Genomic DNA, 72,089 nt, shown 5'->3' on the forward strand with positions numbered 1-72,089 from the left:
TGTGCCTTGACCTGATGACGTTGCGTGCCATGTAATAAATGAAACGCTGCGTTTCACTTATGCTTGATGGATGCTGATTGTTTCACTTGCATGTCCATTCCATTGGTTCTCATTTGTTTGACCATGCTTGCGTGTGTTTGACTTGCTTGAGTGGCATGCTGACTGTGTTTAGTAATGTTGTGCGTTTTGAGTTTCAAAATATGGACCGCTTGATTACATTTTCGCGCTAGATCATATGGCTCAGATTAATTCTGATTTATTTCAAATAATTGTTTTCCCTCCATTTCATTTTAATTTTTCATATTATTTCATTCATCTTTGAAAAATCATTAAAAATAGTAAAATGCTCCAAATTGACTCCAATTTTTTTTAATAATCTTGTTTTGATCTCTAGTTTTTTTATAGTGTTAATTTCATGATTTGTTTGTTTCTGGATTTTTATTTTGGAATTTTTGATTGAACCTTGTGCTATTTTGATATGTTATGTTCATTACATTGTGAAATACTATGTGTTGATCCATTTGATATGAATTTTTGCATGTTTGATCTTCACATGTGATATGAATTTTTGAGCATTGGTTTGAATTTTTTCTCATATGCTATCACTATTTTTGACACATGAAGATGTATGTGACAATTTGTGTCACATTTTTGACCTTGCATTTGTGCATTTTTGTTCACCTATCATTTGAACCTTTCTGGATTTGATTTTTTGCACAATGCTTGTTCATGACATGAGTAGCTTGCATAAAAAATTTCATAGCCTTTGCATGTTTTTCTCTTTTGATTTGGATTTTCTAATTTGGATGTCCATTTTGTTCTCATTTGTTGGTCTTTGCTTTACATTGATCATTTGATGCCTTTTCTTTTTGAATTGATGTTGGTCCTTTTGAGGACATTTTGTGACATGTTTGAACTTGCTTTATGTGAAAGATTGACTTCTGTTTTGATCATTTGGTTTGGTTTTGGACCTAGTCTTTGTACTAGTGTTTTGTACATGAATTAATTGTGCTTTGTGTTTCAGGTTTGGACATTTAGCATTGATGGTTGGTTTGGTCTCACTTTGTGAGATGCAAATTGGATTGTGTTCTAACTTTTGTGTTTTGTAGGGTTCTAATTGATAGGATTGAACTCATTTGAGTGCTTGAGCATTGTTCATTGAGTTGTGTACAGTTGGATGGTTTCACTGTTTGTTTTCTGATTTTTATGTCTGAAGTACTGACCTGTTAGCTTTTGTACAGGTACATTAGTTGCTTGCTTTTAGCTCTTGCTTGAGCTTAGGATTGTGGTTGATACACCACTTAGGTAGCTATTCTCTTACTTCATGTAGTCTGGAAGTCCTGTCACCTTTTTGGCAGGCATTTGGCTGGAAGACCTCCTTAAGAGGCTCTGTTTGTGATTGTTTACAGATTGTGCCAAAGACCTCCAAGATGAGGCATGTGACACTTGATAAGACCTCCGTGAAGAGGCAATTGACGGATAAAAGGGATTAGTAGCCAATCCCCCGTTATTCAGTGAGTCGTTCTTTATGCTCGCACTACGTGCTGATGCTTCTGAACATGAACCCAAGATCTTTGTCCAGTGTCTGTCAAGTGGAATAGGATCCCTCTTTCTGGATCCCCACGCTTTCTTTGTCATGAGCTCACCCTGACCAGGGTTAAGAGCTATGAGGTCTCATCCTCATTACCATTTTGATCTTCTCACCCTGACGTTCAATGTCAGTGGTTAAGAGCCCAGTTGATCACCCTTACAGTTTGGCTTGTTTGTCGAGGTTGATATGACCCCTCTTGACTAAAGCCTACCCATTGTTTGGGCCTCTTGTATGAATATAGTGTGTGATGCTTGTTCACTTGTGTTAGTGTGGTTATCAGCTTTCCTCTGAATTGACTTGCTTCCTGTGTGAGTTAGGATTCTATTAGAGACCTCAACTTATGGATATTTGATGGCATGACAACTATTAGGCTCGAGTCTTAGTCTCCCTATTAGTTTGTTGTTTCCCTGGTCTCTGGTTAGGAGAGTGTTGTACCCTTGTTAAGGGGAACTACGTCGCCCTGATTCTCATACCAGATGAGATACGTAGGCAGGAGGTTGCGAGCAATCTCTCTGGACACCCTTTTCTTTTTTTGAGTCTATGTGTGTCAACCTTTTCTTTTTTCTTTTGTTGTTTTGTGTGTGTTCACCTTTTGTTTGTCTTCTTTGGTGTGAGTACTCGTTTGTTCAGCGTGTGCGTGTGTGGTATGTTTATACCTTGAGGATTTCTTCTGTCATCACTTGGGGATTCAGATTGGGGTTCACCTATACTGATTTGGGGTTCACATTTGAGGGTTTAACTGTATCACTTGGGGTTCATTTATAGAGATTGTCATTCATATTGGGGTTCATCTTTGGGGTTCATTTGTGGTGACTGACTGGATAGTTAGTAACTTTGTTGGGGTTCATTTTGATAACCTTTTTCTTTGATGTTCGTTGGTTAGCGTTGGTTATTGTTTGGAGTCGGATGTAAGTCCATGTATTGGCATTCTGTTTCCTTGTTTGGGTTGTTAGGAGTCGGGTGTAAGTCCATGTATTGGCATTCTGTTTCCTTGTTTTTGTTGTTAGGAGTCGGGAATAAGTCCATGTATTGGCATTCTGTTTCCTGTTGAGTGTTTCTTTTGACGTCTCAGCGTCTCTTTTTGATGTTTTGTTTCGGCGTGCGTTAGCCGAGCTACGAGTGTTCTGATTCTTCTATGGATAGAGAAGATACGTAGGCATAGGATGCGATATCCTAGCGAGCATGCCTCCCTTTTCCCGAACTACGTTGACTCTGATGTTTGTTTCTGACAAACTACGTAGGCCCAGGAGGCGACATCCTGCCGAGTCCACTTCCTCCGTCTTCTTCCACCTGTTTTATTATTCCAGTTTGTGCAGATTTCTTTGAGCAGTTTTATTAGCAACCTTATCCTATTCTTTGAGCTATCTTTTAGCGTGGATCCCGTCGAGTACGGCGGACGTGAGGGGTGCTAATACCTTCCCCTTGCGTAACCGACTCCCGTACCTTGCAATCTCTGGTCGTAAGACAGTTTCGTTCCCTTTCTTAGGTTAGTCCTGCGCTCCCTTTCCGTCATAGGATGAATAGCGTCGGTGACGGCTCTGTATTTTTCCGTCGGTTGTTTTTCGCATTGCGACAAAACCCATGATGTTTGGTATGAGTTTGTGTGATATGATGTCGTATTGTTATGTTAGAAGTTATGTTGGATTGTTAGAGATGTTAAGAAATGAAGAAACATGATGACAGCTAGTCGGTTCATGTATTGTTGCCTTCCATGTTCCATTTTGTTGTTTTTTTATCCTTCTAATATGATTAATTGATGTTAGGGTATGATAGTATGAGTTACTATATCTTTGGATTGATAAAAGAATGAAGAATAGGTGAAAATATGGAATTTACAAGGTTTGATTCGAATCAGGAAGCAAAATTTTTGCAGAAATGCAATTCAGACTAATTTGACTTGAACAAAATATTTTCACTAGAGTTATTATTTGAATCATACCCTTATGGTTAGCCCATGAGTGATTTGATTTGATTCATAGTTTACACTTGTTTCGACTCATGAAGGCAGATTTTGTTCAAAATAATGTTTTCGTCGTAACTTGAGGTTCGTGACTCGGAATGAGACGCAGTTAGATGCGTTAGAAAGATAACGTTGAGAGCTATAACACAATTGAGTTCTTTGTTCTTAACTCCATCTTTTTTCCGGTTGAGTCCGGTTAACCCCACTATAGGAGGATCAGATGTGCACTTACTATGTGTCGTGTATGTGGGTTACCTTAGGTTGAAGCAGGTTGCGTGAAAGCTTCGTGTAATGCTTAATTAGAAAGTTAATTGAAGAAATTGTGAGGAAACCATACATGAACGCCAATTATTTACTTGATTGATGATGTTATACTATCAAGTATATTTACGTTCCAATTATTGGTTGGATATTTGGTGAGGAACCTTTGTTCCGAAAGTCCTACTTGGTGAGGAGCCTTTGTTCCAAAAGTTCTATTTGGTGAGGAACCTTTGTTTCGAAAGTCCTATTAGTGATGAATTATTATGTGTGCTTCTTGTATAATATTATGATGTGTATGTATTGGATGAATAATGAATAAATCATGTTCCATGATGATAAGTGAGAGTAAACTTAGGATTGCAACTAAGTGACTGAATTAGTAAGAAAATAACTTAGGTTATGATAAATAACTTAGTTTGTTATATTAGGACGTGAAGGTACCTCGGTGTGTACCCATAAGATAAAAGAAATCATTGAGATTATTATCTTTTCCCACTATTATTGTTGTTTTTCAGGTAGTTCTGAGCAGGTGAAAGGCAAGGGAAAGCTCATTTTATGATGTTTCGAAGAATTTTATCATTGTGATCTTCCGTTGTGGATTATGTGCATCTGTGGATATTGTACATTGATCTTAGCTTTTGAGTAGGTACTCTTTGTATATCATGTTCCATAGTTGTATATTTTTCTTTTAGACATGTATATATAATGATGTCGTTAGGCACTTGTGTTGTATTAGTACCAATTAACATTGCGTATAATGTATTTTCTAGATGTATATTACACGGGGTGTTACATCTTGTGTTTGAGGATCACAATAATCCTAACTATGTTATTAATTTTAAAAGAGCCCTTAATGGTCTCAAACAAGCTCCAAGAGCTTGGTATGAGCGATTGAGTGGATTTTTACTCAAAAAAGGATTCAATCGTGGTAAAGTTGATGCCACTTTGTTTATTATACACAAAGAAAAGCATATTCGTTTAGTTCAAATATATGTAGATGATATTATTTTTAGTTCTACTAATGAATCTCTTTGCCGAGAGTTTGGAAATTTGATGCAGGGAGAATTTGAAATGTCTCTTATGGGAGAGCTCACATATTTTCTAGGATTTCAAATCAAGCAAGCTGAAGAAGGAGCTTTCAAAAGTCAAATGAAGTATTACCTAGAGCTTTTCAAGAAGTTCGATATGCAAAACTCAAGGAACATTTCAACCCATATGGCTTCGAATTGCTAATTGGAAAGGTTTAAATGGAGTGGATTTCGAGATCACCAGGTATAGAGGTATAATCAGATCATTACTCTATTTAACAGTGAGTGGGACGGATATCATGTTTAGTGAGTGCATGTGTGCTAGATATCAAACGACACATAAGGAATCCCACTTTAAGACCGTACAAAGAATTTTGAGGTATTTTAACAAAACCTTCCAACACGGTCTTTGGTATCCTAAAGGTAGCACATGTAGCTTAGTAGCTTTTTCTGATTTTGACTTTGTTGGGTGGAAGTTGGATTGGAAAAGCACTAGTGGTACATGTCACTTATTTGGGAGTTGTTTAGTTTCTTGGCACAATAAGAAGCATCATAGCATTTCTCTTTCTACCGCCAGTACTCCATTCATAAACTAAACACATTGAGATTTGTGACCATTTTCTTAGATATCATGTTGAAAAAGGGATGTCGTTTTTGAATACGTTGACACTAAAGTCAGCTTCTTGATATTTTTACAAAACCATTGTCATTGGAACCTTTTCACAAGATCTGTAGGGATTCAAGAATCTTAGATTCCTCATGCTTTAAATAGATTTAGAATTTTGTTTCATTTAATTTTATATGTATATTTTGTTTTCACTAATACTTGTAGAAAATCATAGTTTCACAGACTACATTAGCATGTCTATATAACTCTTGTGTCCAATTTTATATCATTGTGTGTATGTTTGTTCTGGATATGTTCATTGATTTGTTTATTACCTTATGTATTTTACTCATTCATCTATATCATGTTTTTATTTTTATTTTATGCATTTAAGTCTTTTTAAATGTGGGTTGCTAATTATGTGCATTTGAGCATTCATATGTTTATTCATGCATTATTTAATCTTCCTTACATGATAGTTTTTATCACTTAATTGTATGTTGTTGAATGGTGTTGCATATCTATATTTCGTCTTGTTGCATATGTCATGTTTATCTTCGTGTTTTATATCCTATTTTTGTTGATGTATAATCTTCTTAGCTGTTTAGCTCATGTGTTTTTCTAAAAATATTTGTTTGTGGTTTGTTATTTGGTTTTTAAACTAATTTTGATCTATCTCTTTTTGATGTTGTCAAAGGGGGAGAAGTTGCAATGTGAGTCTAGAATTGATTTATGCATTTTATGTTGTGTTGTTTGTGTGCAATGTTTAAGGGGGAGCACAAGTGTTTTTGCTTTTGGATCAAAGCCGACTCAATTCCAAGTGAAAGCTTGCCAAGCATAAAAAAAGGGAAAATTGAAGTTACATGTGCCTAATACATTCAGGGGGAGAACCTGAATACGATTTTTTTTCTTGTCTTGTTGCTTTCCTTTTATTTATTATTGTTTATTGAGCCTCCTTCAAGTTTTAAATTGATTCGTTTTTTAGCATGCATAATTCAATTGTTATACTTGAGTTTGATCATGATTGTTTTAGTCAATTGGTTGAGTTAGTGTAACAAAAACATATGTGTTATTGATTCAAGTTAGGTTGAAAGGAAAATCTCAAAGTATTTTTTAAAATCATGAAAAATTGAGATTTTGTGTGCTTGACTCATGCACATATCCTAAACCAGATTCTAAGATTTTCATGAAGATTCTTACGATTGGAAGATGGCTTTCCATTATTAAAGATGACTTTTGCAATATCTTCCATCTTACTCTTCTTGGAAACCATACCAAAACAACACCTTCCAGAACCATCATGACCCAGAAGAGTAGCAATAAGTTTTTCAGAAATTGAGATCTTGTGACCCAATACATATGATGTCACTTGAAGATTCGTAGCCTCAGAAAAAATCCAGAACTACTTAACTAACTCTTTGTAAGCTAGTCCTTTTAAATGTTCAAAGTAACCTTCACATCCTTGAAATATCAAGGTTCTAAATAGATCATACCCATTTTCTTTGAGGTTATTAAAGTCCACCAAAAATTCACACAAGACGTTTAACTTTTCAACTAGAGTAGACAACATGAGTTCTTGAAGTCCTTCAAGTACTTGCTCTTGTTGTTGAGGTTATTGTTGTTCTTGAATTTGTTGAGAAGATTGTTGTGAAGATGCCATTGTTGATAAAGAAAAGAGTTTTAGGGTTTGCTGAAAGTTTTTAAGTTCAAAAAGAGAAAGTGTGGGTTGAGATAGTAGCGAAAGTGTGTGAAGTGGGTTTAAATAGACGTTTTTGCAATCATGAAAAACTTTATAGAAAAGAAAAAAATGATGACAAGGGGGTAAAGCCTGAAAGTTTTACTTGATCCTAAGATTTATTCATCCAACGTGTCACATCGTCAGATCAGAAATGATTCATTTTTAAGACAACTGTCTTAAAAATGTTCCACTAATCGAGATTGATTGGCAGCTATTTAATGAAAAATTGTTCAGTATCCATAAAGAGGATTTGTTTAACCAAACAAGTTCTAACTGGATACATCTGAACTTATGAAATCTTCTAACTTCAGAAGACTCACATGTTCAGAACAACCAACAAATCTTAGAGTCTCATTTTTCAATTCTGAGAGATTAACATTCTGAAGAAAAAAAACATCTTTTTCATTCTGGACATAAGTCCATTTTCAAATATTTCATAATAAAAATGAATTTATCTTTAGCAAGGGGTTTTGTAAAGATATCATCCCATTGATGGTCTGTATCAATGAATTTTAGATTTAAAATTCCCTTCTAAACATAGTCACATATAAAGTGATGTTTTATCTTAATATGTTTTTCTCTAGAATGCAAAATAGGATTCGTAGATAAACAGAGAGCAAAAGTATTATCACAGAGTATATGAATATACTCTCATATATCTAGAAATATTCTAGCTGACTTTTCATCCAGAGCATCTGAGTGCTACATCCCGAGGCTGCAATGTATTCAACTTCAGTAGTTGAAAGTTCTATTGTTGATTGCATTTTGTTGGACCACGAGTTCAAATTATCTCCCAAAAACTTACAGCTTCCAGAAGTGATTTTCCTTTCAAGTCTGTCTCCAGCATAGTCATCATCACAATAACCCCTAGCTTATAGTATTTAGATATTCTATAACACAAGCCAAGGTTAATCATACTTTTCAGATGCTTGAAGATCCTCTTAACAGCTGTTAAGTGGGACTCTCTGGGATCTGATTGGAAGCGAGCACACAAATATACACTAAATAAAATGGAAGGTCTAGAAGCATTCAAGTACAGAAGGGAACCAATCATACCTCTATATACCTTATGTTATACGTTAGCACTTACCTCATCCTTCTCAAGGATACATGTAAGATGCATATGAGTCTTTGACATCTTGCATTTTGACATGTCAAACTTATTCAAAAGTTCTTTGGTGTAATTGCTCTGATGGATGTATATTCCTTCTGGACTTTGATTGATCTGAATCCCTAGAAATAACTTGAGTTCTCCCATCAGACTCATCTCAAACTCTGCCTGCATAGACTTAGCAAATTCCTTGCACAAAGTAGCATTAGCATAACTAAGTATGATATCATCAATGTAAATTTGAACAACAAGAATGTCATTTTTGAATGACTTACAAAATAATGTTGTATCAACTTTACCTCTGGTCAAATCGTTATCTAAAAGAAAGTTGTTTAGTCTTTCATACCATGCTTTGGGAGCTTGTTTAACCATACAATGATTTCTTAAGCTTGAAAATAAAATCTGGATTTTTAGAATTTTCAAAGCTAGGGGTTGGTGTGCATACACTTCTTCAGTAATGTAACCATTCAGAAATTCACTTTTAACATCCATCTGATACAAGATGATGTTATGATTAAAAACAAAGGAAATTAAGATACGAACATAAACTAACTTAGCAACTAGTGCAAAGGTTTCTATATAGTCAATCCCTTTTTGCTGACTATAACCTTGTGCTACCGGTCGATCTTTGTTTCTTACTACTTCTCCTTGTTCGTTCAGCTTGTTTCTGAAGACCCTCTTTGTTCCAATAACGTGAGTTCCTTTGGGTCTTCACACTAGATCCCACACATCATTTCTGGAGAATTGACTGAGTTCCTGTTCCATAGCCAAAATCCATTTTGTGTCCATAAGCGCTTCATCAATTGATGTAGGCTCTATCTGAGACACCAAATCCAGAAGAGTCTCTTCAAAAGGTTTGAAAGAGGATCTGGTTTTGATAGGTTCAGACTTGTCTCTTAGAATTAATTCTTTAGAATGTGAATATGTTTTTTATTCCTTGTTAGAGGGGTTTGTGCTTCACCAACTTCTGGTTGAGGAGCTTAAGAGTCTTTGCTTCAACTTCTTTGGCTTCTGAATTGTTTCCTCCAGAGCCTGAATAAGTGATCTTTAGATCTGCAAATTTCTCAACTAACTTAGATTTTTCAGAGTCAAGCTTATCATTGAATCTGGCGTGTATTGATTCTTCAACAATCTGGGTCTCAGTATTGTATATTCCATAGCCTTTTGAGCATTCAGAGTATCCTAACATGATGCACTTATGTGCCTTAGAATCAAACTTGCTTATATTCTCTTTAGATTTCATCATAAAACAAGAACATCCAAAATGATGAAAATATGAAATGTCGGGCTCCAAATTCTTCCACGATTCATAAGGAGTCTTACCCATAATAGGTCTTATAGATATAATGTTCTAAATATAACATGTTTTGTTGACTTCCTCTACCCAAAAATGCTTAGCCACATTAGTCTCGTTAATCATGGTTCTGGCCACCTCTTGCAGAGTCTTATTCTTCCTCTATATAACTTCATTTTGTTGTAGAGTTCTAGGGCAGGAGAAATCATGGGAAATTCCATTAGAATCAAAGACTTTTTCAAAATATTTGTTTTCAAATTCTCCACCATGATCACTTCTGACTTTTACAATTCCTAAATCCTTCTTATTTTGCACTTGAGAGAAGAAGGTAGAAAACACAAAATGTGACTCATTCTTGTGTCTGAGAAATTTCATCTATGTCCATCTCATGTAGTCATCAATAATGACTAGTCCATACTTCTTACCATTGACATAGACAATTTTCACTAGACCAAACAAGTGAATATGAAGAAGCTTCAATGGTCTGGAGGTTGAATCAACTTTTTTAGCCTTGAAAGATTTTTTAGAAAACTTGCCTTTTTGACATGCTTCACAAAGAGTATCTGAAGCAAACTTCAAATTTGGCAGGCCTCTGACTAAATTAAGCTTATTTAGCTGAGAAATCTTCCTCGTGCTAACATGACCCAATCGTATATGCCACATCCATTGCTCTTCATTTACAGACATAAGACATTTTAATTTTTGATTCTTCAAATCATAAAGTCTTATTTTATAGATGTTTTTCTTCCTCTTTCCATTGAAAAGAACTGAGCCATCATTTTGACTTACAACTTTACAGGACTTTTGATTGAAAATAGTTTCATAACCAAAGTCACTTAATTGACTTATAGAAAACAAATTATTCATTAATCCTTCAACTAAAAGAACATTAGTAATGAAAGGAAGTTTACAGTTACCTATTGTTCTGGAGCCAATGATCTTCTCTTTCTGATCATCTCTGAAACCGACGAAGCCTCCAGGCTTAAGTTCCAAGCTTTGGAACATATGGCTTCTTCCCATCATATGCCGCGAGCATCTAGAGTCCAAGTACCATGACTGGTGTTTCACTCTGCTGCTAAGGATATCTACAACATATAATATTTTGTCTTTAGGTACCACATCTTTCAGGATCCTTTGGGGTTAAACTTCCCAGAGTTCTTAACAAACTTGGGTTTTTGTGTAGGATAACTATACATGTATGCCTAATTAAAATAGGAATGAGGTTTCACTTTAGCCTTAGGTTTAGAAGAAATTCTACATTCAGGCATAACTCCATTTTGTTTCCTAGAAGGGACAAAATAGCTCTGAAGAGTATTGGGCTTATCATCATTTTCAGAATCAGATTCATCGTCAGAATCATAGCCAATACTCCTTGTTCCATTTCTGCTAACACCATAAATCATGGAACCATTAAGCTTCTATACAAGCTTTTAGCAAGAAATTTCTAGAAAGATTTATCATACTTTTGTAAGATATCACCATAACCTATAGAGGCTTTAGAAAGAATTTTTTTTTTCAGGTTTGAGACTCTTGCATTGAGGCACTTAATTTTTGTTTTCAAATTATATTTTCTTCACTCAAACTTGAAAAATCTTCCAGAAGCTTACAATAATCTTCTGATTCAGATACATGAATATTCTTCAGGTACTTGTTTTTGTCCAAAAGATTCTTATATTTTTCTAGAACTTATGATAAACTAGATTCAAGCTTAGAACGAGAAAGTTCAGAAAATACCTCTTCAAAATCTGACTCAGATTCTGATTCTGGTTGAATCATTTTCGCACGAGCTTCTGTGCAAGCCACCGGCACCACATTAGCTTGCTCTTCTTCAGAATCACCTTTTAAAGACTCTGAATCATCTCATGTAGCCATCAAACCCTTCTTCTTTACTCTGAAGTTCTTCCTAGGTCTTTCTTTCTTTAACTTGGGATATTCATTCTTGAAGTGGCCAGACTCCTTGCACTCAAAGCACATGAGTTCTTTGCCAGGTCCAACCTTCTTAGATCAAGAAGTGGACTCAGAATGACCACCTGTCCTTCTTTATCCTCTAAATTTTCCTTGCCTTTTTTTCAGAGTTGATTAACACATCTGGACAGAAGAGGAAATTCATCTTCTTTTTCTGATTCCTCTTCAGACTCTTCATTAGTTTTTGCTTGAAGAGCTTTCGTCTTCTCAGATTCACCTGAAGACTTCAGAGAAACAAACTTGCCCTTTCTCTTGGGCTCATCTTCCTCGAGATCAATATCATGACTTCTTTAAGAACTAACCAGTTCTTCAAAAGAAGTATTGTTAAGATCCTTTGATAACTTCAGAGTTGTTACCATATGTCTCCAACGCATAGGTAGACTTCTGATGAACTTTTTAACATGATCAACAGTAGAATACCCTTTATCCAGAACCTTAAGTCCTGCAACAAGAGTTTGAAACCTTGAGAACATGTTCTCAACAATTTCTTCATCCTCCATCTTGAATTCTTCATATATTTGAATCAAGGAAAGAGCATTGGTTTCTTTGACTTGTGCATTCCCTTCATGTGTCATCCCCAGAGAATCAAATATAGATTTAGCAGTATCTCTATTGGTAATTTTCTCATACTTAGTGTATGAAATAACATTTAGCAAGATGGTTCTTACTTTGTGATGATTCTTATAGTCTTTCTTCTATTGATCATTCATCACTCTTCTTTCAACTTTATTGCCAGTTGCATCTACTAGGTGTACGTAGCCACCAACTACCATATCCCATAAATCAATATTGTGACCTAGAAAGAAGATATTTATTATATCCTTCCAATAGTCAAATCTATCTCCATCAAAAACTAGAGGTTTAGCATTGTAATGATCTCTATCATTTGTTAAGCAACTGGTGGTGGGAGGGCAACCATTGTGTTTCACACTAGATCTTTATCTGACAATGTTAAGTGTTTGATATCTTATCAAGAGCAGAACCGGAGCTCTGATGCCAATTGAAGGTGGAAAGAAACACAAGAAATGGGGGTTTGAGTTGGTTTTCTTAAAACAAAAGATTTTTCAAAACCAACTCTTTCAAACAATAACATGAACAGGAAAAATAATAAATTTATTTTAATATTGGTTTGTTGCTAACTAAGCTACCTCCAGTTCACCCTACCAAAGTGATTTTTCCTTCTCAACAAGGACTTAATCCATGACAACCAAAATTGATTATAGATACCACAAAGACAAATCATCTTTGTCTTATTGAGTTTATCTGACTAAAACCTAGTTACTCAAGGAAATCACTCAAACAACTTTGAGATCAGAAAGACAAACCATCTTTGCCTTCTTGAGTCTATCTGACTAAAACCTAGTCACTCAAGGAAACTACTCAAACAACTTTGAGATTTACAAGTGTGTGTTTACAAGTATTACTTCTAAGAAAGCAGGTTAACACAAGATTAATACATTGAATATCTCACACAATAACAAGCAACAACTCTTGTGTTTTTACAAAGACTATACACAAAAAATATTATTATAGTAAGAGCGTGTCTATGAGCATAATTTTAGCGTAGTGAATTAGCATGAGCATTAGCAACTTCTTCCATTCTTTCAAGTCTTCTTTATATAGGCAGATAAAAGATCCATTGGAGGGTAGAATTGAGATAGAAAATTGCAGTTGTCTCTTTGTGTAACAATTTGCATATAAGAGACAAAATGGTATAATAGTATTGTCCTTAGCCCATAAAAAATCAGTGTAGTGGAAAGAAGGATGATCTTGTACTGTGTACTATTTTTCTTATGCAAAACCTTTTGATCTTATCTTCTAATATTCAGAAGCTTCTGATGAAATGATGTTGAATCATGCTTAAAAGGATCAAGAGACTAGTTGACATAATCTTCAGAACCTCGATCTTTAGAGTCTTGACACAGTTCCTCAGAACCTGGTCTTCAGAGTATTTATATCTTGTTCTATAGAATCTTCAGAACTTGAGCGCAGAATCTTGAAGGCTGACAATCCTTCAAAGACTCTTCAGTCAAAGTCACAGTCAGAATCTTTAGCATAAACATTCATCAAAATTGGTGTCTAAGAGTTTTCTAGAACTTGACAGCATATTGTAAAGCACTTGTATCTCTTTAGAGTCAGAGTGTGTTGATTCTAGAATCTGATGACGTCACACGTCAATGCTTCAGAGTCAGAGTCTGTTAGTAAAAGCTACACACTAGATAAAAATCATTAGTGTACAAAATTGTTCTCTGAAAAACAATGCATTATTATCATCAAAACTAAAGGACAAATGCAGAATAAAATCTTGTTCTTACAGTATAGTCATGGAGAAAGTTTTACATACTAGAAAGATGATGAGAGAGTCAAACAAAATTGTTGGTTTGAGGTCCAAGCTTTCTTCCTCCTTGGATAAGATGAAGAATGATGTTTCAATTTGTTAGGTGGAAAAGAATAACATTTCTTTCATTCGCTAGGGTGCAAAAAATTTATGAGACATAATGGAAAGTGAATGAGACTTGATGTTCTAATGTTTGAATAAATTATTGTTTAGAGTTTACATATAGGTTTTTAAAAAAACTGAGCGAACACAACCGAGGTAAGAATTGGGTTCAATTTAATTAAATTAAATATTAATCAAAATTTCATGATGGTTTTCATGAAAACCAAGGGATAAGATGATTTATAAAATAACGGCTCCATTTTGGTTCTAAATAAAGCATAAAGTTGCAGGAGTTAAGAATCGAATATCAAACCCTGAGCTACATTTTCTTTCAGTTTTCTATAAAACTAAGGGATAAGATTTAATTTTTTTAAAACAAAAATAAAATGACACGTTTCAGGTCATCTGACCTCAGTTTTTTATTGGTTAAGGTGAAAGCTTTATCGTAAAATATATTATATGTAGTAGTGATTTCTATATTATTTTAGGAACGCATTAGATGTAGAGACATGAATATCAAGATTCAAGAATATTTAAAGTCATAGATGTTGGGGGATTTTTTCATTAGGGAACATTGAACATTGTAGGACTTCTTCTTTTTAGAGCAACACCTTTATGAGAGACACACCACATACTCACCTAAAACCTTAAGGTGGTAGATGGGTGGATTCTCTCACTTATAAATGCTCAAGTCTCCATATTTTCAACCAATATGAGACTATTATCCATACTACTCGCACTTGATACATTCTCAACACCCCCCTTAAGTGGAAGCTCTTCTTACTTCCACAAGCTCTTGTACCACACAGAACATTTCTTAATCACCACCCTGGCGCCGTTGACACTCTACAACGAAATGTTTCTTACTCACCACCCTTGTGGTACCATTTACTTTCGCTACAAGTAAGTCGATCCATTTCTCGAACCAAAGGCTCATGATACCATTTGTTGGGGGAGTTTTTCACTAGGGAGCATTGAACATTGTGAGAGTTCTTATCTAGAGAAACCTCTTTGTGAGAGAGACACCACATATTCACCCAAACCTTAAGTTAATAGGTGAGTGAATTCTCTCACTTATAAATGCTCAAGTCTCCATATTTTCAACCAATGTGGGACTATTATCCATACTACTCACATTTGATACATTCTCAACAACAGATACGTATAAATTTTTTAGTTGTTCATTGACAAAATTCATAAACTATATACACACCGAGATGTTTCTAATTTTACTTGTGAAAAATTCAAATATATAAAATAGAAAGATGGAATAGAATATTCATGTTTTAAGTATAGATAAATTCTTTTGCAAGTAGCTGTTATCAATATAATATGAAATTTACTATGTTGTGAAAATGATATCAGCTATTTATCCCTTAAAATAAACTACCATCAAACTTTCTAATATATCATTTTCTTCTTAAAAAATTATACAAAAAAAAAGACATAATTGTAATTAATAAATGTTAAAAAAATTTGAAACTACCTTCTTTTGCCACCTCATTCATTTTCCACTTTTTACTTTTTACTTTTTTGCTGTTAATTTTTTTCTCTTAATTTAAATTTCAAATTTCCCCCTTATTTCTTTTTCTCACACTTTCTCACTTTCATTTTAATATTTTCTCTCTCCATTTACTTTTTTCTATTTTATTTTTTTAAGTATAATTAACAAAATTTGAAGCTCTTTTTAATTTAATGAAGAAGAACACAGAAAAATATTAAATTTTTAAAACACAAAATTTATCTAAAATAAAAATATAATTATTTTATAATTATTATATATTATATTCATTTAATTCTTTGTTTAATAATTAAGTAATTCATCTAAATTTAATGTGTATCTAAATACATTTTATATTGTATAAAATTAGATATCACTCAATAACAATGAACACAACTAACTTTATCCAAATAATATCTATTTTATTTAAATCAACAATTATCTTAATTTGAGAGACACATTTTTTATTTTCAAATGTGGCTTTTTTTCTTTCTCCATCTCACATGTATCTTTTTTTATATGATTATTTAATACAATTGAGTTTATATAATCATTGTTCATTTTTCGATTAAATAACAAATTATAAATTGACACGTGTATCTAAAAATAATTTATATTGTATCAAATTGAATATCACTCAATAATTGTGCACACCAATAACTTTCCATTTTACGGGTCACTATCATGACAATATCTATTTTATTTTAACCGACAATGATTTTAATTTGAGAGATTAATTCTTTATTTTCAAATGTGAAAACTTTCTTTTTTTTCTCCAAATTCATTTTTTTTTCATTTCAAATTTACATGTGTATATTTTATATCGTATTAAATAAATTTACGTGTATGGACGCACGAGTATCTTATTAGTAATAGTTAAAAATTAATAATAGGTCACCTTTGTTATGGTTTAAAATGTAGGGTAAAACTTTTGTAATGAATAATTTTATTTTTATACTAATAATGTACTCCTTTTGTTTTAAAGTGATTATTGTTTTACCTAATAATTTTTTTTTCAAAATAATTATAATTCTCAATTTTTAATGTAAAAATGATTGTTATTTTTTTAATTGTGTGCTTTAATAATTATTTTGTACACTACTTCAAACACATTAACAAAGACAATTTAGTAAAAGTGTATTGGAAAAGTTCCAAATCGCACATTAGTTAGAGATAGAGTATTGAAAAAGTTTATATATTATCACTCCCTCACCTTGCAAGTCAATTTTGTGAGGATGAGCTAGACCAAGCTCTAATATGATATCAGAGTCTATTGATTCGATCTTGTGCCGCTCACGTTAATATCCACGCATCAAATTCAAAAGAGTGTTGGACGTGAGGGGTGTATTGGTAAAATCTCATGTCCTATATTGGTTAGTGATAGAGCTTGGAAATAGTTCATATAGAGTGATACTCATCATCTTACAAACCAATTTTATATGGATGAATTATGTCAAACTCTAAATATTTTATGACAATATTAACATTCTTTAATATAGGTGCAAAAACTGTAAATGATAGAAATAGATGTAATATTCATATATCAAATATGAATTTATAAATTTATTTTACTTTGATATGATAAAAGATTTATTTATTATGTTCTAGTGACATTTGTATACAAAAATTCGAAGGTGTAATTTTTAAAGAGATTAATTGTTATGCACTGTCAGTGTAAAATTTTTTACACCGTCAATGCATCACAATCATCCGTTTGTATTATTTTTTAATTGTTTAAAATAAACGTCAAACCTTTCAAATAGATCCGTGGTTGTGATTAATTAATAGTGTAAAAAATCTTTGACGGAGTATATCAATTAAATTTATTTTTAAAAAGCTATATTATATAGTGATATTTATTGTATTTGTTAGTTTTAACTGTATTGTAGCAATCAATTTAACATAGCACCATGTTTATATATAATTGACGTTAAAAGAGGATATCACTCAAAACTCTAGAGATATCTTTCTACATAATATTGAGTTTTAGTGACAAATTTTGAGTGGTAAGAAGAATTTGGATTTATCCAAATATACATATATATATATATATATATATATATATATATATATATATATATATAATATATATATATATATATATATATATATATATATATATATATATATATATATATATATATATATATATATATATATATATATATATTGCCTAGTTGGAATATATGTTATGGAAAGAAAATAGAGCAAACTGTATTTTATATTGATGAAGGAACAAGAATACACTCATACACTATGACACAAAAAGCAATATTACAATTTTTTCTCACACACCAAGAGCTCATCGGAGACTCTCTATTTTTTTCTCCCAAGCTTTATTTCACACTTCTACAAATTTGATTGATTAAAGTGAAGTACAATATCCCTATTTATACTACATCAAAGGCGGTTTTCCATTGCACCACTGTCATTCAAGATTGTTCTACACAACTAATTATGTATTCATGATAAGCTAGAGTGATGGTAATATGCACATATGTACAACTTAAATCCACTTGATAATTGTCAATTTTGTTAAGTCTTTAACTATTTTAAACCTTAGTCAGGGAGATTTCAATTTACTAAATTACCATAAGCTTCTAGGAGTTTCTAGCTAGCCATGTTTAATATCTAACATCCTCCCTTAAACTTGGCTTCATCATTCCGAGCATTTTGTTCAACTTTATGAACATGTTCACTTTGAGTGGTTTTGTAAAAATATCTGCTAGTTGATCTCCTGAGATGCAAAACTCTACCACAATTTCTTTATCTCTGATCAAGTAATGAATGTAGTGGTGTTTGATGTCGATATGCTTGCTGCGTCCATGAAACACTAGATTCTTTGTTAGAGCAATTGTTAATTTCTTGTCGGACCATTTTGTTGATGTTTCAATTTGCTCAATATTCTCCGCAACCAAACTGCTTGAGTAGCACAATTTGTTGCTGCAATGTACTCTGCTTCTGCTGTTGGCAGTGAAACTACTTGTTGTTTCTTGGAACACCAAGAAAAAATACCATCTCCAAGATGAAAAACATAACCTGAAGTACTTTTACGAGTTTCGGTTTCACCAGCCCAATCACTGTCTGTGTATCCAACCAACTCTAGCTTGCTAGAACTAAAATAAAAAATCCCTTCATCAATTATACCTTTGGCATATCTCAAGATTCGCTTTGCAGCTTTCCAATGAGATTTTCTTGGTGAATTCATGAATTTGCTTATGAGCCTAACTCCGTAGACTATGTCAAGTCTTGTTGCAGTCAAATACCCGAGGCTTCCAACTAATCTTCTGAAGTTAGTTGAGTTGACAAGATCACCACCACTTTCTCTTTCCAGCTTCAATCTTTCTTCCACCGGAGTCAGCATCAGCTTGCATGATTCAATCTTGAACTTCTTTAGCATATTTTTTGCATATTTCTTTTGTGAAATAAAGATTCCTTCATCTGTCTGCTTCACTTTAATGCCTAGAAAGTAAGACATTAGGCCCATATATGTCATCTCAAATTGTGTGGACATGTTGTCTCTTTGAATTTTGCTAACAATTTGAGATTATTGTCGGTGAATATCAAATCATCCACGTACAAGCAAATAATGATGATGTCTCCAGCCTGGTTTGTTTTGAAATATAAAGCATGCTCATAAGGACTTTTGTGAAAACCATTGTTGATGAAGTATGTGTCAATTCATGTGTACTAAACTCTATGAGCCTACTTCAATCCATATAGAGATTTCTTTAGCTTGAAGACTTTATCTTCTTCTCCTTGTTGCTGATAACCTGGTGGTTGCTCTATGTAAACTTCTTCTTCAAGCACACCATTCAAGAAAGCAGACTTGACATCCATTTGAAAAATCTTCCATCTACTCTGAGCAGTAATGGAAATAATCATATGTATTGTGTCCATCATTGCAACTGGAGCAAAAACTTCAAAATAGTCAATGTCGGGTTTTTGTTTGTACCCTTTTGCAACTAGTCGTGCTTTGTACCAATTTACCTCTCCATTTGGGTTGTACTTTATTTTATACACCCACTTGACTCCTATTGGCTTCTTTCCTTCTGGAAGTGTTGTTAACTCCCATCTATCGTTCTTCTCAATGGCCTAAATTTCTTCATCCATTGCTTTTCTCCAACAATCTCCATTGGCAGCTTCCTCATACATAACAGGATCATAATATGCAAACAAAGCTTAGTAAGTAACTTCTTCCTCCCTGTCATCAGGATCATCATCTCTCCCAATTTCATAATCTTGCAAGTGAGTTGGTGGACGCCGCTCCCTCTGAGGATATTTGTGAGTTGGAGAATTCGTTGCTGCTTTAACTAGTGGTTCATCAGCGTCATCGTGTACTTATTCATTTATAATAACTGGTACAGGTAACAACTCCTTTTGCTTTTCGGACCAGTCCCACATTCCTGCTTCATCAAAGGTAACGTCTCTGCTGATGATCATCTTTTGCGTATCTGCATTATACAACTTGTAAGCTTTCGTTTCTTCACTGTATCATATAAATATACATTTTTCTACTTTGTCGTCAAGCTTCCTCCTTAGTTGATTAGGTATATGTGCATAAGCAACACAACCAAATACTTTCAAGTGACTGAGATTTGGCCTTTTCCCACTTCAAGCTTCTTCAGGAGTTTTGCCACAAACACTTTTGACGGGACACCTATTTAATAGGTATACAACACAAGCCACTACTTAGGCCCAAAAACTCTTTGGTAACTTCTTACAATGCAACATGCTTCTCACCATATTCATGATAGTTCTGTTTTTCCTTTCTGCCACTCCATTTTGTTGAGGAGTGTATCTGGTCGTCATTTGATGTTTCACACCCTGCTTTCTCAAGAAATAATCACAAACAATATACTTTGTTCCCCTATCAGTTCTCAAGGTTTTCAAAGTATAACCACTTCTTCTTTCATAGGCCATAAATCTTTTAACAGTATCACAAGCATCAACTTTATTTTTCAAGATATAAACTCAAGCCTTTCTAGTAAAGTCATCAATGAAAGTGATAAAGTATGTGTTACCTCCATTAGATGGAACTTCCACATAGCATAAATCAGAGTCCACCAGCTCAAGTAGTTTTTGAGGCTCTGCAGAGGCACGTACTTTAGAAAAAGGATCTCGATGCTTCTTTCCGACTACACAAGCTTCACATAGTTGATCAGGAGCTTTGATAACAGGAAAGCCAATAACCCATTTTTTATGTGCAAGGAACTTGATGCTTTCAAAGTTGAAATGTCCCAACCGCATGTGCCAAAGTCAGTTGTGATTATCAGTTGCAGCTTTGTAATAAATGAGCATCATACTTTATGTTCATCGAAAACAGACGATTCCTTGTCATGCTTGCCTTTGCTATTAACCTCATCTCAGCGTCTTAAATGGTGCAACCTCCTTTGTTGAACTTTAGATCATAACCTTTCTCAGCAAGCTGTCTAACACTTAAGAGATTTTGACATATACCAGGTGCATAGAATACATCAGTGATATAGTTCAACGATCCATCCTTCAATCTGACGGCGACCTTCCCTTTTCCCAACACCTCAAGCTTTGAGTTATCACCAAGCTTGACTGTGGAATGAAACTTTTCATCTAAATCGGAAAATAAATATTTATTTCGTCTTAAATGATTACTCCAACCTGTATCTAACAACCATTGCTTCTCATTTTTTCCGCAGCTACAACGTGGCACGTTGTAAGCACCATCTTCATTTCATCTTCAGTTTCCGCAACCTGAGCATGTCTATCTCTAATATTCACTGGTCTAGCACGACACTCTCGACTATAGTGATCATACTTTTTACAATTATGGCATTGAATATGAGATTTTCATTCCGATTGAACATGTTCGTACTTGTGGCATTTGTGACATTGAATATTAGATTTATTTTGAAAAAAACCATTACCTCGTGTTCCGTGGCCCGAGTCAGGTTGAGGATTCTTCCATCTGCCTCTGAAATTCTGACCCCTTTGGAAGTGGTTCGCCTTTCTCTGCAAAGATCCCTATTTTATCACATTAGTTTGAGCTTTCAAAGCTTGCTCAAACGTGTCAGGTGTTCTCTCATTCATCTGCATCTCACGAGACTCCAAAGATGCATGCAAATCATTTAGAGTCATCGTGGAGAGATCTTTTGCTTCCTCAATAGCTGCTACCACGTAATCAAATCGTGTTGAGAGGGTCCGCATAATTTTCTCCACAGCTTCTGTTTCTTTTACGTAATAACCGTTGGATTTCATTTCATTAACGAGTTTGTCTATCCGCGGAAAATAATCATGAATACTCCCATCTCTTCCTTGCTTAATCAGCTCGATTTGACGTTTCAAGCCTTGCAACCTTGTCTGTTTGACTGGATCAGCACCTTCATATGTTTTGAGTAAAATTTCCCAAGCCTCTTTTGTTGATTTGGCATGGAAAATCTTCTAAAAAACATGCAGCTCCACAGATTGACATATCAAGAACACAACCTTCTCGTTAAGCAAACGATTTTTCGCAACTTGTTGTTCATCGGCTTTTCCTTTATCTCCTTCTATTGGTTCGGTAATACCTTTCTTCAAAATTTCTCCATACCCACTGGTTGTTAAACAAAGTTCCATGAAGCGTTTCCACATCGCAAAATTTGATTTGCCATCGAACTTGAAAATAATTGTTTGCACCTACTGACTTGATCCTCCACTTGTACTTGTCACCATGTTGATACAACAAGCTCTGATGTGAGATGTTGGCAATTAAAATCAATTGCCTAGTTGAAATATATGTTATGGAAAGAAAATAGAGCAGACTGTATTTTATATTGATGAAGGAACAAGAATACACTCTTACACTATGACACACAAAGCAACACTACAATTTTTTCTCACACACCAAGAACTCATTGGAGACTCTCTATTTTTTTCTCTCAAGCTTTGTTTCACACTTCTACAAATTTGATTGATTAAAGTGAAGTACAATATCCCTATTTATACAACATCAAAGACGGTTTTCCATTGCACCACCGCCATTCAAGATCGTTCTACATAACTAATGGTGTATTCATGATAAACTATAGAGTGATGGTGATATGCACACATGTACAATTTAAAGCCACTTGATAATTATCAATTATGTTAAGTCTTTGACTATTTCAAACCTTAGCCATGAAGATTTCAATTCACTAAATTACCAAAAGCTTCTAGGAGTTTCTAGCTAGCCAAGTTATATATATATATATATATATATATATATATATATATATATATATATATATATATATATATATATATATATATATATATATATATATATATATATATATATATATATATATATATATCTTTAATAACCAATAATGGTGATCTAGTAAGCATATATGGATTACATGCCTTCAAAAACTAAAACAAAGGAGATATGTTGATAACATTGTTATTGTTTTCATTTTGAGCCAAGTGTTCCTATTTACGTGTCACATTATTATACACAACCACACTTTCTCTCCGTGTGTCTTTACTCTCTTTTGTTATTGGTCTCCCTTTCTCTTTCCAAATAATTTATAACCAATAAAAAAACCTTTAACTTTGCAAACCCACACACACTCACATTATCCTTTTCCTTCCACGATGCTTCCTCTCTCTCTATATATAACCCACCTTGCTCTTCACTCTATTAAAACTAACTTTGTCTTCAATTATCAGTTCCCTCTCAAATATTCAAAATTCTTTTTCCTATTCACACACCCATTTATCTAAGTTTCTCTTCATTTTCTCATAAGTTTCTTCTTCCTACAACACGGCATCACCGAATTCAGAGATGTGCGTGTTACTGGTAGAAGCAAGCAGTGGTGCGAGGAAGAGGAACTTAGATAAATGTGTGTGTGAAATAAGAAGATTGGAATTTGGTTATGTCCTTTCTCAAGATGATGAGATGAGGTATCACTATGGAACTTAAATTTGATGTGTTTGGCTTCAATTTTTGATAGAAAATAAAATCTATTGATATTTCTTCTTAGCTTACATTAAGTTGAAGATGGTGAAATGGTGTATCTTGTCTTATTCTTCTCTTCTCTTTTATAGTATTTTGAAAAAAAAATCTGTTAACAATACTGCAATTCAATTGTATCTTAATAACAAGTGCTTAAAAAAAAGACTAGAACCAAATATATCAGATTACTACATCCATATTTTTTATAAATATATCTTTCTTAAAATATGTTATAATAAAAGTTGTTTCTTTAAATAAGTTTAATTGGTAATTATGAAAAAACATCTTATTACAAAGATATAAATTCAAATCTGCAACATCTTATTTATTTATTTTTAGAGATGACATTTCAACCACAAAATTATTAGATAAGAATAACTTATAACAAAAGTTTAAAAAACAACACTTCAAATAAGATATAAGAATGTTTGGAAGAGAATATGTTAGTTAATTAGTTAGCATCTCATATTTGAAGTTTAAATAAGAAAAGAACTTCAAAGCAAACTTATCTTTAAGATGAAATTCAACCACTAAACTACCTAAAAAAATTTATAACAATAATTAAAAAAAAAGAAACTTTAAGTGAGACATAAGAATTAGAAGAGATTAAGTGAAATAGTTAGCACCTCACATTTGAAGTTTAAATGAGGGAGGATCTTCAAAGCAAAGAATTCTATAAGAGAATTAGAGATTAAATTATATAATATGGTTGGAATGCAATGATAATTGTGTTAGATATTTGTTTTATAAGTTTTATGTTAGATTGTTTATGATTGAACTATTTACATAATTAATATATGATCATTTATAATAATCAACTTATTATAACTAAATCATATATATATATATATATATATATATATATATATATATATATATATATATATATATATATATATATATATTGAAAACGATGCCGGAATTATAAAGTATAATTACTATTTTAATCAGAAAAGAAGAAAATAATAAGAACACAATGAAATTGGTTATAAACTGATATCCTCTACTTTCTCTTTGAAACAAGATTACAAGTGTTACAAAATAGCAAATAACCTCTCTCACCATAATTAAGATTTGTATTATACAATGATGAGAAACTAATATGCTATTTATAAGAAAACTAGCACACTAAATTAATGGGTTTTTACACACAAGTCCATTACACAAGCTAACTTAAACAATTAGGCATAACAAACAGACCCAATTCAACACGCTAACAATCCTAGCATACTTCAACTACAATATGTGAACAGACTTCGACGGCATGCTAAGGTCTTGACGAATTTTCGAACCTAGAAATTACCCTTCGACCATACTAGATTTCGATCCAATATCTCACAAATCTCCACCTTGGATCAAACTCTATAACATCAAGAGAATAAACTATCTTTCTTCATATAGCTTTATCAACTGGATAGTCAAATTTTCTTTATCCTTTAACGTAGCTTCCATGGTTGCGACTCCCTTCAACGCTTCTAAACAACCTTATTGAACTAGTAGCACTTTCATCTTCAAGCGCCATAGACCGAAATCGTTCACTCCGATGAACTTTTCATTCTCATACTTTGTTGACGATATTTTCTCCACGCCCACCGAACCAATTTGTTGTGAAAACGGTGTCGGAAATACAAAGTATAATTGGTTTCTTGATCGGTAAGAAACCCGTAAGGGTAGAAAAAAATAAAAAAATAAGTACATGATGAAATTGGTTATAAATTAGTATTATTTACTTTCTCTTTGAAACAAGATTACAAGTGTTACAGAATATCAAATAACCTCTCTCACCCTAATTAGGATTTGCATTATATAATGATGAGAGACTAGTCAACTATCAACCCTTCAAAAGTTTAATGCATGTATTTACTAATTGGTCCTACCACTTTTCCCAACTTACACTAACTAATGGATAGTATGGTAATCAACTAATGTCTAACAATTTATTCAAACAAACCTCTATCGGGCTGCCAAGTGTCAGTCTAAGATTGGTTACCAAACACCAATGAAACTTTATGCCTTTCCCCCAAAACCATATCACACGCTAACCCATATTTTCCTTCTCCAACTCTATTAACTTCATTTGTCTCAGACCCATTCTCAAGTCTCTCTACTTCTTTTCGGCGAGCTGCTCCGTCCAACACTCTTGGTTATTTCTCATCTTTAAACTTGTGCATCTATTTTTCATGCTTCTATCTTACACCTTTTATCAACTAATTTGTGTTGCAAACGAGTTTTATAATGATTCTGAACAAAGGTTTTCACTGCTAATCTCTATACGATGTTGTTTGTCTTGACTAAAACTATTGTTTTATAACGAAGACTCAGCATTGTTGTTTGTCTTGACGTTTTTAAATGAAAGATTTTTCTTTTTAAGAAGTTGACTATGTAGATTCGGTGTTTTCGTGTCGATAACCTATTTTTCATTTCTATTAACAAGTTTCTATTCATATGTTGTTTATGAAGTTTCAGTGTTTTTTGTTTTGACTATTAACTTTTAGCTGTTGTCGAACATTTTGTTTTTTGTCTTCATTGCCATTGTTTCTGAACAATGAAGAATCTGCTATTGTGGTTTGTGTTAATTGAATCAAGTTATTTTTATAGATATGGAAATGTGTTTGTCTTCAAAGGTGATGAAATCATTTTCCTGCTGCACTTTTTAGTATGCTTTATCATTGGCTTTACAGTTGATTGGATGTCAATATGATCTGCATTTGTTATCTTAACACTTTTCCGCTATAGTTTGTACTTTGCATTGGCATTGGCTTTACTAAATGTCAACAAGTATTTGCTTTTGTTATCTTAAGAATGACGATTCATCTTTTGTTGTTTATGTTATCTGCAACAAGTTATATTAAGAGATATGGATTTGTTTATTTCTTCAAAGTTGATACCATCATTTTTCGGATTACAAGTTTTTCTTTGCACTATCATTGGCTTTACTGAATGTCACAAGTTATTTTATGATTACAAAGTTGATTCATGTATTGTTGTTTTTCATATCTGAAGTAAGTTATATATAGAGTTACAGATTTATTTTTCTCTTCAAAGTTGATGCCATCATTTTCCTGCTACAAGTTTTTCATTGTTCTATCATTGGCTTTACCATCTACTGTTATGGATTTCATGTAGCATTTTACTTTGCTTTGTCATTATTCTTAGTCGTATCCATGGTTTTGTGTAAGTTATCTACATATGCTGATTTTAATAATTTTTTCCAGACTTACAACCAACCATGTCAAGACCACCTATTCTCATTAAGGGTTTGGTGAAAGGAAATCAGGTGTGGAAAATGCTAATTCGAGTTGTTGACCTTTTGGGTTGCAAAAGAGAAAAGTGGACTGCAGCATCTTGAATTGGTCATACAAGATACGAAAGTAATTGTTTCCCGCTCTATTTGTATATATGTTATGTTCATGTCGTTTAATGAACAACCACATTATAGGGTGATCAAATCCATGTGACCACTCGTAACCGAGAATTTAAAGATTGGATTGAACAACTTACCGAGCATGAAACCTATTGTCTTTATAATGGAGAGCCTATGGTTAATGACAACACTTTCAAAGTATGCCTAAACAAGCTGAAACTTGTATTCAACGGAGGAACCATTTTTTCTAAAATACCAACACCCGTAATACCGCCACAACAATTCAAGTTTAAGGCTATTGATGATTTTCTTAGTGGAAAATTCACCACTGATCTCTTATATGGTGACCTTTGTTTTTCGTTTATAATATCATATGTTTTTAACTTCACTTCAACGTTAATATTACTTTGTAACTGTTTTTCATTTTTGTATTCTTTAGACGTTGTAGGTGTTCTACAAGATATTGTCAAAACACAAATGGGTGGTGGTGGTAAGAAATATTGTGCCAATATTACTCTACGTGATGAAGCTGAAAATGTTATTGAGCTCGTGTTATGGGAAGATTACGCTAAACAATTCATGCACTATAACAACTCTAACAATTCTCCTAGTCCAACACTACTTATTTTAACACATGCCTGGTGAAGCAAAATCAAGGTTAGCCATCTTTTTCTACACACAACTTTGATTTTGGCATTAATTTTGGTTCGAATGTGTAACTTATATTCTCTATATGAGGTGTAGCTTCTGGATTTCCTAGCCTATCAAACGCATGGAATGGCTCAAGACTTCACATTAACTTAGACCATCCACAAGTGCACGCTTTTAAATCCAAGTATGATATTTTGACAAACACTTTGCACTATAGCCATATTGAACTACTATGTAGTATACTTCCATATCCTTCATGTAATTTACATTTTCATATTGGTACAAACTAGCATCAACCCAATTATCAATTACATTGTCTGCTTCTCTCACCCAAGCATCACAATCATTTGTACAATCTGGAAACAAGAACTGGACAAACCCGAACGAGGTTAAGGTTTGTCATTGTTTTTGTAATTACAAAGTTTATGGAAGTATTCATATAATTAATGACAAACTAAGATCTCAAAATAGGATTGTTTTGCCACAACCATCGACACAACCAAACGATTTAAGGCCTCCAATTTTGGATGGTATTTTGAGTCTTGTCCGGATTGCAAGACATCGAACAAGTCTCATGGAAACAAGTTCGAGTGTGTTTGCAGAGTTAAAGATGTTGAGCATGTTACGAAGCAAGATTTCAAATTCAATTACCAAGTCATAATACTTTTTATTCTTATTGTTTTGCTTACATGTACCACTATATATTCATGTGTTAGATATGTCGCGGTGAGAATCGGATATCAAGCTATTATATTAACTTGAATCAAAAAACATTGAATGTTCACCACCGAACGTTAATTTATCCAAGGGAAAGGGAAACAATCGAATAAAACCCTAATTTGTGCAATGTAAAAACAATGCGAAGAGATCTAAGGATCGATGGTTGGTTATACTAAGGGAAGGTATTAACATCCTAAGTATCTATAGTATCCTATAGGAACCTTTTGAAAGTATTTTTATTATGTTATTGTTTATTTTCTATTGTTTGGAAATGTTTTATTTGGAAGGACCTAAAGGTTTTATTAATTTGGCTCGCCAAAACATCGCGGTCATGTGCCTACGTATCCTTATAAGGATGGAATCAGAGCAATCGTAGTTCACCTAACTAAGGGTGAAAGAACACTTGATAGTGATCAAGGTTCCAAAGGGGGAAGTAAGTGTTCATAACAAACACACTTACAAGAGTTACAAACTCTTACTTAAATCTAAGTTGAAAGTAAAAATGACTCTAACAAGGTCAAACTAGGGATTGCTAAACTACCTATGACATTAAGTCAATAAAGAGTTATTTCCCTTGGATTTGGGCAAAAAGATAAACAAAAGATAAGAAAGATGTTCAAGCATTACATCCACAAATGTAAGCAAATTATAAATAAATATTTTCAAGCATGACATCAAAGGTAAACAAATGATAAAGAAAGATGTTCAAGCATGACATTCACAAATATAAGCAAATGAAGAATATGTTCAAGCATGACATCAACAAAGATAAGCACATGATAAAGAAGATGTTCAAGCATGACATCAAAGGTAAATAAATGGTAAAGAAAGATGTTCAAGCATGACATCCACAAAGATAAGCAAATGAAGAAGATGTTCAAGCATGACATCAACAAAGATAAGAACATGATGAAGAAGATGTTCAAGCATGACACCAACAAGGACAAACAAGGATGAATAAGATGTTCAAGCATGAAATCCACAAGGACAAACAAGGATGAAGAAGATGTTCAAGCATGAAATCCACAAGGACAAACAAGGATGAAGAAGATGTTCAAGCATGACATCCACAAAGGTAAACACATGATAAAGAAGATGTTAAAGCATGAAATCTCCAAAGACAAGCACATGAAGAAGGTGTTCAAGCATGACATCAAAGGATATGGAAGCATGATCATAACAAATATCAAGCATGGTATGTAAACACATATGTACAACATGTGAAAATGAACAAAGATACAACAACATAAATTTAAGATGTATGAAGTTAACATGAATATGAATGACATGGATATATCATCATGAAGAAACAAAGATGAATTACATAACAATGCATGAACATGTATATGGATGTCATAATAAGTATTAATGAACATGTATATGCATGAAGTAAGACATGGTTTATACATAACATCAACTTAATCATGAAAACAAGTTAAGATATTCAAGACATGCATGTTAAGGTTCAATATGATCATAATCAAAGGTTCAACATCATACAAAAGGTTTGAACATGTAAGAATAAAAGTCATACAAAGACATGTTATCACAAGTTTAAAGCATTTGCAAACACATAAGCAAAGACAAACACAAGGGCACACATGCATACAAAGGTTAAACAAGACATGAAAGAATTATATGTGAATCATGTATCAATGGCAAAGTAAACACACAAAAGTTCATGGTATAATAACAAAGTTCAAAACACATAAACATGTAAACACACATTAAAGTAAGTCAAAATTAGGTCAAAACCCAAGAGGCACACATTAACAACATCAAACAAAGTTCATATATGATTCACAACATTCATACAAGTCATGATGATCAAGAAAACTTAAAGTATCAACCAAAGAAGTTCATTTAAAATCCTAAAACAATCCTAAAAAGGTACCAACTTTGGACAAGCATAAGTATGTGAAAAATAAATCAATTCTGGAATTTCTTTTCACTATCATAAAATAGACAAAATTATGAACGCATGGCAAAAAGAGTGGCTCAAAAGGCTTATGGATCATCAAGTTATGAGTCTTTGAAGTTATGAAAAACAACAAAAATAAATAGGCAAAAAAAAACAATGAATAAAATGGGTCTGGGGCGAGGGGGATTCGAACCCAAACCTTTTACACACACAAAGCCTTAACACACACGCTTCAACCACTGGGGTGGTGATACATCTGGTAATTTATTTGCATTCATTAATACATATTTTAAAACAAGACATAAGATGACAAGGTCAACGCCACGTCATCATCACTAACATCACACTCTCTCAGATCGTTTCAATTTTTTTTTCATTTTTTCATCAAACTTCCGACAACCATAACTCTCTCAATTTTCCATGAAATTAAAAACCATAAGAACCTAAATTAGTCTATTTTTCGGAAGGAATCTAATGGTATCATTATCTCATCCTAAAAATCAAGGTAAAAAGTGTGCCAAGGGAAAAACCAAAACTGCACTTTTAACTTTCTAACAATAAAATCTCAATGTATGAGCATGGTATAATGCATACATTAGCAAACATACAACAAACACACTATGTACTACATTTTTACTTTAATAAATATTCAAGAATGATGCATGTACAAGATTTTTAAAGTGTAAGTGCACTTACCTATTGGAGAAAGTCCAATGCCTCTTCTATTGGTTACAGATGATAATTGATGATATGGTGAGCTTGCTTGGACCCTAGGGAATCTTTTTGAATGCTCACTTGTGCTTGAGAACCCCTAGATTCTTCTAACCAACTAAACTTGCAAGTGTGCAAACTGAGAGTTGGAAAATGATGAAGGAGATGTTACAATTGTGTTTTAATGGTTTGAACAAATTTTATTTGATGTTTAAAAAGTGTTTGGATGGTTGGTTTGAAAATTTTTCCAACATAAGTGGAATTTGGAAGTTTGAGGTTTGGAAGTTACAACAATGGAGTTTTGGATGCAAATATTTGTGTGTTAAGTTCTAAGGCTTAGCCCTCTATTTATAGAGGCTCTAAAGGGCTCAAGTAACTTGAAGAAAATGATCTTAGTTCAATTTGAATGCTGGTTTGGATGTTTGGTTTCATTTTGCACAAAAATGCAAGTTGGCTTCATGATGAAAAGGTGAAGTGAATCAAGGACCTTAGCCATGCTTTTCTGAAGTCTAAGAGGTTGCTTCTGGCTTTAGAGGTTAAGTGTGATCATAGGAAATAATTTAGAGGCTCAATGCAAGAGTGTTTGGCAAAAGCTTTCTTTATGAAAATGAATATCAAGCTTTATGCAAAATATTCCAAAAATGGCATGGTGAAATGGATAAAGGCTCAATTCTTTGTGTACTGCACCAAAGACTTGTGTAAACATCTAATTATGGAGAGATTTGTAGACAAAGGACCTGAAATCAATGGATTTTTACAATTGAAATGGTTTTCCTCTAAGAATTCATCATGAACTTGACTTGAAATTCAAGTTTGGAACCCTAACTTCCCATTTTCGAAACTCATAACTCATGGATAGGGAAAAAAGGTACTTGTACTTTTTGGAAAGCCCCAGACATGCTCTACAACTTTCATGTTTTGGGTGTTTCTGAATCAAAGTGGATCATAATGAAAACTGGCTCCAAAGTTTATTACTTTTTAGGGATCAAAGCTGACTTGAAAATTTTCTAAGTGTTTTAACTTGAGGCACCAACTTCATGGCCTCATAACTCAAAATCCTTGAACTTTTAGGGAATCAACCCTCTGGGAAAAGTTGAAGTATGGAACAAGAGCTTTCATTTGTGATTTTGAGAAAAGAAAATGGTTGCTTGGATTGGAAGTTATGGCTTTGGGAAGTTTTCCACTTTTGAGATGAAATTTGGATACTTAGTGAAATTTTCAATGTCTTCAAGATTGCCCTTTTTGCAAGTAACCTCAGTTCTCTTGATTTTTCTTGACAAAAGTCATCAATTAAACATATATTCATGAAATTTAACTTGAGAAGTTCATATTTGATCATATATCTCAAAAGTCAAAGGTTTGACTTTGTAGTGCATTGGTAGTGTATCAGATGAATTTGAATTTCTTGATCTTCAATGAATTCAAACTCTTTAGTCAATTGAACATCATGGAATGGGATCTAAGTATGTACTTGATTATGTCGAGTCATGTCTTAAGGCTTGATATCATGTCTTGATAAAAATTCTCAGATGAAATTGAATGTTGCTGAGAAACCCTAATTGGTGAGCCAGATGAAAGTGAAGCTTGATGCACTTGTGATTAGGCCATAATACACTTATTTGTTGATGGAGAGAGATATATTGAGTGTATGATATCTTGATTTATTAATGATCAATCCAAAACTTTTACTGATCAATCCTTTGAGTTCTTTGAGGGAAACCCTAATTCACAGATGAAACAAAACCAGGCATATCTTGAGGTTACCTATGCATGAATGATGTCTAGGATGCAAATGATTATGAAATCCAGGGGTAAAATGTAGGGTGTGACAAGATACAAAATAGAAATTGAAGTCGAGTTCGATAATCACGTTGAATGCTTTGTGTTTTGGGATAAAGATCGTATCCCATACATTAATATGACTCCTAGGTAATTGAGATAAATCATGAAGGAGGTAATTAAATGTGAAATAACTACTCATTATTTTTTAAGTTGTCATCCAAATTCAACTATGGTTCACTAACTATGCTGATTTTTTATCTAGGCTGGAGAGGAGAACCCCAAAATATATCTAATACACCTAGACAAGCTTCAGAACACAAACCTGGCATTTAGAATCAAATATCAATCTTTGTATGCCCAATTATCTATTGTCACAATCCTTAATGATCATGGTGTTTACCGAACCTTATATGATTTACTTTATCCAAATGAGGTACAAAGCATTAAACTTAGGACGGTTTTCTTTTTGTTTTACTCATATTTCTATATTGTCTTTTGAAGATTCTGTCAACCTTAATTTTGCTCAATTAGTTTACGCTAATGTGAAGAGCATACTTCAAAGGATGCCTTTTTGGTTGTGGACAAAGATGTTGGACTGGACATTCGTCATGAACCTATTGTCAGTCAACTTTTTGAACCTATTGTATACTTCTCACAAATGCTTATGGAGATATTCATTCATAATATATTAACAATTTAAAGTTGTGATTTATTGGAAATCGAAACACCTGAGCAATCTTTATCTGTACTCCCACAAACATCTACCAAAAGTGATTACAGGTCGTCGAACTTCTCTATCAACACCCCTGCTAAGAGGGTTGTTGTCCCAATTTCTCTGGATGATATTTTGAAAGATGAAGTTCTTAATCCATAGCAAAATTCAACTAAGGATAATCACATCAAGAAGGAGTGGTAATATAAGGTTGGGGTCGCTTATTTCAAATTTTATATGTTTTGTTGACATCATTGTTGTAATGCTGAATGCCATTCTCTAAGAGCTATGTGTCATTTTTGAGTTGACAAACAAACTACTTCATGTTTATGTCTAATTTTAGGTATTTCTTTTGATCATGTAACTGTTGTAGTTGATATATGTTTTTGATTATTAACGTATGTTGAATCCGCATTTTAGTAATCAATAGTTAGAGAAGGATTTGAAATTTTAATAGGAGAATGTCATACCCCAATTTTGTCCAGGCATATTTAAATTTTTGTAAATCAGACTTCATTTTTTAATTTGCATCATATGCACAGCGTGACATGCATTTCATCATGAATAATACCTGAAATATCAGTCAGAATAAATTTATTGAGAATACAGACAAATTGGTTAAATCGTTTCTCAAGAACATGCAAAATCAGCGGGTAAAAAGTTTCAAATTTAAAATTACAGACACCAGTATTATTAATCTACGGTTCACGTGGTTTAACCTGGTGTGCTCGTTGTATTTTTCAGCGGCTGTTTCGGTTGCATTTCGACCCGCCTGAGCCTTTTAACCGATGCAAATTTATTTCAGAATTTGAAGAAATGCTGTATTTTTTTCAATAAGTATATTTTGTGCTGATCATTTTAATGTGTCCGATTTAATTTTTCGAGTAAATTTATGTCCAATTCCTTTTTTTAATCAGGCCATTTTATTTCTTCATTCAAAATATCCAAATTAATTAATCAGAATTTTATCTATTTACTTAGTTTGAGTTTGAATATTAAAATTTTAAGGATTTTTTACCAATATACCCCAGTTTTTTAATTAATTTCCCAAAATAACCCAGGTTTCAAAAAAATTCCCAATATACCCCACTTTCAGAGGGAGGCGCCAATTGGATTGGCGCCCCCTCTTAAAAATTGCAAGGAGGCGCCAATTGGATTGGCTAGGGCACCTGCCCTAGCCAATCCAATTGGCGCCTGTGTGTAATTTTTAAGAGGGGGCGCCAATCCAATTGGCGCCTCCCTTAAAAAAGCCTCAAATGAAAAAACTTCCAACATGAAAGTTGTAGATCTTTTCAAAACAATGAATTTGGATATAAATTTTGCAACATTTGGATTTTTTTTGAGAAAGTTATGGGCAGTTGAAGTTGGACTTCTGAGTTTTTCAACTGTTATCTGACCTATAATGTTTTGTATTATTGCATGTGTTTCTTTTAGGAATATGAATTTTTGTCCAACATAACATTTGAAGTAGACATCTTAAATTTTCCAATGCACTTGGTCCCACCTCAAAATAATTAAAAATGAGTGAGTTATGTCCCTGCGAACTTGACCCAAAATTAGGGTTTCTGTCAAAACAAGTGTATGTGAACTTTGCCAAAAGGGACCAACTTCAAGCCCTTTAGTATGAATGATAAAAGCCTCAAATGACAAAACCTTCAACATAAAAGTTGTATATCTTTTCAAGATAATGAATTTGGACTAAAGGTTTGCATCATTTGCAGCTTTTATGAGAAAGGTATGGGCACCTGAACTTGGACTCTTTGACATTATAACTGTTATCTGAGTCATAATGTTTTGTATTATTGCATGTGTTTCTTTTAGGAATATGAATTTTTGTCCAACATAACATTTGAAGTAGACATATTAAATTTTCCAATGCACTTGGTCCCACCTCAAAATAATTAAAAATGAGTGAGTTATGTCCCTGCGAACTTGACCCAAAATTAGGGTTTCTGTCAAAACAAGTGTATGTGAACTTTGCCAAAAGGGACCAACTTCAAGCCCTTCAACATAACAATAACAAGTCCTTGAATTAGGGTTTTTGACCTATAAATTTTTGTTTTATGATATGTGTTTATTTTAGAATTATGAAAGAAACTTAATGTTTGGAGAATACACAAAGATAAATTTGACATAATACGAATTGATATTAATAAAATTTGGATTTTACACAATGAATCCTAATGGTGATGACCGGGATCACCTAACCGACCTCCGGTCCCACATCCCCTAGCTATCCTAACCCTTGGCCCTAACCCACGTTGACGATTCTGAACCGGTGTTTGTTCATCTGATGGTCCAGGAGCGTCATTACCGCCTACAGGAGAAGATCCGTTGAGGTATTCAGCCAACTCAGCATAGTCTTCAGTATTCAATGATGGTGTACCGGCGTAGCTGAGCTCATGACCCATGCCAGAGAAGTTGGGGTGTGGTTGACTCATGGATGGGCGACCAGGACGGTTGAAGGGGGACATGGGTGACAATGATGGGTCTAGGAAAGGTTGGAAAGGTTGTTGGGGTGTTTGGAAGAGATATGGTTGTGGGATGTTTTGGTATTGTGATGTTTGGGGTTCTTGGCTACGGTAGGTGATGGGGCGGTTAGTGTTTTGGGTAAGGCGACTTTGGTAGGGTGATGGTGTGGGTGCGAAGCGATGTTCGGTCGAAGGTTGATGGTCCATTTGTTGGTGGTGGTATGGGGGATGTTCTTGGTTTTGGGGTTGGGTGAATGGCATGTTTTGGTTGTATGTTTGTGTGTTTGTGGAACGGAAAGTTTGTCGGGTAGGTGGTTGTGAGTAATTGGGCTGAGAATGTTGTTGGGGGTTAGATGTTGAGGCTTCTTGTGTGTAAGTTGTCTGGCGTGGGTCGTAGAGGTACATATCATCGGCGATGAATTGAAATCCAACTGATCTATACCAAGCCATATAAGTACGACTTGGTTTTACCTCATTTGGCATGACTGCGTCAGTTAAGACATGGTCATGACGGTGCTTCCACTTGCGACACTCTGATCTTGCGAATTGTTGCCAAGGGTTGAAGTTCCATTGGTCGTTCACTTTACGCATATGCCATTCTCCTAGGCTAGCTGGGGGATCTGGGATATTCTGGACCATACCAAACTGCAGCTTCACACGATCGGTGTTGTGCAGCTCCACTGTTGTGAACCGTATTATTGGTGTGCATGTTGTCCATACGGCTGCGTCTTCAGGGTTGATCTGATGCTCATGATCCATATTAAGGTATGGACGCCAAATGAACTGAAATGTTAAAGAGAATAGGATTTAAATGAATGAAGAAAAAGTCAATATAATATGAAGAAATAATGTAATTATTTTGCTTACGTCTGCCGGTCGAAGGTGATCCAACAGGTTGCGATATTGAGTAATACAGTGTCTCGGACATCTGCTGTAATTCATACCGCGTGCCGACCATCTACACCAAAAAGTTAAAATAAATTAGTTATGGGTAATAAACTGTAAGGAAGGAAGTAAAGATATAGCAATTTAAACAACTTACTTTTTTGCATATGGAAAAGTGAAGGGGTTGCTATTGACCGGTGCTAGAGACGGTAGTCTTGACCATCCCCATGCTTGTAGTAAAACAGCACATCCAGAAAATGTAGAAGTATCTTTGTGGCAGTTTTTGCACAAAGAACTATAGAGATAGGCTAGACATGCGGATCCCCAACTATAACTACCTATTCTATCTATATGTCTAAGTAAAGGTAAGTATATAATATGCATGCTAGAACCACTACCTTCGGGAAATAAAAAGGATCCTAGTAACAACATAATGTAACACCTAGTTTTGATGATTCGAGCCTCTTCGGTAGAATGCTCATCTAAATAAAAACTATTATAATATGACTTTAGGCGAGATAGTAGTATACCTTGTCCCCTAGCATTATCATCTAACAAATCAACGTTTAAAAGCTCCATGCAAATTGAATTAGGAAAGTTGGTCTTACCATTAACGGCTTTGCCTTCTATTCGTAGTCCTAAAAGCATGTAGACGTCTTCTAACGTCACGGTACACTCACCGGTTGGAAACCAAAATGTGTGTGTCTCTGGCCTCCATCTTTCGCATAAGGCTAGAATGAATTTGTTATCTATAGACCAAGACATAATTTTGCTAAGGTGACCAAAACTGGCGAGTTCAACATAAGGTTGAATCATCGGGTCCATGTGGACAAATTCGTGGACTCTAGTGCGAAACCTTGAGACATCCTATAATAGAAATAATGAAACACATGACTAAGTCGGTATTTCAAAATAAAATGGGGTTGGTGGAGATGAAACATAAAAAAGAAGTATAAGAAAAAACTTACGTATGTTGCGATGTTTGCAACTGTTCCTCTGTGTGCTTCGCCCATTGTGAGTAAAGACATATTGTTGGGGAGTTAGTGTAGATGAAAATGGAAGATTTTGTAGAAGATGAAATTGTAACAGAAGTAATGTAGATGAAGTAGTGAGAAATGTAGATGAAGTAGTGAGAATGTTGGTGTGAAAGAATTGGTGAAGGAGTGAATCAATTTATAGGCAAATGGAAGAGTGCATGAAAAATTGTGTTTGCATGGTGTCTCCACCTCATTTGGCGACCATGTACATTATTTAGGAGGGGGCGCCATTCAAATTGGCGACACCCTAGGGCACATGCATGCAAGCCTAGTTCTGAATGCTTGGTTTCAAGGACTGACTAAGGGGGGCGCCATTCAAATTGGCGACCATGTGCAAGTCCTAAAGGTAGGCGCCAATCCAATTGGCGCCACCCTTTGCATGCTCAACACGTGGCATTGCTGTCTCCTGCATGCTGAACAATTCACTTATGGATGGCTTGCATGATTGACACATCATCTCTGACCATCTTAGGTGTCCGACACGTGTCTGTCTTGTCTCCTGTATGCTGATGACTACCTTCTTGATAGCTTGCCTGGCTGACACATCAACTCACACTGTCTTGCAGGATTGACACATCATCTCTGACCGTCTTAGGTGTCCGACACGTGTCTGTCTTGTCTCCTGTATGCTGATGACTACCTACTTGATAGCTTGCATGACAGACACATCAACTCTTGACTACCTAGCATGCTTGACACATCAACTCACACTGTCTTGCATGACAGACACCTCATCTCTGAACTAGCTAGCATGCTTGACACATCAAGTCACACTGTCTTACATGACAGACACATCATCTCTGAAATTACTTGCATGCTTGACACGGTATCTCAGACTAGCTTCAATGTGAGACATTAATACCATCTATTTAAGTGTCTTACTATCACATTCATCTGCACTTGCAAAATACTTTTCATCTCCAAAATACTTTTCATCTTCACTCACTTTCATCTGCACTTGCAAAATACTTTTCATCTCCAAAATGTCATCTTCATCATTATACAGTATCAACGTTCACTGCAACGGTGAAACTTTTGAGTCTGAGCTTCATGGTTTTTGTTTTAGAAACACTGATACCATTAGAGTTTCGATGAAGAGAAATGCAACCTTTTTGCATTTCAAAAAAAGAATACAATCCTTTATACAGGGAGGTATTGTGTCAAGGATGACATATCAGAATCCTATATTTTTTGAGAATGGTCAATGCAAGTTTTTCCCCCTAAAGATACGAGACGATGAAGATGTGCAAAGCATGTTTCTTAGTCATGAACATTCAGGCATGGATTCTATCGAGTTGTACATTACTCTACAACCATGTATACCGTCTCAACAGTCTCAAGTAACATATCAGGATCCAGCTGGTGGAGATGATGCAGATGATGCACAATGCTCAGATGAACTCAACCCAGAAGCAGAAGTAGAGGTCGACGTTGTTGATGAAGAAGAAGAGGAGACTGAGATACAGGTTGATCACATCCTGAATAACGACGATGAAGATGAGGCTCAACCACCACCAATACCTCCTACTCATGTCTATATTCCTCCTCAACATATGACAAATATGGATCTTCACGATGATGAAATGTCCGACAGTGTCTTCTACAATCCGTATCCGAGACCAGTAGGAGAATTAAAGGTGGGAGACATGTTTCGTACCAAAGAGGAATGTGTCTTGGCAATCAAAAAATATCACATGAACAACTTTGTTGACTTTACGGTTAAACGCACTGATTCAAGAAGGTATGTTATTGAATGTTGTAACATGCTATGTAAGTTTCGTTTGGCTGCATCTTACAAGAAGAGAAATGACTCTTGGGAGATCGCTTCAATAGACCCACCACACAGTTGCGTCGCAACAACCGTTGCACAAGATCACCGTCAACTGAGCACAGCATTGATTTGTCGAGACATTCTGCCATTGGTAAACAAAGACCCATCAGTGAAGGTGAGTATAATTATATCACATATCCGAACAACATATAATTATACTCCATCTTACAAGAAAGCATGGATTGCGAGGACAAAGGCTGTTGAGCAGGTTTTCGGCAACTGGGAGGACTCATTCAAAGAATTACCACGATTTTTATGGGCACTAAAAACTTATGTCCCAGGAACCGTGGCAATTCTGGAGACAGTGCCAGCAATGATGCCAGACGGAACCTGTGCTATAGGTAATAGAATATTCCACCGTCTCTTTTGGGCATTTGACCCTTGCATCAAAGGTTTCGCATTCTGCAAACCTCTCCTGCAAATTGATGGCACTTGGTTATACGGAAAATACAAGGGTACGTTGCTCATGGCAGTTGCACAAGACGGTAACAACAATGTATTTCCCGTTGCCTTTGCTCTTGTTGAAGGTGAAACAGCTGCTGGATGGGGTTTCTTTCTTCGACATCTCAGAACGCATGTCGCACCACAAGCCAATCTATGTCTGATTTCTGATAGACATGCTGCCATCGAAAGTGCCTACAACAACCATGAAAACGGATGGCATGATCCTCCTTCTACACATGTCTACTGTATCAGACACATAGCACAAAACTTCATGCGTGCTATAAAAGATAAGAATCTTCGCAAGAAGGTGGTGAATGCTGGGTATGCTTTAACTCAACCGTCTTTTCAATATTATCGTGATGAGATTCGACTGTCTAATGAAGTTGCGGGGAGATGGATAAATAACATCCCAGTAGAGCAGTGGACAAGAGCATTTGACGGTGGTTGTCGATGGGGCCACATGACAACAAACATTGTGGAATGCATGAACGGGGTTTTCAAAGGAATTCGAAACCTGCCTATAACCGCCTTGGTAAGATCAACCTATTATAGGTTGGCTTCTATGTTCGCAACCAGAGGCGAAAGATGGAGTGCAGTGTTAATGTCTGGACAAGTATTCAGTGAATGTTGCATGAAGGTTATGAAAGAGGAGAGCATCAAAGCTACGACACACGCTGTAACCGTGTTTGACCGTCATAGACAAAATTTCAGCGTCCAGGAAACAATGGGCAACAGCGAGGGGAGACCAAATTTAGCCTACGCTGTTAGACTAAACACAAGTTGGTGCGATTGTGGAAAATTTCAGGCCTTCCGCATACCTTGCTCCCATGTCATTGCAGCATGCGCTTATACTCGTCAAGACGCTAACACCTATTTATCTGATGTGTACAAGGCCAACACCATCATGAATGTATATAGTCGAGGCTTTTCAGTACTACCAATGGAGGATTACTGGCCTCCATATGAAGGAGATATTGTTTGGCACAATGAAGAGATGCGTAGAAAGAAGAAAGGAAGGCCAAACAGCACACGTATAAGAACAGAGATGGATTCCACAGATAAAATGATAAGATTATGTAGTATCTGTCGTCAACCAGGACACAACAAAAACAACTGTCCCAATCTAGGAGCATCATCTAGATCTTAAGCTTATTGTAATATGATATCTAGATCTTAAGCTATTTGTAACATTGTATCTACATCTTATGCTTTTTGTAACATTGTATTTCTGTAACAATCAATCATTATATATCATTAAGTTCTTGTTACAACGAGTTTCATAACCAACATCAGTACAAAATATCTGAAAACATAAATAATTCTAACTGATTACAACAATCAAATTAATGTCGTCTCGACCGAACATCATTTCCCTAGCATCCTTATCAGTCCTCATTCGCACCCAACCAAAGATACTGTCAAGTCTCTCAATACTTCTGATTTTTTCCCCTTCTGGTATCTTCCCGTCTAACCATCGAACCAGCTCTCTCTTCAGTTGATCTAACGTGGTGATGTTCCAAAACAGCATCACCAATTGAGGTTTGTCTCTCGCATAAATCACCTTACCGTATCGGCGACGAACACCAAACATGATAGCCAAATGATTATTTGAGTTGTGGAACAATAGGTCACACAACGCATCTATTTATAATACAAAAAAGGCATTTTATGATGGACTCGGCAATTGAGTTGGCGCCTCCTTTTAAAACATACACATAGGCGCCAATTTGATTGGCTAGGGCACCTACCCTAAGCTAGGGCACCTGCCCTAGCCAATCCAATTGGCGCCTCCATTCAAGTTTTAACAACAGTCGCCATATGAACAACTTTCATGTTCATCAAAAATCCATTTGAAACTTGGAAGCTCATCATTAATTTCAGAACATTATAGGTCATTCTGACAGAAACCCTAATTTTGGGTCAAGTTCGCAGATACCTAACTCACTCATTTTTAATTATTTTGAGGTGGGACCAAGTGCATTGCAAAATTTAAGATGTCTACTTCAAATGTTATGTTGGACAAAAATTCATATTCGTAAAAGAAACACATGCAATAATACAAAACATTATAGGTCAGACAACAGTTGAAAAACTCAGAAGTCCAACTTCAACTGCCCATAACTTTCTCAAAAAAAATCCAAATGTTGCAAAATTTATATCCAAATTCATTGTTTTGAAAAGATCTACAACTTTCATGTTGGAAGTTTTTTCATTTGAGGCTTTTTTAAGGGAGTCGCCAATTGGATTGGCGCCCCCTCTTAAAAAATACACACAGGCGCCAATTGGATTGGCTAGGGCAGGTGCCCTAGCCAATCCAATTGGCGCCTCCTTGTAATTTTTAAGAGGGGGCGCCAATCCAATTGGCGCCTCCCTATTAAAGGTGGGGTAGATTGGGAAATTTTTTGAAACTTGGGTTATTTTGGGAAATAATTTAAAAACTTGGGTTATATTAGTAAAAAATCCAAATTTTAATATACTTATTTTTTAATAAATAAAATAATATTAAAATAGCATTGGATTCCTTGAAAATGGTTAACCATTACCACCAACGGATCTATCACTAAAAACAAAAAGAAAAATAAAAACTCTCTCAAACGTCCACACACCCACTCATTTTTTTCTCTCCTCACACTCACATAAGAGGATCTCACAACAGAATTCTGGGACTCCTTCACACTATTCATCGCCTCTCTCAACCTCTCCCTTTCCCATCTACCTCACTAAAACCCACTCAAAATCTTCCAACAACCCTCCGTCGTTTTCATCTAACACCACCACCGCTCCAACCCAAAACATCCACCATCTTCCTCATCCAACCTTCCACAACGCTTAACCCCATCAAAACCCTCATTCGAAACTCTCAAACCCCAAACTCCACACGCCGACGAACCCCAAACCCACAACCCTGAAATTTCTCCTACGAATCCGCTCGCACCATCCTTTTCTCCGAATAAAAACCATACGCATCTCCTCCGTACCGCACGACCGGTGAATACTCAATATCTCCAAGAATCTCTCGCCGTTGACGGAAAGAAGTTGAATGATATCGTCGACATCAACGAATTCAACATCCTTGCAACTCAAGAATTGTTCAGAGCAAAACTCAACTCAATAGCAACTCAGCGGTGCCATAAGATATCGAACAAAAATGAGGCCACTTGCTTCAGCTTTGTTTTGGATGATTTCAAGTTAGAGAGTTTTCTTCAATCGGTTCGCTGCTGGTTTTTTTGGTTTTATGCAGGTAAGGCTTCGGTTAAGACTCGGAACGGAAAGATCCAGATTCATTTCACCAACGGTGTTGCATTCGTGCGGTAATCCAGTAAGCAATACCCAAAAGCTGGTACTTCCGCTTTCTCACCGCCGGCATCATCGCGTTTTAAGCCAGACTTCAAATTTGGTAACGATAGTACCCCTGTTTACAACTCAACTTTTCTTCCCAATTTTGTTCGCATCATGTCTTGGTTATATTGGTTTAAAGTTGGGTTTTATTTGACTGTGATGGTAATAAATTATGGTTTGTAGTCATTAGATTGATATTAATTATAGTAACAGAAGTAGTTATAGTGACGTTACTAATATGATGAATGCTTGGATATTGTTGAACAATGGTTGATGTGTTTGTGCTTGCATATTCGGTAATAGAGACTCAGACTCAGTTTGCGCAGGTTGATGTTTCACATGTTTTAATACTTTCGACTTGTTTGCTGATGCTGCCAATACTATAATGCTACATGTATTGCGTGAGTTGCTGTGTTAGATTTGTATTTTGTTCTATTCAATTCTGCATTCTTGTTAAGATCTGGTTATTGGATCCATAGCAATATAATGAGTTTGATTTGTAAATAGCATACTGCTGCTATGATCTGATTCATATGTTGTTGGAAAGGGTAGATAAATAGGAATTTTACTCAAGTTGAAGTGTGAAGCTTGAATTTCTTGGCATTCGGTAATAATTTTTGAACGGATTTTCATTCAAATTACTGCATCATTTTTTTGTGTTGATTGTTTTGAATAAATTAGAGATGTAAATATTATGCTTGTTTTGATAACTTGTTGGTTTTATCATTTTTTATGTTATGGATAATCAATTTGTGTCGTGTGCCGATGTTATGAAGCCGTGAGAGGGTGGATGAGAGGGATAATATAAATGGTGAAGGTCTGATATTTGTTTCTTCCTGCGGAATATTGGGAGCCACTTTTGTTTGCTCCAAGTTTGTTTTGACCAAGACTTTTAATTGTGTATATGATAAGAGGTGAATTACATGTGAAGAAGAATTAGATAAATGGTCATAGGTTTCTTAATCTTCTGGATGATGTGTGTTTTAGAAAGATTAATTAAGTTAAAAGGCAAGATTAGATTATCACCTTATTTATGTTGTTCTAAAAAAGGAAGAGAAGGATGGATATTTGATTTAATATTTTTTCCTAATAGAATGCAGGTTAAGTAAAGTGTGAGTTTGGTTTAGAAAGTTAGCATGATTTCTGTTATTATCTCTTTTATCATTATAATTAATAATCAAGACTAGAGATTGGTTGGGCCAGGTTGTTGTTGTGTCCATAAGCCCATAGAGATTGTGCACATATTATCTCTATGTGTTAAGTTTCCAATTCGACAAGTCCTGGCATGTGGTTATTTTAAAATTCGTCATTATTCTGTGCACACAGAAATTGTAAGAAATAAGTATGGTTTTTGTTCAATTTCATCACGATAAATTAAGATTTCAATCCATGGATTCGACTTTTATGTGTCGTTATGCCACCAAATTCCGATACATTAATCGTACATTTTTCACCGCGTTTCGATCTCACATGCGACATTCCAATTCAATTGCCGCTATGTATAAACCGGTTCTTGAGCACATTGTATCACCCATTCAATTTTTTTTAAAATCAACATTGTCACTTATTTTCATTTGTATTCTTAAAAGAATTAATTAATTGGACTTTTGTTTGATTAATTCATTTCAATTAATTAATCTTAATTAACTTAATTATTTGAGATAATTAAATAATTTTGATAATTAATCTTAATTAATTTAATTAATCAACTTAACCAAATTCTTATGAGTTAATAATTAAAGGATTTTCTTTTCCACCATGTTTTCATAATAAACAAATTCAATTTCAATTCATCATCAATTCAAACCAATTTCAAAAAACACAAATCATACAATTCTCGATTTAACAGCGAGCCCATTTTTAAACACCCTTGTAAGTCGATTGCTCTTAGCATCGCCATCAACCTCACATAGCTTACTCTTGAGCTTTCTTACAATGAAACCTATTCGGTTAATGATTAATCAAGTAGATGAACAATACACTAAATAAAATTCATTTAATTCATAAACACAAATTCAAACCACTTTTCGAACCATTCAATTTCAAATGAATTTTCTTTTTTAAACATAAACTTGGATGAAAAGGAGATAGGAAGCGTACGCTTCACTATTTCTCAAGCATTTGAATAATTGGCGTACGCCATATTGCTCGAATTCTTGTCACCCGATTAAACCTTAATCCTACAATATTCAAATCATTTTTTCCAAATTAATACAATTTCTAAAAGTCCTAAATTCTAAATCTCCGAGGATAAAAGGATAGGAGGCGTACGCCTCACTATCTTTCGATTATTCGAATAATTGGCGTACGCCACATTGCTCGAATCTTCGTCATTAATTTAAAACACAATCGAATAAACTCAAATCATTTTAGATCAAATCCAATTTCACAAAAATAAACTTTAGCTTAAACTTCAATAGAGAATGGGAGGCGTACGCCTCACCATTCCTTGATTATTTGAATAATTGGCGTACGCCACATTGCTCAAATCATCGACAAATCCAAACCTACCAATTCAAATACAAACTAATTTCGCAAATCAAATACAATATCTAAAAACATATCTTTCTTAAATTAAACTTCGGATGATAAAAGATGGGAGGCGTACGCCTCACCATCTCTCGGTTATTTGAATAATTGGCGTACGCCACATTGCTCAAGTTATCGACTTCCGACTAAAATACGCTGAATAAACTTGGATAAAGGAATAGGTGGCGCACGCCTCATTATTCTTTGAATAAGCAAGTAGGAGGCGTACGCCTCACTACCGTGCATATTCAACATCCACAAATAAACTTTCAAGATAATTCGAATGAAAAAGGGGTAGAAGGTGTTCGCCTTATTATTCCTCGAAAGAATTGGACGATTGGTGTACACCATATTGCTCAATCTTTCGTCGTTCTTCAAAACACCTTAACAAATCAAACTAATTTCTCGCCCCCACGCGATCGAAACCAAACAAAACATCAAACACATCAACTCAACATGTCACCCCCGCGTGACCAAAACCCTTCTTTCAAAAGAACTGTCAATCCTTTCTAAGGCGCACCACAAACCAATGCTTAAGCCTCCGCCGAGAGTAGACAAGCCAGCGTTTAGCCTTTAGAACGCGATCTACACAGTCGTTCATTAAAAGACACCCACAAAAACTGTAGTTCCCCGAACTACGAATGCTCTGATTTCCTTATTGCACCATAAGGATACGTAGGCACGAGATTGCGAGATCTTGGCGAGCACACTAATAAAAAACCTCCCCATTCTCCTCTTGAGGTCTTCATTCATCTCTATCCGATATTTAATTACTCGAAGAAAGCGAATAACAGTCAACTAACATTCAAATAGCAAATTAGACTAAAAGGTTCCCGTTGAGTACAACGGACGTGAGGGGTGCTAATACCTTCCCCTTACGTAATCGACTCCGGAACCCGAATATGGTTGCGACGACCATTATTCCATTTTTTAAAAGGTTTTATCGATATTTTCCTATTCCTTCATTGGGATAAATAAAGTTCGCTGGCGACTCTGTTCGAACATATTTTTCCGCGACCATCGCGAGGAATCGTATTTTTCGAGATGCGACAGGTGGCGACTCTGCTGGGGACCCTGCTCCAAGCAAGAGAGAGTCAAGCCTAACTTAGTCAATTTGCTATGAATGTTAGAATACCACTTTTTATTTGCTTCTGTATATCTTGATGTATTATTTATGCTATGTAATTTGTTCTGCTATTATGTTGGGTGATCTATGGTGTTTGACACATGTTGTGAGATAAGCTCCGTACCCGAGCTTTGAGAAGAACTTAGAACCCGGAGTTGTGTAGTATTGAACCGAGGGGTGTACACCTCATTGGGACAATACGAGAACTCCACCTAGAGTAGATCTATTCAGAATTTCCATCATAATATGGCTAGCCCATTATTGCGAGGAAACGTTGAACATGGTCCATGACTCTGGGAACCTCATCTTAAACTGAAGCCCATCTTCATGATTGGCGATCGTGTAGTATTGAACCGAAGGGTCTATACCCTGTTCGAACAATACGAGGATCCCACTTAGAGTAGACTGATTCAGAATTTCCATTTTGATGTGGCTAGCCCATTATTGCGATGGAAGACTGAACTTGGTCCATGACTTTAAGTTCTTATCCTGAAAACTAACAACCTTAGGAGCCATCCTTTGTGTGTGGGGTAGAGAACATAGAACCTCCGTATAGGGTGTACCGTATGATACTCATGATATCCTGGATCCTAATTATACCTGCATTACATTTTCTTTGCATACAAATATAAAATTTCATGCATTCGCATTTCATCAGCATGGATTGCATATCATTTTCCAATACAAAAAAACTCATCCCGTCCTTTTTCCAATTTCCAGCAGGCTGATTCCTGACACTCGTACTGAACCTTTGAGAGCTACTAAAAGACAAGGGAGCACTGAGAACATAATCAAGTTGAGTTGAAAATGGATATGAACAACATGAAAGGCAAGATAGGCCAGATGTTGGAAGCTAGGCTAGCCCATTCAAAGAACAATTTTCGACATGGTGTCACAGAGAATGTTGGTTCCTCATCAGGCTTTACTGTAATTACCAACCCAATGTATGACCCTCTGTCTGAATATAATCCTCCACAAGTGAATATTCCTACTCAATCCCAGTTGATGCCATTGACCAATCCTGATGTTGAAAGGCTTCATGCCCTTGAGGAGAGAGTTTGAGCAATGGATGTAAATGATAATGTTAGGCTTGATATGTGCTTAGTACCAGGCCTAATAATCCCGCCGAAATTCAAATTACCCAACTTCGAGAAGTACAAAGGGGATAGTTGTCCAAGGCACCATTTGGTGATGTTCTTCCGAAAAATGGCATCACATACTCACGATCACAAGCTGATGATTCACTGTTTTCAAGACAGTTTGATTGGAGCATCAGTAAGCTGGTATATGAAATTGAAAAGAAGCCATATTTAGTCATGGGAAGACTTAGCCAATGCTTTTTTGAAGCAGTACAACTACAACTTGGACATGGCTCCAGACCGAAGGCAACTGCAAAGCTTATCCCAAAAGAGCAACGAATCTTTCAAAGGATATGCACAACGATGGAGAGAATTGGCAGCCCAAGTGCAACCACCACTCTTGGATAAGGAATTGGTTGACTTGTTTATGGATACCTTACAGAGTCCTTACTTTGAAAGGATGGTAGGTAATGTATTATCAGACTTCGCCCACTTAGTGACAATTGGAGAACGCATCGAGAGTGTCCTAAAAAGCGGAAGAATCCAAGGCGCCTCGAGCAACCAAGCTAGCGAGACAGAATCCCTCAGTAATTCCCAAAAGGAAGAAGATGATGAAACCAATGCAATCATAACAAATGTCAGGCAACCGGCAACGCCGAGAGCACCATACCAACAACCATGGTCTGCTCCTTACGCAAATCAACGATCTCGTGGTCGAGGATATCAAAATCAGCCTTTGAACCAATCTAGGCCTCGAAACAATCTAGAAAGAAGGAATGCTCCTCTCGATTCAATTCCTATGTCATACAGTCAACTTCTTCCATATTTGATTCAAAACTCGTTGGTGGATCCCAAGTCTCTCAGGCCATTTCCAGAACCATACCCACCTGGATATGACCCTGATGTGCAATGTGGATATCATGTCGGGTCAATAGGGCACTCGACTGAAGACTGCAACGCTTTCAAAGCCAAGGTTCAACAGTTGATTGACAAAAAGTACATATCCTTTCCAGACGGAAATCTGTTGGTGCACGTCAACCTCTCGTCTGAATAAGTTCGAAGACTTCAAGGGAGTATCTCATAAGGCCAGTGGTTCAGATAGGAAGACATCCTCAACATTGGCAATCTTTGGCCACTTTTTTCATTTGCATTTATAATTTCCTTGCTGTTGAATGCTACTTGTTTTTTTAAAATTTTGCTGCCTTTAATGGTAATATTAATGAAGTAATGACGCAGGTTTTGAACCAATTATATCGCATTCGCTCATTTTTTTTTTCTTCTTCTCTTAGTTCAAAAAAAAAATAAAAAAAAATACATCCATGTTCTTTACTTCACCTTCTTTATCAAACTATTGTTTTAGCAATATTGGAGGGAAGGTGACGAAAATAAAATACCCATAACTGCTGACTGTATGATTTCGGATAAAATCCCACTGATGATGTACATGCATTGTTTCAAATCCCCAAACACTGGAGAAATATGGATTTAATCCCTAATCAACCACTTCGAGCCTAGAAGTAGGAGTTTCTTTCGGATCTACAAACCCTTACATTTAACCTAGGGCAGGGTAGTGTTCGATTAATCTGACTATGCATTCAAATTAAAAGATGAAATATCCCGTTTGTGGATCAACTACATGACATTCTTCGCACACATCCTAAAGTGTCGAAGGAACCTTGAAAAATCCAAAAGTTGTGGTGGTTGTTCTTCAATGACCATTGACTTGGCAGTCACAACCTATCAAAAATAAAATCAAAGAAAAGCCCGCTAAGTCGAACACCCAAGAGGCGACTTAGGCAAAAATTAGGGCAATCCCTATGGACTAAAAGCTTCAAAAGCAGTTCAGGCAAAAGTTAGGGATAAAAAAAAATAATCAAAAGAGGTCACGAAAAATCCTCAACAAAACCAAAACAAGATTCAGTGACCACCATACCAAAATCAAAGGGTCACCGACATCCAAACAAAATGAAATAAGGTGGCTGCCATTTCAAGAGACCTTGAATCACCATCTTTATCCTTACACCTTCAAAAAGATGAATGCGTATGTTGAATTAACTGAGCGTAGGATTGGAGTTTATCAAGAAGAAGGGTGGGTACAATAATAATTTTGAGCCTCATATCCTTTGTTTCGATAACCATGAACCAGACCATGTTACAACCCATAAAAGACCTAATTGAAGCAGGGTTTATTCTGAAAGCATACTACATCAAAGTTGCGTAAACTGACACTTAAAATTTTGCTAACCATCTACTTTGGTATAATCTTCTTGCTGTATCTTTCATATTGTTAAACCAACATTGCGCTTGGACTCATGGTCCATTCACCACACATTATCACATCATTCAAATAAATGATTTTTCAAAACTTGCATGAGTAATCACATTAAAACCATTTCTGAACAAGCAATTTTAACTGCAAGTCAGTACCTGACGTCAGGGAAATTCCAACAATAAGGAACAATCAGAGGAACTTGAACATTCGTTGGTGCTGACCAGAATCAAGACTACCTCATAACCCACGAATCATGGGCATGCCACCTAAACATCAGTTGATCATAGGATGATTACTCCGAGAATTGGTCAGTCTTAAACAGTCTCCGACATCTGTTAATAAATGTGCAAGTCATTTCAAGAATCAGTTGATCCAGAGCAAATCATCGCAAAACTCTATTAACTAGGGGCAAACCCCTTCGATGTTCAGTTAGGGTGAGTTAAGTCGCTTCAACGCTCATACCGGGGCAAGCTACCTCAAGAGAACAGAAAATTCAATCTATCAAGGAGTCGGATAACCAAGGATAAATCCTTTCATGGATCAAAATTCTGGGGTAAGCCATCTCCAAATTATGGTACAATTGCTTTCAAAATCCTTTCGAGGTAAACATTTTGCATAAACCCATCACATTGGGGCAAGATGAGCTATACAGGAGCGAGTCCTCTCCATGTTTTCAAGCGGTTCAAGCAAAACCTTTTTCGCACGTCATCAACTACAGAGTTCAAGGTGAGTGTCGGGGAATCATGCTACCACCCCATCCAATAACCTTTCGATAGATAAGAAGCCTTTCTGCAAAGAACCTTCTTTTCCAATACCCACGCAGGGGCATTTTGAAAACCTACAAATCATTACATAAATCATCATCATGCATTAGTCATGTCGCTTTGCTATAGCATAAAGCCATGCATATCGTATCATTCATCGGGTCTAACTCATAACATGAATCTGACATCAAAAAGCCTTGAAACACAAAATCTAACACCAAAGCCCAACATCGCTTGGCAATTCAAAGTACAGTTCCCGTCTGGAAAACCTTTTCAAAGTCCAATTCTCGTTTGGCATTTTATTTCAAAGCCCAGTTCCCGTTTGGCAAACCTTTTTCAAAAGTCCAGTTCTCGTCTGACAATTTATTTCAAAGTCCAGTTCCCGTCTGGAAATTTATTTCAAAGCCCAGTTCCTGTCTGGCAATTTATTTCAAAGTCCAGTTCCCATCTGGAAATTTATTTCAAAGCCCAGTTCCCGTCTGGCAATTTATTTCAAAGTCCAGCTCTCGTCTGGCAACTTATCCCAAAGTCCAGTTCCCGTCTGGCGAACTATATCAAAAATTAGTTCTTGTACGACAAATCATTTGCCAAAAACCAGTTCTCGTCTGGTAAATTATCTCTTAATACCAGTTCTCATCTAGTAGGTTACCTATTTCGATACCAGTTCTCGTCTGGTAGTCTATTTTTCGTAACCAGTTCTCGTCTAGTAGCACACTTTAAAAGTCAGTTCCCGTCTGACAAACAAAAACAAAGTCAGTCTCGTCGGACATTTCATTTATTTTCACTAGTTCTCGTCTAGTGACATATCCTTCAAGTTCTATCCTCATCTGGCAGTTCAATCTTCTTCACCAGTTCTCATATGGCAGTTCCCATTTAAAGTCCAACCTCATTGGCAATCCAGAATAAAACCCTACAAAAACATCCAATTACCCAATTGCATTCCCACATGCATCACATGCATCATTTCATGCATAATTTTCCTGCCAAATAGGAAGATTCATCAAACGCAATCCTATCAATCATCAACATACCCATGCATAAGCACTCCTGTCAAAACAGAAATTTCATAAAAAATGAACAAAATTACTTGCATTCATACATACACATCCTAAATATCCCCAGTAATTACATCCTTTTGTGCATCTAATGCATTATCCCATGCATGGCATTGCCACCCAAAGTGGAACATCATACAAACATAAAATATCAAGATCCAGGGTTGTCCATATGTATCCCGGACTTTCCTCATTTAATTCAATAGAGTTATTACCTTGCATGTGCTCGTGGAGTTATTTCCCGGCCAGTCATTCTTCAACTTTGTGATTAATAATGATATTCCCCAACATCTTTGCTATCATTTCTACCCAAACAGAGGTTACCCTAAAAAGTCTCTTATGAGCTTTTCCACTGCAGAGCATTTACAATAAATCTCCTCCAAAAGGAGTTTTGTCTAAAACATTTCCCCCAACAGATAAACATCTGAGATACTGCTTCATTTATATGGAGAATCTCAGTTGTTTGTTTGAGATGCTGCTTCATCAATATGAAGAGTCTCATTCAGTTTTTAGAGATACTGCTCTAGTATCCTCGAAGAGTCTTATATTTAATTAAGGTATCATTCCCTTGTTCGGAATATCGTAATTCTATCAGATAAGATGCTGCTTCGATTCGATATAGAGAGTCTCATTTTGCTGTTTGAGATGCTGCTTCATCAATATGAAGAGTCTCATTCATTTGTAGAGGTACTGTGATCCGCTGTCGCGCGCGGATCAAAAACGAGTATTTTTGACAAAAACGTAGTTAGGGACAAATTGACTCGGATTATCGTTCTCACAAGGATTCTTGAATGAATTAACCAATGATAGTAACGATTAATGGGGTTTTAGTTGGTTTAAGATTCAATTAAAAAAATAGATTAAAATAAGTGATTTTTGAAATAAGTTGTAGCAACAATTTACTGATTCGGTCTTTGCCTATCATCGACTATCGTAATTCCAACCGCAGATTAACTATTCCTATTCGATTATAATATCAACTGACAAGCGCAATTGATAGTATAAGTTGTATGTTCCTATTATCCGAATTAAGCAAACGAGATTAAGTTTCATGAATTAAGCAAACATGAATTAAACGGACTCGATAACGAATTAAGCAAACGAAATCGTGACTATAGTTAGAATCACACAATCAATCGGATTAAATCAATATAGCATATGTAAATCGGATTAAGCAAACAAAATACATATATTAATATTGAAAGGAATAAAAAAACCTGAATAAGAATTACTAAAATCTCAAGGTATCGGAACCCGAATACAGCAAATTGTTTGGATCGATTAGTTCTTCATGAGAATTCTTGCCAAAGCTTTTAAGTCTTTCGTGAATAGTCCTCCCCCTCATATTATACGGCTGCTAGGTATATGGAAAACAAGGAATTTGGTTTACAACCCAACTGGATCGAAAACATAACCCAAGCCCAAAACTAATGACCCAAAATTTAAATAAAACTAATGCTGCAACTTCAACGAATTTTCTGACCCTACTACAGTCTGATTCAGCTCTCGACTTCTGAACAAATGTTGTAGATCTTTTTCTTAGCTTTCCATCGACTGGTAGCACGTCTCAATCCGGTACTCCTAGTACAAGATATGATTTTTCTCGCGAAAGCTGCTAATGCTGAAAATTAAATACGAAAATTAAATAAGTGCAAAAATAAAATAAATTATGAAAACATATTAAAACATAAAAATAATCAAAGCAAACCGAAGAAATGCTTAAGTACAAACATGGAAGAACGTGCATCAAAATGCACTGATCAAATTCCCCCACACTTGAACTTTTGCACTCCGAGCAAAATGAAAAACAAAACAAAACACAGACACATCAACGGTTACTCATTCTAGGCTACAAGTCATCTTCGGTTAAGTTTGCATCGATAGGTACTAATCTTGCACACTAAGGATATCGTAGGAACACTAATCCACAATTGTGCAGTCATAAACCTCCTGAATACACAAATCAACTCGAATCATGTTATTATATTAAAGCCTAACTTACTCATCCTTCTTTGGCTCTTTTTCATTCAGGCGCAATCACATTAAGCCCGTTATCTCCACACACTCATAGCAAGGCGACCGATTAGTGACTCTGATCCTTTTCTGTACGGGGTTCTGGTACTTAAGTAGCATAACCCTTTGCTTACTCAATTGTAGTTGCGGGGGATCGGTCCGTAATCCGCCCTACCAAGTTCAGCACCAGAAACCGCTGAACCAACTACAAAAGAGTCTTATTTCCAACTTTTTTTTGAAGGTTCTACAACCGTTGGGTTAAGTGACCGAGTGAGGGTCACCAAACTTAGAAGGTGCATTCCTTTATTTTTTTCTCTTTTTTTTCCGGAACACTTACTTATATTCATCGGCTTCCCTGCGTAGAGTGTGTGTGAGATAGTGTTGACTGCTGAAATAAACTACTCAAGAGTTGTCAGAGGATGCGAATATACGGCTAAAACATAATAAAAATTCAACTCAATTTTCATATGCAGGAGACTTACGGTGTTAAAACAATACCGATCTTGTGAATTTTTCTCAAGTCTCCGTAAACTCGACTCAAAGTAATCTATAGCCTAAAACTTTCAACAAAAATGCAAATTTTTTTTAGAAAGAAAACAAAAACAAAACAAAACAAAGAACAAAAACAAAGAAAATAAAGTATTCTCTCCCCCACACTTAAAATATGCATTGTCCTCAATGAAAGAAACAAACATAAAATAAGAGAGAGAGAAGAGAGAGGAAAGAACACACCCGAGTAGTCAAGGAGGATAGGTGATCACATAAGCAGCCTTTCCCAAAGAGATATATTCTACATTTTCTTCTTCCAAAGTGGGGCTGTCATGGAATAGTTTTGGGTAATGTCCATTGAACTTGAAATTTTTATTAGTATCTTTGCCTTTTATTCCAGGATCAAAGAATCTTCTAAAAGTAAAAGTGTCAAATGGACACATAAAGGTGATCTGATCTAGAATGTCAGCCAATGTCCAACCAAATGCCTTTTTATGCTTTCTTAAAACCTGCAAAAGCTTATTTTCTTGATCGAAATCAAGGTTAAAAGAAATTATAGCCGGTAGTTTTTCATTCATCTCTAAATAAGCATATTTCATATTTTCAGGAAGTTGCTTCAGCTCGAGGGAAAGTGGCTGCTCAATAAAAGGAGTGTTTGGGGAAGCCGGGATGTCAAGAGCTTTATCTACATGAACAACTTTATTTGCAACCTCATCTGCAGTAAGAATATCAACTTGCAAGGCAGCCTCAATTTCAGCACAAACAGAACAAATTTTAGTTTCAGTACAAATATCACAAGAATAAACATCATCAAAACCAGACAATGATGAAAAATCAGATACAAACAAATCACTACAAGTATCATCAACAATTTCAGAAATCAAATCTATTTGAAAAACAGAATGTTCTTCCAAGGGTTGTTGGTTTGATCCTTGAGCTTGCTGCATGTCATTCACCAAAGTGGCAAGCTGCCCAATCTGTGTTTGCAAAGTCTTTAAAGTAGAATCTACTTGTTGTTGAAATTGGAGATTATTTGCAGCCATTTGTTTGACAATATCTTCTAGTGAAGGTCCAGAAGGTGCAGAGCACACAACCTCAAATTCCTTCAAATGCTCATGCGGATCCTCACCTGCAAGACCACTAAACCTTGGAAACAAGTGTATTAAACCAAATTTCAATTCAAAAGGAACTGAAACATCATAATATTCAATACAAAAGTCATTATAATTAACATCAGGAACAACTAACTGCTTTAAAGTTCTTTGGTCAGCCATAGTCAAAAACAAACACAATGAAGGAAAATGATTAAAATAAATTTAGAAAAATAAACTAACACCGAAATTAATCTAATGACGTCAATTAAAATTTTTGAGAATTTTTTCGGAATTTTCTAAAACTACCAAAACAGAAAATAAATCATAAAATATAGAAAAATAAGGAATTTCGATTTTTTAAGGTGTCGTCCAGTATTTAGTTCCTAAATAGAGGCTTTTGATCCTTGATTTTTTCCTAATAAATCGACAAAAAATCGGAATAATCTGAGACGATTTTCTTAAAAACAGTTTTTTTTCCTAAACCGCAAAAAGACCAATACGCAAGTTGGACGAAACGGCGAGGAAACTAGGACCTATACGCTTAGACACTAAACCTATGACTCTAAAAACGATTAAAAGAAACAAGAATCCCCGGCAACGGCGCCAATTTGATCCGCTGTCGCGCGCGGATCAAAAACGAGTATTTTTGACAAAAACGTAGTTAGCGACAAATTGACTCGGATTATCGTTCTCACAAGGATTCTTGAATGAATTAACCAATGATAGTAATGATTAATGGGGTTTTAGTTGGTTTAAGATTCAATTAAAAAAATAGATTAAAATAAGTGATTATTGAAATAAGTTGTAGCAACAATTTACTGATTCGGTCTTTGCCTATCATCGACTATCGTAATTCCAACCGCAGATTAACTATTCCTATTCGATTATAATATCAACTGACAAGCGCAATTGATAGTATGAGTTGTATGTTCCTATTATCCGAATTAAGCAAACGGGATTAAGTTTCATGAATTAAGCAAACATGAATTAAACGGACTCGATAACGAATTAAGCAAACGAAATCGTGACTATAGTTAGAATCACACAATCAATCGGATTAAATCAATATAGCATATGTAAATCGGATTAAGCAAACAAAATACATATATTAATATTGAAAGGAATAAAAAAACCTGAATAAGAATTACTAAAATCTCAAGGTATCGGAACCCGAATACAGCAAATTGTTTGGATCGATTAGTTCTTCATGAGAATTTTTGCCAAAACTTTTAAGTCTTTCGTGAATAGTCCTCCCCCTCATGTTATGCGGCTGCTAGGTATATGGAAAACAAGGAATTTGGTTTACAACCCAACTGGATCGAAAACATAACCCAAGCCCAAAACTAATGACCCAAAATTTAAATAAAACTAATGCTGCAACTTCAACGAATTTTCTGACCCTACTACAGTCTGATTCAGCTCTCGACTTCTGAACAAACGTTGTAGATCTTTTTCTTAGCTTTCCATCGACTGGTAGCACGTCTCAATCCGGTACTCCTAGTACAAGATATGATTTTTCTCGCGAAAGCTGCTAATGCTGAAAATTAAATACGAAAATTAAATAAGTGCAAAAATAAAATAAATTATGAAAACATATTAAAACATAAAAATAATCAAAGCAAACCGAAGAAATGCTTAAGTACAAACATGGAAGAACGTGCATCAAAATGCACTGATCATACTGCTCTAGGTATCCTCGGAGAATCTTAGATACGGTTGAGGTATCATTCCCTTGTCGGAATATCTCAATTATATCATATAAGGTACTGCTTCGTTGATCCTTAGAGAATCTCGTGCGTTCAAATCGAGACACTGTTCTGCTAATTATCAGAAAGTCTTAGATATAGTTGAGGTATCATTCCATTATTGGAATATCTCGATTATGACATCCAAGATACTGTTCTGACGATTCCCAGAGAGTCTTGACTGCTTCATTTTACCTTCTAATAACTTTTCTTACTGTATTTCTCACTGCATTTTCTTTCTGCATTTCTCCCTTGCATTTCAAAGGACAAAATTCGGGTCTTTTCGTATTTAATTACCTTCCACCATGAATGTATGAAGACTGTTGTCATCCTTACCTTCTGGTTCAAGGCAATTAAATAGGGGCAGCTGTCATACCCCAATTTTGTCCGGGCATATTTAAATTTTTGTAAATCAGACTTCATTTTTTAATTTGCATCATATGCACAGCGTGACATGCATTTCATCATGAATAATACCTGAAATATCAGTCAGAATAAATTTATTGAGAATACAGACAAATTGGTTAAATCGTTTCTCAAGAACATGCAAAATCAGCGGGTAAAAAATTTCAAATTTAAAATTACAGACACCAGTATTATTAATCTACGGTTCACGTGGTTTAACCTGATGTGCTCGTTGTATTTTTCAGCGGCTGTTTCGGTTGCATTTCGACCCGCCTGAGCCTTTTAACCGATGCAAATTTATTTCAGAATTTGAAGAAACGCTGTATGTTTTTCAATAAGTATATTTTGTGCTGATCATTTTAATGTGTCCGATTTAATTTTTCGAGTAAATTTATGTCCAATTCCATTTTTTAATCAGGCCATTTTATTTCTTCATTCAAAATATCCAAATTAATTAATTAGAATTTTATCTATTTACTTAGTTTGAGTTTGAATATTAAATTTTTAATATACTTATTTTTTAATAAATAAAATAATATTAAAATAGCATTGGATTCCTTGAAAATGGTTAACCATTACCACCAACGAATCTATCACTAAAAACAAAAAGAAAAATAAAAACTCTCTCAAACGTTCACACACCCACTCATTTTTGTCTCTCCTCACACTCACATAAGAGGATCTCACAACAGAATTCTGGGACTCCTTCACACTATTCATCGCCTCTCTCAACCTCTCCCTTTCCCATCTACCTCACTAAAACCCACTCAAAATCTTCCAACAACCCTCCGTCGTTTTCATCTAACACCACCACCGCTCCAACCCAAAACATCCACCATCTTCCTCATCCAACCTTCCACAACGCTTAACCCCATCAAAACCCTCATTCGAAACTCTCAAACCCCAAACTCCACACGCCGACGAACCCCAAACCCACAACCCTGAAATTTCTCCTACGAATCCGCTCGCACCATCCTTTTCTCCGAATACAAACCATACGCATCTCCTCCGTACCACACGACCGGTGAATACTCAATATCTCCAAGAATCTCTCGCCGTTGACGGAAAGAAGTTGAATGATATCGTCGACATCAACGAATTCAACATCCTTGCAACTCAGGAATTGTTCAGAGCAAAACTCAACTCAATAGCAACTCAGCGGTGCCATAGGATATCGAACAAAAATGAGGCCACTTGCTTCAGCTTTGTTTTGGATGATTTCAAGTTAGAGAGTTTTCTTCAATCGGTTCGCTGCTGGTTTTTTTGGTTTTATGCAGGTAAGGCTTCGGTTAAGACTCGGAACGGAAAGATCCAGATTCATTTCACCAACGGTGTTGCATTCGTGCGGTAATCCAGTAAGCAATACCCAAAAGCTGGTACTTCCGCTTTCTCACCGCCGGCATCATCGCGTTTTAAGCCAGACTTCAAATTTGGTAACGATAGTACCCCTGTTTACAACTCAACTTTTCTTCCCAATTTTGTTCGCATCATGTCTTGGTTATATTGGTTTAAAGTTGGGTTTTATTTGACTGTGATGGTAATAAATTATGGTTTGTAGTCATTAGATTGATATTAATTATAGTAACAGAAGTAGTTATAGTGACGTTACTAATATGATGAATGCTTGGATATTGTTGAACAATGGTTGATGTGTTTGTGCTTGCATATTCGGTAATAGAGACTCAGACTCAGTTTGCGCAGGTTGATGTTTCACATGTTTTAATACTTTCGACTTGTTTGCTGATGCTGCCAATACTATAATGCTACATGTATTGCGTGAGTTGCTGTGTTAGATTTGTATTTTGTTCGATTCAATTCTGCATTCTTGTTAAGATCTGGTTATTGGATCCATAGCAATATAATGAGTTTGATTTGTAAATAGCATACTGCTGCTATGATCTGATTCATATGTTGTTGGAAAGGGTAGATAAATAGGAATTTTACTCAAGTTGAAGTGTGAAGCTTGAATTTCTTGGCATTCGGTAATAATTTTTGAACGGATTTTCATTCAAATTACTGCATCATTTTTTTGTGTTGATTGTTTTGAATAAATTAGAGATGTAAATATTATGCTTGTTTTGATAACTTGTTGGTTTTATCATTTTTTATGTTATGGATAATCAATTTGTGTCGTGTGCCGATGTTATGAAGCCGTGAGAGGGTAGATGAGAGGGATAATATAAATGGTGAAGGTCTGATATTTGTTTCTTCCTGCGGAATATTGGGAGCCACTTTTGTTTGCTCCAAGTTTGTTTTGACCAAGACTTTTAATTGTGTATATGATAAGAGGTGAATTATATGTGAAGAAGAATTAGATAAATGGTCATAGGTTTCTTAATCTTCTGGACGATGTGTGTTTTAGAAAGATTAATTAAGTTAAGAGGCAAGATTAGATTATCACCTTATTTATGTTGTTCTAAAAAAGGAAGAGAAGAATGGATATTTGATTTAATATTTTTTCCTAATAGAATGCAGGTTAAGTAAAGTGTGAGTTTGGTTTAGAAAGTTAGCATGATTTCTGTTATTATCTCTTTTATCATTATAATTAATAATCAAGACTAGAGATTGGTTGGGCCAGGTTGTTGTTGTGTCCATAAGCCCGTAGAGATTGTGCACATATTATCTCTATGTGTTAAGTTTCCAATTCGACAAGTCCTGGCATGTGGTTATTTTAAAATTTGTCATTATTCTGTGCACACAGAAATTGTAAGAAATAAGTATGGTTTTTGTTCAATTTCATCACGATAAATTAAGATTTCAATCCATGGATTCGACTTTTATGTGTCGTTATGCCACCAAATTCCGATACATTAATCGTACATTTTTCACCGCGTTTCGATCTCACATGCGACATTCCAATTCAATTGTCGCTATGTATAAACCGGTTCTTGAGCACATTGTGTCACCGATTCATTTTTTTTTAAAATCAACATTGTCATTTATTTTCATTTGTTTTCTTAAAAGAATTAATTAATTGGACTTTTGTTTGATTAATTCATTTCAATTAATTAATCTTAATTAACTGAATTATTTGAGATAATTAAATAATTTTGATAATTAATCTTAATTAATTCAATTAATCAACTTAACCAAATTCTTATGAGTTAATAATTAAAAGATTTTCTTTTCCACCATGTTTTCATAATAAACAAATTCAATTTCAATTCATCATCAATCCAAATCAATTTCAAAAAACATAAATCATACAATTCTCGATTTAACATCGAGCCCATTTTTAAACACCCTTGTAAGTCGATTGCTCTTAGCATCGCCATCAACCTCACATAGCTTACTCTTGGGCTTTCTTACAATGAAACCTATTCGGTTATTGATTAATCGAGTAGATGAACAATACACTAAATAAAATTCATTTCATTCATAAACACAAATTCAAATCACTTTTCGAACCATTCAATTTCAAATGAATTTTCTTTTTTAAACATAAACTTGGGATGAAAAGGAGATAGGAAGCGTACGCTTCACTATTTCTCAAGCATTTGAATAATTGGCGTACGCCATATTGCTCGAATTCTTGTCACCCGATTAAACCTTAATTCTACAATATTCAAATCATTTCTTCCAAATTAATACAATTTCTAAAAGTCCTAAATTCTAAATCTCCGAGGATAAAAGGATAGGAGACGTACGCCTCACTATCTTTCGATTATTCGAATAATTGGCGTACGTCACATTGCTCGAATCTTCGTCATTAATTTAAAACACAATCGAGTAAACTCAAATCATTTTAGATCAAATCCAATTTCACAAAAATAAACTTTAGCTTAAACTTCAATAGAGAATGGGAGGCGTACGCCTCACCATTCCTTGATTATTTGAATAATTGGCGTACGCCACATTGCTCAAATCATCGACAAATCCAAACCTACCAATTCAAATACAAATTAATTTCGCAAATCAAATACAATATCTAAAAACATATCTTTCTTAAATTAAACTTCGGATGATAAAAGATGGGAGGCGTACGCCTCACCATCTCTCGGTTATTTGAATAATTGGCGTACGCCACATTGCTCAAGTTATCGACTTCCGACTAAAATACGCTGAATAAACTTGGATAAAGGAATAGGTGGCGCACGCCTCATTATTCTTTGAATAAGCAAGTAGGAGGCGTACGCCTCACTACTGTGCATATTCAACATCCACAAACAAACTTTCAAGATAATTCGAATGAAAAAGGGGTAGAAGGAGTTCGCCTTATTATTCCTCGAAAGAATTCGCCTAATTTCTCGCCCCCACGCGATCGAAACCAAACAAAACATCAAACACATCAACTCAACATGTCACCCCCGCGTGACCAAAACCCTTCTTTCAAAAGAACTGTCAATCCTTTCTAAGGCGCACCACAAACCAATGCTTAAGCCTCCGCCGAGAGTAGACAAGCCAGCGTTTAGCCTTTAGAACGCGATCTACACAGTCGTTCATTAAAAGACACCCACAAAAACCGTAGTTCCCCGAACTACGAATGCTCTGATTTCCTTATTGCACCATAAGGATACGTAGGCACGAGATTGCGAGATCTTGGCGAGCACACTAATAAAAAACCTCCCCATTCTCCTCTTGAGGTCTTCATTCATCTCTATCCGATATTTAATTACTCGAAGAAAGCGAATAACAGTCAACTAACATTCAAATAGCAAATTAGACTAAAAGGTTCCCGTTGAGTACAACGGACGTGAGGGGTGCTAATACCTTCCCCTTACGTAATCGACTCCCGAACCCGAATATGGTTCCGACGACCATTATTCCATTTTTTAAAAGGTTTTATTGATATTTTCCTATTCCTTCATTGGGATAAATAAAGTTCGGTGGCGACTCTGTTCGAACATATTTTTCCGCGACCATCGCGAGGAATCGTATTTTTTAAAACGTCCATGTTTGACTCTATGGTGCAGTGAGTATAATTAAAATGTTCATTGTACATTGTATAATCTAAATGTGAACGTCTGCATTTACCAACCAGACAATGGTCATATGGTTTTTAATGCAGTGTCCCTATTCTTAGAGGATGACTGGTTGCTTCTAAATTACAACTATAATAATGTGGTGTTAATTTCTAATATCTTTATATCTACCATAATGTACCATTACATACTAATTGCTTTGGAAAATTTCAAGTTTCAAATCATTAGAAATGTTTGACGTGTCATACTCGCTGCTATCAAGCCTAAGACTTCTTCCTTTCATCAAAGAGGTTTTATTCAAGGTAAAAAATAAGTTGATTGCAAATGTCTTACCTTTGAGATTATTAACAATCTTCAACGAATAAGTTTGGTTGTAATATGGCTTTGCTAATTGATATTACAAAAACTTTTAAAGTTATTAATAGACCTTCATACTTTTGGTTTCATTGATAACTTTTGTTCTTGATTCAACATTAATTGAAGTTGTTATTATCAAGTTAACTTGAAACTAAAAGACATCCTATAAGCATTGTTGAGGACCTGAACTATGAAATGATGATTACATCTCATTAATGTCAACTCGAGCATGTAGTATCAAGATGAGGGAAAAACATCAATGATAAACCACCATCAATATGATTATATCTCATCAATTAAACTACAATCAAGTTCAACCTCAGGAAGGTAGGTTCTGCTACACAAATTTAGTTTTTTTTCCACTAAACTTTAATGTTATAGTTAATGGGTTTTATTAATAAGTTAATGGAGAGATTAAGAGTTTGTTGTAGGTGGAAGGTCAAGAGATAGTGGCCAAATTAATAGTATTTACTAATTATTATGTTTCCTAGAATAGTTGAAGTTTCTGAGTCTGTATAAAGACCAAGAATGTACTCTAATGAAAAAACAAAAAGTTACAAAGATTCGCTTTCTTCTGTCAAATTGGCATCAGAGCTAATGGCAAACATGATGAATCAAATGCCGTTGCCACGACTAACCAAGTTAAATTACGAAAACTGGAGTATCCAAATGAAAGCTCTCCTCGGATCTCTAGATGCATGGGAGGTGACCAAAGATGGGTTTGAAGAACCAACAGATACTGTGGGATATACGATAGCTCAAAACAAGGCGTTGAAAGAGACGCGATCGAAGGATAAAACGGCACTATACATGCTGTTTAGGGCTGTTGATGAATCAGGCTTCGAAAAGATTGTCGGTTCGACTATGTCGAAAGAAGCGTGGGACACGCTAGAGAAAGTGTTCAAAGGAGCAGATCGAGTAAAGCAAGTTCGACTCTAAACTCTTCGTGGCGAATTGGAGAGGATGCCGATGAAGGAGTCAGAAAATGTATCTGACTACATCACGCGTGTACAAAAGGTGGTGAACCAACTCACTAGAAATGGCGAAACAGTAACTGATGCACGAGTTGTTGAAAAGATTTTGAGATCTTTAACAGATAAATTTGAGAATATTGTGTGTGCAATAGAAGAGTCGAAGGACCTTTCAACGCTCTCAGTCGAAGAGCTCGCTGGTTCCCTCGAAGCACACGAACAATGTAAGATGAAAAAGAAGGAAGGAGTAGAGGACGCAAATCAAACCAAGGAGAAAATCAAAGACGAAAAGGTACTCTTTTCTCAAAATTTTCGAGGAAGAGGACGTGGTCGTGGAGGACGTGACAGTGGTCGAAGTGGCAGAGGCAGCAACTTCGAGAGAGGACAGTCGAGCCAGCAAAATTGGCGTGGCAGAGGACGTGGTCAAAGAGGTGGTAGGTCAAACCATTCCAACTTTGAATGCTACAAGTGTGGCAAGTATAGTCATTATGCGAAGGATTGCAACTCATTCAAATGCTATAACTGTGATAAAGTGGGACATCTTGCAAAAGATTGTCGAATCAAAAAGAAGGTAGAAGAAACAACCAATCTAACTTTGGAAGCTGAAGCAAATGAAGGTTTTCTCTTGATGGCTCAAAATGAGATCAACTCAAATGACAATGTTTGGTATCTTGACTCAGGAGCAAGTAACCACATGTGTGGTCACAAACACTTGTTTAAAGAAATGAGAAAGATTGAAGATGGCAATGTGTCTTTCAGAGATGCATCGAAAGTGAAGGTTGAAGGCAAGGGAACGATCCGTTACTTGCAGAAGGATGGGTTGATTGGATCAATTCAAGATGTTTATTATGTACCAAATCTTAAGACCAACATCTTGAGTTTAGGACAACTTACAGAAAAAGGTTATTCGATACTTATGAAAGAACGTATACTGCATTTGAAGGACAAGCTGGGACATCTGATTGCTCGTGTCGAAATGGAGAGAAATCGAATGTACAAACTGAATCTGATAAACGTTCGAGAAAAATGTTTACAAGTAAGTGTCGAAGACAAAGCGTCACTATGGCATCTACACTTTGGTCATCTACATCATGCTGGTTTAAAAAGGTTGGCGAAAAAGAACATGGTGCATGGACTACCAAATATGGGTTATGAAGGAAAGTTCTGTGAAGAATGTGTGCTTAGCAAACAAACAAGAACTTCAGTTCAAAAGAAGGCAGAATTTCAAGCTAAGCATATCCTTGAATTGATTCACACCGACATATGTGGGCCAATCACGCCAGAATATTTCAGTAGCAAAAAATACTTTATTTCCTTTATCGACGATTACTCACGGAAGACATGGGTTTATTTCTTGAAAGAAAAATCTGAAGCATTCAAGGTGTTCAAAAGGTTCAAAGTAATGGTGGAGAAGGAAACCGACAGACACATTAAAGCAGTTCGATCTGATAGAGGTGGTGAGTATACTTCGACAACCTTTATGAAGTATTGTGAAGAGCAGGGTATAAGGAGATTTCTAACTGTAGCATACTCACCTCAACAAAATGGGGTGGCTGAAAGGAAGAATCGAATAGTCCTTGACATGGTTCGTTCAATGCTTAAAAGCAAGAACATGCCAAAGGAATTTTGGGCAGAAGCTGTACAATGTGCCATTTATGTTCAGAATCGATGTCCACATTCGAAGTTAGAAGATCAAACACCACAAGAAGCGTGGAACGGACAGAAGCCAACAGTTTCTCATCTCAAAGTATTTGGAAGTGTGGCTTATGCACACGTACCAGATCAACGAAGAACGAAACTTGAAGACAAAAGTCAGAAATACATACTCATTGGGTATGATGAGAAAACAAAAGGGTACAAGCTATTTGATCCCATAAGAAAGAAGGTGATAGTGAGTAGAGACGTTCGAATAAACGAAGCAAGTAAGTGGGACTGGAACAGTTCGACAGAAGCTATCGTCGAAGTTGAAGAATCATCTATCGCTGTACCACCAAACATTTCAACAAAACTTGAAGATTCTGACAATGAAGATGAACCTCCACAACCCATAATGCGAAGTTTGCAAGATCTGTATGATTCGACAAGTGAAGTGCACCTTGTATGTCTCTTGGCAGATGCTGAAAACATCAGTTTTGAAGAAGCAGTATGAGAGAAGAAGTGGAAAACTGCCATGGACGAAGAGATGAGGGCGATTAACCACAACAACACTTGGGAGCTAGTTGAATTTCCAAAAGGTAGTCAACCCATTGATATAAAGTGGGTATTCAAGAAAAAGATGAACGCTCAAGGAGAAATAGAACGATACAAAGCGAGACCAGTTGCGAAGGGATACAAACAGAAATCAGGAGTTGATTATGACGAAGTATTTGCACCTGTTGCAAGAATGGAGACAATTTGATTACTCATATCTCAAGCTGCTCAATTCAAATGGCCAATATTTAAAATGGATGTCAAAACAGCTTTTCTGAATGGTGTACTCGAAGAAGAAGTCTATGTTGAACAACCACTCGGGTACATGAAAGCTGGAGAAGAGAAGAAGGTACTGAAATTGAAGAAATATCTATATGGGCTTGTCATACGGTGAACTGACTTTGTGTGTTTTTTGCTTTGGAAAGCAAATGTCGCGGTTAGCAAGAGTCGCCACCGACTTTTCTTTTATCCAATAAGGAAAGGTGGAAAAGAACAGGAAAGACCTTAATTAGATTTTGGGTTCGGGAGGTACATTATACAAAGGGAAGGTGTTAGCACCCTTTGTATCCATGGTTATCCATGGGCTCTTAAATGCTTGATCACTTATGTTTTTCTTGTCTGAAAAAGTGTGTGAGAGCTGTTTAGAAAATGTTTTGAAAAAAGAGTTTAACTTTGTAATGATTCTTGTACGAATGTATACAAAGTATTTATCTCGTTTAATTTTGAAAGCTGTTTAGAAAAATATAACTTGACAATGATTCTAGTACGAATGTATGCCAAGTGGTGATTTTCTAATAGAGGTTTTGAAAAGTGTGAGGTGTGAAAAGTAGTTTAAGCTGTGAGCAAGCATTTAGGAGTTATACCTACCCAAGGTCTTTATGGGCATTTCCTATCCTTATGAGGGTAAAACTGTCCTTACTATTGAGAAGTAAGTAGTCTTATCCCTTTGGATGTAAAAGGGTCATCGTAGGGTCATCAATTGGTCATTGAAGGCAACATTTGTAAGGATACCTTAGCATTCGAAGGGACGATCATCATTAACCGTAGGCTACAACGAAGGGTCATCGAAGGACAAAATCATATATTCGCAGGCAACATCCGAGGGACTATGATTTATTTTATGATGATTTAATCGAAGGGTCTTTGCTCTAAGTGTATCCCCACATTCGCGGGACATGACCGTAATACCGTAATATCGTGAGGCAACAAAGAGAGGTCCAAGATCACATATTCAAAGGCAATATTTTACAATCAATTAGGTAATTGTAATCAATTAGGTAATTAGGATGAATCTCCACATAAAAATTAATTAGATGATTAGGATGAATCTCCACAAGGGTATCCCACAAATAAAGTGGAATACCTAGCAAGCTACTTTCTCCGGGAGTATGTGAACCCTTACAAAATTCAGCAAACAGTCAGAATACCAAATTAGGATGCAATCGAGAATTACACCGCAAAAGAAACACATCAGTAGGAATGCCAGGCAAAATAACACACGGTTAGAATAAAACAGATCAGATAAGCATAGAACAAAACAGAAAACTCAGCGACTGTCACGTTCGCTCCTGCCTCGCCTAGCGAAGGCTTAGCGAATGCTCGCTGCATGCTCGCTTAGCGATGTGCTAGCGAGCGGCTGCGGGTTCTGGTTTTGATAACAGTACAATTCCGGAAAGCTTCACACCCTATGGCATCCATCACAGAAATTACATGGTTAAACGTTCAAGACATTCATATATACTTAAATTCACATGCAAAATTTAAGATATTTTTACAAATTCAATCATAATGCCACATACAAATTAAGACCATAAAGCGGTAATAGTAAGGCAAACCTGTTTGCAACTGAATTGCAACCTTGAATTGGCAAGTCACTCTTAGGGTTGGCGCCGGATTGAGTTGGGCGGAGATAACCTTGGTGCAGATGAGTTTCCTTCAGGGTTTCCTTTAGGGTTGCTCTGAATTCTCTGGGTTAGCCTCCAGGGTTTGCTGTGCCTTCTCTCTATCTCCCGTTTTCGTTCTTCCTTCCGTTCTCCCTTTTTCTCACTGAAGTTGTGGTATTTATAATGCTCTTTTTATGACCTAATGGGCTCAGAATGAAGCCCAGAATTTTCTGGTATTCGCAAGCTTCGCTAGGCGAGTGGCGTAGCGAAGGGTTCGCTAGGCGAAGGAATTGCTCGCCTAGCGAGCAAACCAGTTTAAGCCATTTTCTGGATTTTGTCATCTGTGTGCTGGGTCCTTGTTCTTTTAAGATCAATGCCTTGAAAAATAAGTTGGAGTGCCTTAGAAATGCCTTGTAATATTAACGGGCAAATTTTGGGGTATGATAGCTGCCCCTGTTCAATATTCTTGAACCGAGAGAGTTAGAATGGTGTGCACGCCATTCGTGGTCTGGAGGTGGAAGATTATTGAACACTAGAATGCCCCAAAAATTTGCACTTGTTAATCAGAGGTTATTCCTGATGGAGACTGGCTTAAAGATGCCATCCGGGAAGTTTGATGATGAAAGATCAGAATGGATCATACGCTGCTGGGAATAAAGGATCAGAATGGACCATATGCTAGATCGTGTCTGAGTAGCAGAATGAACCGTCTATTAGACTGCCTCGGGAGAGGTAAAGATCGGAATAGATCATACGCTAGATCGTATCCGAGTAACAGAAAGAGTTATCCATTAAGCGGGTGACTTCGCTGGGGATGAAAGATCAGAATGGATCGTACGCTAGATCGTATCTGAGTTGCAGAATAAGTCGTACGTTAGACTGTATCTGAAGAAGAAAGTAGTCGTACGCTAGACTACACCCCGGAATGTACCGTACGTTAGGCAGTATCTGAGGATTTGAGGATCAGAATGGATCGTACATTAGATCGTATCTGAGTTGCAGAATGAGCCGTACGTTAGGCTGTATCTGAAGAAGAAAGTAGTCGTACGCTAGACTACACCCCGGAATGTACCGTACGCTAGGCAGTATCTGAGGATTTGAAGGTCCAAATGGGTCGTACACTAGACCGTATTGGAGTTGCAGAATGAGCCGTACGTTAGGCTGTATCTGAAGAAGAAAGTAGTCGTACGCTAGACTACACCCCGGAATGTACCGTACGTTAGGCAGTATCTGAGGATTTGAGGATCAGAATGGATCGTACATTAGATCATATCTGAGTTGCAGAATAAGCCGTACGTTAGGCTGTATCTGAAGAAGAAAGTAGTCGTACGCTAGACTACACCCCGGAATGTACCGTACGCTAGGCAGTATCTGAGGATTTGAAGGTCCAAATGGGTCGTACGCTAGACCGTATTAGAGTTGCAGAATGAGCCGTACGTTAGGCTGTATCTGAAGAAGAAAGTAGTCGTACGCTAGACTACACCCCGGAATGTACCGTACGCTAGGTAGTATCTGAGGAATGAAGGTCCAACTGGGTCGTACATTAGACCGTATTGGAGTAGTTGAAGGTCAGAATGGATCGTACGTTAGATCGTATCTGAGTTGAAGGAGTCATATATTGAGCTGAGTCAGAATGAACCGTACGCTAGGCTATATCTGATAGTATTTGTATATGTTGTATTTGCAATGAATATCTGGGATGGGCTTAAAGATGCCACCATCAGAGTGCTTGTCGGAATGAATGTCCATATGGATTGTATCTGAGAGATGTAGTTAAATCTTGAATGTAATTGATAAAGATGTCCGTCTGAATGGATCTTTACTCTGACGGTATCAGGAGGATAATTAACCTGAAAAACAAAGTTAGCCTCATGCCATGTCATGATGCATGAGATGTTTTATGCTTATGAAAATAAATGCGAACAATGTATGCATGCGTATGCTGTGAAATGATGTAATGAATGAATTATGCATGAGGAGTTTTTTCCAAGGGAAAATAAATCCCAATATTCTGGTTGGAGATATTTGTATTGATGACCCTTTCTTAGCTGGGGATACTTGATTTCTGTCTGATGGTGGAAACACTCAACAGAGCCTGGCTGGGGATGGAAGAGATGACCAGTCTGTCTGGTGATGCCAACCTCTTCTGGGAAATAGCTGTTTTTTGTTGGGGAATAGAATTAGCAACCAGATTCATTGGAATGCATGGTTAGACCTTTCCTCGATCCTGAAGTCTTGTAGTAATTGCTATTTCCGTTTTATGCATGTATTTTTGATAAACATCGATCATATTCAAGTGCATGTATCAATTCAAATTAAATCAATGGACGTTTATGCAAGCAAAACGGAGAAAGTAAAACAAAACATTTTTTTGGAAATGAAATTGTATTGATTTTGAAAGAGGGCCTATAAACAGGCAATTTGTGTACAAGGAGACAGAAATCCTAGTAAGAGGAAATTGTCGAGAACATAAAGAAAAAGCTATGAAGGAAAAGTCCTATTGATTTTAATTCTGCTACTGTCATTATGCCTTCAAGCGTCTCATCTCCTGCTGTCGGATAGAAGTGATTGGCTTGTTCAGTCCCTTGAACTTGGATGAAGCTATCTAAGAACGGGACATAGTTGTACGCTTTTAATCCCTAATTTTTGCCTGGACCGCCTTTTCAGGTTTTCAGTCCACCAGGATACCCTTTTTTGCCCAAGCCGCCTTTTCAGGTTTTCGACTTGTCGGGTGTACATGTTTATATGTTTATCCCTAATTTTTGCCCGAACCCTTTTGGTTCGCCGGGATGCCCTTACTTTTGCCTAGGTACGTCGACCTAGCGGGTCTCTTTTATGCGTAGTATTTTTTGACTATGTCTGCGTTCACGGGATGTGGGAAGTCTTCGCCATCCATCGTAGCAAGTATCATGGCTCCACCAGAGAATACCTTCTTAACTACAAATGGCCCTTCGTATGTGGGAGTCCATTTGCCCCTGGGATCACTTTGTGGCAGAATGATACGCTTGATCACCAATTCGCCGATTTGATACACCCGTCTCTTGACCCTTTTGTTAAATGCCTGAGTCCTGCGCTTATGATATATCTGCCCATGACAAACAGCCGCAAATCTCTTTTGATCGATCCAATTTATCTGATCGAGTCGAGTTTGAATCCATTCATCCTCGTCTAAACCTGCCTCTTTCATGATTCTTAGAGAGGGAATCTGAACTTCCACCAGTAAGACGGCTTCCATTCCGTAGACTAAAGAGAAGGGAGTTGCCCCTGTCGAAGTGCGCACCGAAGTGCGATAACCATGAAGAGCAAATGGTAACATCTCATGTCAGTCTTTGTATGTTACTGTCATCTTTTGTATGATCTTCTTGATATTCTTATTAGTGGCCTCCACGGCGCCGTTCCTCTTTGGCCGGTACGGAGAAGAGTTGTGGTGTTTTATTTTGAACTGCGTGCAGAGTTCAGTAATCATTTTGTTGTTCAAATTGGAGAGAGCAGGTTTTCCGAATGTATATTTGATAAGATCCATCTTAGAAATCAATAACGTGGTATGATTCAACATATATTATCTTAGTCGGCGAGCAGCCTAAGCCAAAGCATAGCAAGCTTTCTCGAGCTGGGAGTATCTTGTTTCACAGTCGGTACCTTTTGCTAAGGTAGTATATTGCATGCTCTTTTCGACCAGACTCGTCATGTTGCCCCAACACACCCCATTGAATTTTCTAACACGGTCAAATACATGATTAGAGGTCTTCCTTCAACTGGTGGCATCAGAATTGGAGGTTCTTGGAGATACTTCTTGATTTTGTCAAAAGCTTCTTGACATTCATCATTCCATATTATCTTTTGATTTTTCCTCAGTAATGTTCTTGTCTACTTCAGTACC

General features: G+C 35.8%; 2 protein-coding genes and 1 long non-coding RNA gene across 3 annotated transcripts; 1 reads left to right on the forward strand and 2 right to left on the reverse strand.

The window, feature by feature from the left end:
- Positions 1-18,353: 18,353 nt before the first annotated feature.
- LOC127102821 (secreted RxLR effector protein 161) lies at positions 18,354-18,983 on the reverse strand. The gene has a single exon (XM_051040154.1). The coding sequence runs from the start codon at positions 18,981-18,983 to the stop codon at positions 18,354-18,356; it is 630 nt and encodes a 209-aa protein (XP_050896111.1).
- Positions 18,984-22,828: 3,845 nt separating this feature from the next.
- Positions 22,829-28,354, forward strand: LOC127130266 (uncharacterized). Its single transcript, XR_007806438.1, has 4 exons — positions 22,829-23,395; positions 26,663-27,154; positions 27,251-27,468; positions 27,556-28,354. It is a non-coding gene; the product is annotated as an uncharacterized LOC127130266 (long non-coding RNA).
- A 7,081-nt stretch (positions 28,355-35,435) lies between these two features.
- Positions 35,436-36,977, reverse strand: LOC127115663 (altered inheritance of mitochondria protein 3-like). Its single transcript, XM_051047146.1, has 2 exons — positions 36,647-36,977; positions 35,436-36,562 (listed from the first exon to the last, which is right to left on the reverse strand). The coding sequence occupies exons 1-2, from the start codon at positions 36,719-36,721 to the stop codon at positions 35,489-35,491; spliced, it is 1,149 nt and encodes a 382-aa protein (XP_050903103.1). The 5' UTR covers positions 36,722-36,977; the 3' UTR covers positions 35,436-35,488.
- Positions 36,978-72,089: the final 35,112 nt, after the last annotated feature.

This window comes from Lathyrus oleraceus, chromosome 1, assembly GCF_024323335.1.
Source record: "Lathyrus oleraceus cultivar Zhongwan6 chromosome 1, CAAS_Psat_ZW6_1.0, whole genome shotgun sequence".
NCBI lineage: Eukaryota > Viridiplantae > Streptophyta > Magnoliopsida > Fabales > Fabaceae > Lathyrus > Lathyrus oleraceus.

Coding starts and splice junctions, on each gene's coding strand:
- LOC127102821 (XM_051040154.1), bottom strand. CDS start 18,983: ATGGGCCTAATGTCTTACTTTCTAGGCATTAAAGTGAAGCAGACAGAT.
- LOC127115663 (XM_051047146.1), bottom strand. CDS start 36,721: ATGAATTACAGCAGATGTCCGAGACACTGTATTACTCAATATCGCAAC. Junction 36,563..36,646: donor ATCACCTTCGACCGGCAGAC/GTAAGCAAAATA, acceptor TTAACATTTCAG/TTCATTTGGCGTCCATACCT.